The sequence below is a fragment of the Triticum urartu genome, chromosome 2A (genome assembly GCF_056163025.1).
Source record: "Triticum urartu cultivar PI428250 chromosome 2A, HENAU_Tu73, whole genome shotgun sequence".
NCBI lineage: Eukaryota > Viridiplantae > Streptophyta > Magnoliopsida > Poales > Poaceae > Triticum > Triticum urartu.
The window spans coordinates 765,396,014-765,468,102 of NC_141874.1; the positions used below are offsets into that span (position 1 = coordinate 765,396,014).

Here is a 72,089-nt window from a genome sequence, read left to right on the forward strand (position 1 = left end):
CACTGATGCAGAGTGGAAACATGTTGAGGAGCGATTGGAGATACGGTTGAGCAGTTGGAAAGGCAGGTTGCTCTCCATTGGAGGACGACTAGTTTTGATCAATTCTATCCTCACAAACATGGTTCTCTACATGCTCTCATTTTTCCAACTTCCCAAAGGGGTTCTGCAAAGACTGGATTACTTCAGGTCCAGATTCTTTGGCAAGGAAACAATGAAAATAAAAAAATATATGCTAACCAAATGGAGCATTTTTTGTCGACGGAAAGACCAGGAAGGATTAGGTGTTCAAGACCTCCAGATTAAGAATGATGCCTTACTTAGTAAATGGCTGTTCAAGCTACTTTTTTTTGACTATTTACTGTAGAGCAACAGCCCCACAGCCCTTTTTATTCCAGAAATTTTTGCCCAGGCCTATTTAAATCCGCTCCCACCGGGAGTCGAACCCAGGACCTGGGGTGCTACTAAGGTCGCTGCAACCATTAGGCTATAGGCCCGTTCGCCTGTTCAAGCTACTTGCCGAGGATGTTGTTTGGCAAACTCTGTTGCGCAACAAGTATTTAGGCCAAAAGGCGTTAACCCAGGCATATTGAAGCCCTATGACTCGCATTTTTGGGCTGGACTGATTGTGGTCAAGAAACATCTTTTCCGCTTCAGATCTTTCACGATAAAGGACGGCTCAGAGATACGTTTCTATGAGGACAAGTGGCTAGGAACTGCCTGCATTGTACGCGATAAGAATGGTACTCTTGCGCATGTGATGTGCTCTTCCCCATCAGATATATCATTTAGGATGGATTTGATTGGCCCCCGTCTTGTGTCATGACAACATCTGCTGTCTCGTTTGGATTCAATTAACTTGACACAAGGACGGGATGTGTTCTGCTGGAATCTTACTACATCTGGGTCCTTCACAGTTGACTCTATGTACCGTGTAGTCTCGCACACAGAGAATTCAATGGACAATTATAAACAAATATGAAAATCGAAGGTGCCACTAAAAGTTGAGATTTTCATGTGGTATCTTCGAAGAGGAGTTGTGCCAACTAAAGACAATCTCGCTCGACACAACTGGAATGGAAGCAAGAAGTGTAATTTTTTTACTCATGATGAGACAATTAAACACCTCTTCTTTCAATGCAAGTTTGCGCGTTCTACATGGTTAGTCATCCAAACAGCGTCAAATTTATATCCACCAACATGTGTTGCCAATATATATGCCACTGGCTTGATGGAATACCAAATACGTTTAGCATGCTAATACGTCCCATGCTGCACTCTACCTTGTCGGCGGCCGGACCAACACTGAGGAGCGCGGTCGGCCACCGGACATGGCCACGACAGAATCGGGCGAGCTCCTGTTAGATTAGATTTCACGTTGCATGTAATAATATGAATTTGAGGTTTCTAATTTGAGGTGCTCGGTTAAACAATCAAACATTTGAGGGGTGACCGGGCAGTGTCCGCGAGCGCTTGAGGGGTCAGATTTGCGCATCGCAGCTGTAGATGCTCTTAGCATTGCTGATTATTTCTGACCCACCACGGACTTGGCTAATCTTCCTACGCCACCCTACCCTCCGGCCATGAGAATTATTGCTGATTATTTATATATACACGACCGTACTGCTTCTGCACAACACAAAGTTGCCGAATATTATATTTTTAAGTAAAAAGTTAATCTCATACTGCATCCATTCCATAATGTAGTGCGCTCGTGTTTCAGTGGTATAATTTCAGCTGCCGCCGTAGTCTATCTCGTTAGTTAAATTTATGGTTAAATTTAGATCTTGGAAAGTCGGGACGCACTACATTATAGAATGGAGAAAGTACTATACGTTTCTTTGCAAGCATAACCCACTAGGTCTTCATCGCGTGTTAACTAATTTATCAATCGAACGTGGTTTATCGGTCCATTTCTCCTATTTATAAGAGAAGACGTGGTCACATGGTCCTGTGAAGTAGGAGTAATATGAAGAAGATAATGGAAATTTTTGGCGTGCCACACAGTAGAATTCAAACAAGTGAGCACATTGGCGTTGCACGCGCCTTTTCGATCGGCCAGGGTGTGTCATCCATTGTGTCTAGGGACCTCTTCGAGTGGCTCTTGCTCAACCGCAACATTGCCAAGAGGCCTGCGGGTACACATATGACTCCTTCCGAATCACTGGGAGCACGGTGGTGGGAGGTAGCAGGATTCCTTGGGATGACCTCCAACGAGACCACCGGAGGGTGGCTCACGTTCCCTGATGGCCCGTACTCCTGGGGCTACTGCTTCAAGCAGGAGCAGCGCTCGCCGGGAAGCTACTACGAGTCATCGTCAGAGTGACCATGTGCGTCAGGCGAAAAATACTACGGTCACGGCCCCATCCAGCTCTCATGGAACTACAACTATGACCCCGCGGAGCGTGCCATTAGGGTGGACCTGCTCAACAACAAGCAAAGTCATAAAACCCAAAGTCATATAAAAGCAATGCTATGTGTAGGCGAGTAAAAAAAAAACCCAAAGTGATTAGATCCACGATCGGCAAACTACAAAAGAGACCATATCCGCACCAACCATCTCATGACACCAGACAGACCACAAGGTTCTTCAATAGCAATGCTTCCAAGAAGGGAGCGACACTCAAGTGTTGCCGTCACCAGATCCAACCACCAAGACCCAAATCTAGGTTTTCACCCAGAAAAAATAATCGAAGCATATCCGAGCAATGCCTTCAACAAGGTAATGAGTGGGCCGAGCCTGTTAACTGCTCATTTTTATTGCTTGGATGCATCACCAGAGCTAAATCTTGCTTATTGCCAAACCAATGGTAGGGTCACCTACAGAGCTGGAAGTTGTGGGACAACCCATTTAGCTCATTTGTGTGAACCTTCTATGCCACTTTGCATGGTTTGAGCAAGGTTTTGTGTCGGGCTTTTTTCTGTGCAGTATCTTAGCCGGTTTTCTGTTTTTTCTTTTTTCTTTTATTTTCTTTGTTCTTCTTTTGGTTTTATTTTCTGGGTTTCTTTCCTTTTCCTTCTCTTGTTTTCTTGTCGTATATCATAGCTAACATTTGTGTTGCTTGATGGGTAACTCTAGGCTAAGTGGGTATACACTTTGCTAAAGTGGATTGGCATTTACTACAACACAGGTTATTCCTAGCACTTACAAGCGAGTTGTGTTGCTTGACCACTGTGGTAAAGGAATGCGTAGAGGATCAAATAACTACGTTTATCTATCAAGGAAAGTGGTTTCAGTGGAACCACAAGGGACACTGAGAGTGGCCATAGAATCCTATGGCAAGTCTGGTCGCTGTATTGCTCAAAAAGGTCACATCAGCTTTCCTGTTGAACACCGCCAAACAAGAACGCGTTTTTGTTCAGCTGGGGACGCCACAGTGGAGGTTGTCATAGCTTTGTCCTTTCTTGTTAGTGAAAAGGTGTACGCTTCGCTCTGTTGATTACCCAGCCATATATAGTAAGAAGGATATATATGTAAGATGTGAAACTAACTTTTGTGTAACATCATCAGGTCTAGTCTAGCTTATCTTAGTCATATAACTAGCTATCGTACTAACAAGAACTTGTATGTTGTGACTCGTTGTGGTTTGTTAAATTCTGAGTTGGATTGTAACTCCATCTTTTGATCTGATTGTTTTACTTCCTTTTGACTATTATTTAAGTTGTTATATATGTCGTGTCTTTTGCCGAGGGTGTGCAAGTCTCTTTTGTATTCCTATGGCCTTCGAAGATCTAAGCTGATATTGAAGGAAACAAAAAAAGTAACCCAATGGGACAACCATGCCCTCTAGAAACCTCTATCGCCTTCAGAGAACTAAGCCATGATATTTAAGAAAACTAAAGTAGATACAAAATTCATACATATAATTGTAATTCATCTAAATGGAATAAACTTATCTACAAAGACATCCAACTTTCTCCCTTTTCCGATATATAAAAACACTAAAGGCTTAGGCAATGATTTTGAAGTGACATTATCTGAAAAATAAATAATAATAATACTATGTGTTTGGGTTTATAATCCCTCAAAAAATAGTTTTTGCTGAATGTAATAGAAATTTAAACCAGTAAGACTATTCATGGAAAAGGAGTTTTAACAATAAAAGGTAAAAATGTTTAGTATAAAATGGCCCAACATTATTTTAATTAGTAAACAAAGCCCATAAACATAATTTTAATTCATGTAAGTGGAATAAATTAATCTACAAGGATAATGACGGCGCCGAGCTTTTTATATGGACCGGCTAGGGTTAGTGGCCAGGCCTGCCTACTGTGTCGTGTCACATTCTTGGTTAGATCCGATCCACTCACGCGACAAAAGCATGAATGCGCCATCCAAGCGGCAACAATAATTGAGGAGCCTCGCTCGCTCGCTCGCATGGAAAGCGATGCATCAATTACCGAGGAATTGAATTAAATTGAATTGGTGCGGTGCACGCGTGCGGCGTCAATCGATTATTTTACCGAGACGAGCAAGAGGGAAGTAGTCCCCTTGTACTAAAGCAGGTGGAGTTTAGGAGGGGCTGCAGAAGAAAAATCTCGTCAGAAAACAAGATCCCTATCATGAAGATCAAGAGGAAGGGGGGCAGCTCACCTACCTGCTGCTTGGCTTGGCCAGGAGGGGGCTCCGCTCGAACTGTCGGCCCCTACTCCTGCATCAAAACCAAACAGAGATGAAAGCCAATGAGATGCTGGAAGGAATAATGTTTAAGGGAACATGTTGTAACATAGAATCATCTCAAACTCAAAGGAGGGAGGGGGCAGCGATGCACGACCAGCAACCAATCTAGGGTTCAATAGAAGCAAGCAGCCAAGCATAAGGAAATGGCAAGGAAACCAGATCCCCAATGTATATGATGAGGAAGGTGAGGAGGGAAGGGGCAGCTCACCTGACTAACTGCTGGTTGGCGTTGGCGTTGGCTTGGCGTCGAGGGGGAGGAGGAGCCGCTCTGCTCCTCTCCGTCGAGGGGGACACTAGCTAGCACACAGCTCGAGCGGAAATGACGGCGGGTGCTGTGGAGGGACAGCGGCTAGGTTAAGCTTGGGGTGGTGAATAGGAACTGGACGGGCCCAAATGGGTAATACGTACCTGGGCTGCGTTTCGGTGGCGGGCCGGAGCCGGAGCCACCAGGATATGATGGGCCATTCGCAGGCCTTAGCATTTCCTTCCTCAACCCAATGTATATGATGAGGAAGGTGAGGGGGGACATCCACTCGAGCAACAGGAGCGTCGTGCCTCCGTGAAGAATCTGTAGCTTGGGTTGCACGACGAGACGACGTGACCGCCGGCTGAATCTCATGCTTGCTGATGCGGAAGGAGACCACTCGTAGGATCGGCCGGCGAACGAAGGGCCGTCAGACCACCACCGGTGATGGACGTGGCGAATGGCTGATACGAGTGAGAGAGATTAGATTTCTGGAGGAGGGAGGGAGGAAGGTTGGATGCGCAGCAGAGAAGAGGAGGAGATGGAGATTAGGTTACGGGTGGGTGTTTATATAGTACCGTGGAGGTGGAGGTGGAGGTGGGGCATTAATCACCGTGGGGCCCCGCGGGTTAGCGTGTCACAATCTTAGATCCGATCCACCTTCCCTCTCGCACGTGAAAAAAGCATGAATGCGTGTAATTATCGACGACGAAAGTGACGCGCCATGCATGCATTCAAGTAATCAATTACCGAGGAGACGCACCAAATAGTACTACTTCTGTGCCAGCCTCCCCGTGATGCAACCTCCCCCAGCAGCGCAGCGCAGCGTGATGGATGGATGGATTGATTGAGAAACAATAATTACTACTACTCCATAAATACTACTCCTCTCCCCAAACTTGTAGCAGCGGCAGCAAGTTTGGTCGTTTCTCCTTCCTTTTTCATTTTCATTCATTTCATGCAAAGAAAAGGAAAGAAAATAATAAAAATAAAAAGCCTGCCTAAACACAGTTTGTTTACTGCTAAACTTGTACTACTATGTAATATATGTGCAAAGGAACGTCCATTGACACATACATCGCCTCCTTGTCATAGTTTTCGCCACTCAACCAATTTTGCACAATTTCTATGTGTGGGCACACAGAAAAATAGTGGACATATAAAGTTACTACTCCCTCAAGTAATGGATGTATTTAGATGTATTTTAGTTCTAGATACGTCCATTTGTATCCATTTCTACGATAAGTATTTCCGGACGAAGGGAATAAATTGGTACAATTCTGCTCCGAGCTAGCTAAATTGAATCAAAATACATGGTCAAAACAACAAGCAGAGAGGAGGCAACGGAGATCAATAGACTCTTCATCACCAACAAAGCCTCCAATTCAGATCAACAACAACAACATAAGTCTTCTTCTTCTTCTTCTTCTTCTTCTTCTCTACCTTGAACCTTCAACTCAGACTCTCTTTCCCTGTTGCCCCTGCCTGATACACACACAGCAGCAACAAACCACTCATCAGGCTCACTTCAGTTTCATCAATTACTAGTGTTTGGGATGCAATGCACAGATATAAATCAATGTTGCAAGCCAATGTGCGCCATCGTCCATGTATGCATAAAAAAATTACGCTTGTTTTAGGGAACTACAGACCTACTACATCTCACACTAAAACGACTCCATTGCAGCAGGCAAAATGAATGCAAATATAGCAGGGGCAATGTGCAGCAGCCAAACAACAGGTAGCATAATCACGTGTTAAAAAAAAACTCCATCCCATCCCAACATGGAAAATACATTGGCCTATGGGGAGGTGAAAGTACTGGGTATATATACGTGTCATGTCCGCTGAATTCGTTAAGTTGACAAGTTCTCCTTCATGGTCACATACCTTCCTACTTGGGTGCCAACCAAAAAAGAACAGGATTCACATTCTAACCTATACTTGGGTCACCATCAACTACTGACAGTTGTTACTGTGCTCCTTGAGCTCAAACCCTTTCCAATCAAAAAACCATATACAGCTCTGTCTACCTGGGTTGGGCTGGGCAGTACATGCAAGCTTTTAACCAAACAAGACCAGAGGAAAACAATCAAACATCATCATCAGCCAATGCCCTTGCATCATGTTGCCTGGTATCAAGTCAAAGCAATTCACTTGTCCTCAGTAACTGGCTGACGGCAACGTTTCATTGAGTTACTTACTACAATCTGGTCAGAGTTTGTCATAAATCAAAACATTATTCATGTTGTAATTTTCAGAAAGCCAAAGGAGACCATGGGAATCTGACCAGTACAGTGTCTTGGTCTGATGTATTCCAGTGAACATACCTTACCCATGATGATGGGCTGTCGGCTCAGTCCAACTCATTCAAAGTATCGGATCATGTGTACCTGAACCAGAATACCAACATTTCAGTTAAGAGATGCACCTGTGACAAACTAGCATTTGATGCTCACACAACATGATGAGGTGTTGCAGCAACAGATAGAAATGGTTTACTGAAGTTCAAAAGACGACCAGGTCAAATATCATGAATTTTCAACGAGTTGAACACTGTTAGCACCATACACATAGTACTTGGCAAGTAAACTAGCCATTCCGTCAACATAAAGGCAGTAAATATTCAAAATAGTGATTTGTGTATTAATCAAAGACTTGTTCCGCTAGTGGTACTTGCAACAGAAAGTCCAGTTTCTACCAATGAAGCAAAAGAACAAGAGAAACTAAATTTTATTGTCAAGTAAGAATTATCCCATGTAGCAATTAGTAGTATGTTGATCAGGCACTACTGGTTATCCCTTCAAGATTTTGGATGCATCACATCAATATTTTTAATGTTATCATGTTACAGTTGATAAGGTCAGATTCAAAGAAACTGTATCAAACCAAGCAAACCCAGAAACACTCAGCTATTTTAATATGCACAAATCTATTAGTACAGAAATTTCTTTCCCGACAAATACATATCAGAAAGGTATAAGCTATGAAAAAGGAATATGAAGTCATGAAGTGTGTTTAAATGTCTCACCAAACCAATTGCAGATCAAGATGTCCAAGATAATACTATCCCACCAGCACTCATTAAAGTTTGGCAACATATGTCACATGGTAAGCTGCAAAAAAAGATAAGAAGCACACTTCATTGTCAAAGATGGCAATAAGGAGACAAAAAACATAACTTCTTCCAAACAAGATGACCAGATCTAACCTCCATTAGCTCGAAGCCAATCGACAAGACCCAAAGGAGAGGTTGATTCCTTATCATTACATCCTTGCCCCACCAAGACATGGGCGACCACAAATTCTTCAAACAATGTCTCCTATATTGATCACGGAAGCCGTCAAATTTGCTGGAATAAATGACAGCAATAATACAAACTAGGCCATCTTCATGAAATGGGAAGGTTCACATGGAAATCATACATAAATATTTATGAGCTTGTTTTTAGGGTTTTCTGGAACATACAGACGGCAATCCATAGGATCTCCCCAATCTTTTCTGCCAAAAAGGCGACGGCTGAAAGCATTTTTCCCCCAGCCGTGATGAACATGACAGCGAAAAGGAAAATTCAGGTTGCCTCAGCCATACTACTAGTACATAATACCTCTTGATAGATGTCTCGCTGCTGTAAGAGGCAGCGCCCTTTGGATCTAGAGCCCAGCTGAAACGGGAAAATAGATTGAATCTCAGGTCAGAAGGTGAGCTGGAAAGAAGAAAATAAACACATTCCCGCAAAATCTGGGGCCACCTGCTCTGGTCCTCATGCATTGGTACTGATTTATCCATGCTATTCAACTTTTGCTCTTACCGGCTCCTATAACATTGTAGTCTATACAAGGATGGCGTAATAACCATACTACTAGCCATTTTACTCTTACACGAGGCATTGGCAAAACCCAGAGAAGTAAATGAAAGCCAGAACAATTTTCCTAGAGTGCAACTAGCATGGCTCATAGGAAAAACATTAATCGTCAGCCCCTGTTGACAATCACCACTGTCCAACTCATCGCGGTAAAATAAGGTAAATTCTAAATCTAAATTTAGATATTGACCATTTGAACTATTGGGTAACAATGGAAAGCCATACAGGGGTGGACTAAAACCGCCACTCTCTAGTCGTTTTCTACACGTGGCATCAGGCAACCCAGACACATAAATGAAAACCTGATCTGGAGGCTGAACACTTAATTAATAGAACATTTTCCTACAGTCCAACTAGCATGGCTCATAGAAAAAATTAAGCATAAAATTAGCTGTGTTGCGCGTGACATGGCCAACCCATACAAATAAATGAAAACCTCAACAACAGGCTTAACACAGTGCAAGTAGCATGGCTCATAAACATTAATCGTCAGCACTATGTTGACAATGAACTATTTAGGAAACAATGGAAAGCCATACAGGGGTGAACTAAAACCGCCACTCACACGTGGCATCGGCCAGCCCAGACAAATAAGTGAAAACCTGAACAGGAGGCTGAATGCTTAATTAATAGAACATTTTCCTACAATCCAACTAGCCGTGTTCCAAGTGGCATCAACCAACCAAGACAAAAAAATGAAAACCTCAACTGCAGGCTGAGCACCTAATTAATAGAACATTTTCTTATGGTGCAAGTATGGCCCATAGAAAAAACGAATTGACAGCACCCAACAACAATCACCACTCTTTAGCACATCAGTCATTGTTGCATTGCAAGATAGATAAAGTAAATACTAAACCCTAAATCAAGATATTGGAGTACTTGGTAATAATGAAAAGCCATACAATGTAGGTTCTATGTCAACCCGGTGGCACGTGCGGTGGCAATCGACTCACGCAAGCAACCCTTATAATGAAATAATAAATATGTAAAGGCGGTAACAAGTGCGAGGCGAAAGGTTATACATCCTTATCCCCCTATTTCCCTCATCCTTGCAAGCGCCTCAATCGAGATCATCATACGAGCGACTGCTCGCATTCCCATCGTTTTTGTAGTCGCCATAGCCAGCAGTGTCCTGGTCGCTGCTCTCCGCCTGCTGAGCTCCAAAAGCGGCCCTGAGAAGCCACGGCAACGAGATCCTGAACCTCCTCAACATGACCCTAGGCAAAGGGCCGCCATCCGGGGACGCAGGTGCCGCTACCGCAGCGGCAGCTGCCTGGCGTTGGTGGTCATAGATGGCGGCAGATAGGGCAGGAGCTGTGGAGGTCAAGCCATGGCAGGATGCAGTCCTTGTGGAAGACGTGCTGGGCGCCCCCATCGACGGCGACATTAGGGAGTGCAGCAACCGCAGCCTTAGCGGTGGGCAGGGTGCCATAGCGGCTAGGGTCGTTCTCAGCGAGCTGCTGGATGAGCTGCTTGAGGCCGGATCCCATGAAGTAGTCGACGAGGCTGACCCCGCCGGTGCCGGGGGCGGGCGAGGAGACGAATCCACCGGGGAAGGAGGAGCCCTCGAGGACAATCTGGATGGTGGCGCCGCCGGAGAGGAGGCCGCCAAGGTGGACGTCGAACTGGTTGCTGGGGTTGGAGGAGGCGGTGGCGGCGGGGGTCGCGGAGGGGGAGGGCGGGCCGAGGAACCACCGCGAGGTCACTGGGGTTGTGGAGGTCGAGGAGGCTGGAGAAGGGGAACAAGGGAGACGGGTGGGGCTGGTGGTGGGGGATAGGGTTTGGGGGCTCCTCCTCGTCGAAGAGCTCCTCGACGAAGCCCCCGACGCAGACAGGGCAGAAGACTTCGTCGTCGCGGGAGGCGGGGGCGGCGATGGTGATGGCATGGTGGCACTGGTGGCAGTAGTAGCCCTGCTGCGGGAGAGCGGCCGACGACGACATGGCGGCGGCGGTGCAGACGGAGGAAGGGGCTCCGTCGCGAGAGCGGGGGGTGGGGGGCGCCGGCAGCTGAGAAGCAAGAAGAAGGGGATTAGGGTTAGCTGGAGGGTAGACAGATGGGCTTTGCTGCTGTTTGTTTTGGTTAGTTGGGCCCGAAATTTTTGAACACGAGCGTGCCATTGAACTGGAAATTTTCAGGGATCCCAAATAGAAAAACACAATGGCGTTCCGATGCTTCCACAACATCCACCTGCCGAGAAGGCATTTAGCGCGCAAAGACTTGCGGTAGTGGCTCGCGTTGTCGTCCTGCCTGCCGCACCACTGACCCAAGGTTTCATTTTGCCGTGGTTCCAACTCCATCCTCCCAGTTATTGATCCTAGCCAATGTCAAACTTGTTTGACGAACACACAGTCAATTAGCGAGTGTTGCATAGTCTCTTCCTGTTGGTTGCACAATGGGCATGCATCCTGGTGGGGTAATCCACGTCGAGCAAGCCTGTCAGATGTTCAGTATCAATTTCTGAGTGCTAGCCAGGCAAAAAAAGGGCATTGAAGGGTTGCCTTAGACTGCCAAGTGAATGAGGTCGTCGAGGATAACTCGAGTCCCATGTACCTAACCGCATATGCTGAGCAAGCCGAGAAGTTACCATTCGCTTCCCAAGCCCACGTGGCTGAATCTTCCACTCCATTTGTTAGTTGCCAGGAAGAGATTCGTGGCCACAAAAGTATGAACTGGCCCAAAAAATGTTGGGTAAGGTCAGGGCCAATGTCCCCTGCCCAATTGTCCTCCGTGAGCGCGTCTGCGACAAGTCTGCTTTTCTTGACTCTCCTCATGATCCTTTCATAAATATCTGGCGCAATCTCGCAAATCCGTAGACCGTTGATCCACCGATCCTCCCGAAACAGCGTTGCTCTCCCATCATCGATCGTCGTACATGCAGCCGCTTCACTAGGGCGCAAGATTCTGGCGGGGACATTGATCTGAAATTTCTTCAACGGTCTGTCTTTAACAACCTTTTGCAGCCATGGCCAACGCACTTGTAGCGCCTTGTTCAGCCAGTGAAGATTGGGGATTCCTAAGCCACCATCCCACTTCATCGTGCAGACCACCTCCCAAGCTACCGCCCCATTTTCCACCTCGTGCTTCTTTTTTGCTACACCACAAAAAGCCTCTGCAAATCTTTACTAGGGCCGACAGGGTTTTGAAGGCAGTTCCAACGCTATCATAGAGTGGACAGGAATAGCGCATAGCACAGATTGGATAAGTAGAAGTCGGCCGTATTTTGGTAGCATGGCTGCCTTCCAAAGCGGGAGACAATCGACAACTCGATCCACCAGACCTTGCAATTGCGTCGGTGTTTGTTTTCTGATCGTCAACAACATACCCAGGTATTTGCACGGAAACGGCGAAGTGGTGCAGCCCAAGGATGCCGAGACAACCTCCATCTCATCATGTGAGCATCTAACGGACATGGCCACGCACTTACTCATGTTCACCACCAGGCCCGAAGCCTGCCCAAACAGCCTCAAGATCGCTCCACACATGCTCGTCTCAGTCTCATTTGTTTTGAAGAACACCACTACATCATCCGCAAACAAGGACAGCCTTTGTTTCAAGCCAGACCTCGCCAAAGGTGCCAACAGCCCTCTTTTCGTAGCATATTCGAGAAGTGCCTGAAGGGGTTCTATACATAGGATGAAGATCATGAGTGAGAGGGGGGCTCCTTGCCTTAGACCTTGACATGCTAGGTTTGGTTTTCTGGGAGCACCATTGACCATGACTCTCGTGGATGAGGTAGGCAGCAGCCCAGAAATCCAAGAGATCCATCTTTCGCAAAAACCAAGCCTCCTCAGAACCTCCAAGACAAATGGCCATTGTAGTGAATCAAAAGCTTTGGTGATGTCCAGCTTAAACATGACTGTGGGTACTTTTAAGGCGTGCACCCGTCTCGCCGTACATTGCACTAGCATGAAGTTGTCGTGTAGTGATCTACCTCTGACAAATGCGCTCTGATGATGCCCCACGAGTTTTGGTAAATCATCCGCAAGCCTCGACGCAGGGGTCTTGTTGAAAATTTTGATCGGTCCACTAACAAGACTAATTGGCCGATAGTCCTTAATATCCACAGCTCCGGATTTCTTAGGCAGTAGCGAGACGATCGCTTTATTGATTGTTGCCATACCTTGGACATCTCGTCGGCGAAAATGCTCCAGTGCATTCATAAGGTCACCTTTGATGATAGGCCAACAAGTCACCTAGAATATGTCCGTGAAGCCGTCAGCCCCTGGCGCCTTATCGAAGGGCATAGCTTTGATGGTCTTGAGCACCTCCTCTTCCGTGAACAATTCTTCCAAATGCGTGAGGTCAAGGGTGGTAGGTCAAGCACGTCCCGATTAATCGAAGCTTGCCGGGCGGGGGCTGACCCAATTGATCTACATAGTATCCGTCCACCACTTCGGATATGTTATCCTGTCCCGTGTGTATCCCACCATTGTGATGTAAAGTGATAATGTTTTTTCTTTGTCTATGGCGTGCTTGCTTTTGGAAGTATGCAGTGTTCGCATCCCCTTCCTTCAGATGAAACAAACGGGATCGCTGTCTCGCTAGCATCCTCTCCAGCGAACAGAGGCCCAACATTTTTTCTTGAGTAGCTTGCGTAGCCCATGCTCTTGGTCCGAGAGAGTCCTACTCTCTGCCGCCACGTCCAGCCTACCAATAACTTCCATTGCGATGGAGAGTTGAAGGCGAATGTTGCCGATCCAACGATCACTCCAGCTTTGCAGGGCCTTGGCAGTGGCGTGTAACTTACTATCCAGGACTATAAAAGGGTTTCCTTGGGAAGATACGGTGTGCCATGCATGCTGGACCGTGCCCACGAATTCCTCAACCTGGGGCCAAAAGCTTTCAAACTTGAAACGCCAGCCCATCTCTAGTTCTGCGTCAAGATCCATAAGAAGAGGACAATGATCCCATACCGCCGAGCCCAGAACCGTCAATAGGTTTTTGGGGGTGTATATCTTCCCAAGAGTTGGAAACAAAGAAATGGTGGATCTTCTCCATTGTGGGATTGCACCTTTCGTTACTCCACTTGTACCACCTCCCATTTATGTATAGCTCCTTGAGCTCAAGCCTATTGAGAAGGGCTCTGAATCTGGCCATCATCCGCGTGTTGAGCGTGGCCTTGTTCTTATCTTCCGAGTTGACAAGCAAGTTGTAGTCTCCCACCAAGGCCCACAACCCAACATGCAAATCTTGGACGTCACGAATCTCTTGCATGAAGTCAATTTTCTCCGCATCACCTTGTGGCCCATAGACCCCTGTGAGCCACCACAATGGAGCCCCTTCATGCTTTGACTAGGGCAGTGAGCGTGTTCGCCGTACGGTGTAGGCTCGTGACAGAAACTACCAAGCTATCCCATGCCAATAAGATCCCGCCACGGGTACCCATCGCCTGGACGTAGTAAAAATTCTCAAATTTATTGCCGAGGCATTGGCTTACAACATCGCTCGAGATCACTTCTAGTTTTGTCTCATGAAGACACATAATGCTCACACTGGACGCCGCCACTACTTGAAAGACGGTACTCCGACGTGCTGGTGAGTTCAAACAAGTGCCGCCATGAGCTGCCCAAAGGTCCGGCCGTACACACTGACCTGTAGGTTGTCGAGCGCGTCGTGGAGAAGGTCGGCGGCGCTGCCGTAATGCCTAGGCATTGGTCGAACCTCACGCTGCGCGACCAGTCGGTGTCGGCGGCGTCATCAGTCTCGAGCTCCACCAGGCACCATATCGCCGATCTTGGACTCCATGCAGGCGGCATGATCTTTTTTTTTGGGTAAAAAAACAGATCCTTGTGGCGAGCGACGCATGCCTTGGATCACCTGGCCGAGGCGACGGAGGCCTCAGCGTTGCGCTGATCCACATCGAGGGAGGGAGCGCACCCAGTGGTCGTCGGCTTTGCTACACACACGGCAGGGCTAGTACGGGATCAACGGAGAGGCCTAGCAAATAAAGTGGAGGGCCCCACCCCCGCCTGAAAATCAGGGGGAGCAGTGATTAGTTTTGAAGGAAACTCTGTGAAACCCCCGTAAATGTTCGTCCGCAGAACAAGCTAGGCAACCATGGGACCCACATGCAGGTAGTTAAGTCACCCCAATCCCGTCATTTTCCAAGCCACGTAGGAATCCCATGTTTGGATACGATCTAAAGGTCAAAGGCAACCGGGATGAAGAAAAGCTGCGCGCATGTCAGGTCGTGGCGCTGCAGCTGCCCATCTCATCTGGTGCGCCGTGCAGCACAGGCTCCAGTTCGCCCTCTTGGACTGCGGCCCGATCACGCCGTTCGTGGCGGGTTCCCTTGCACATCAGCCTCTACCCGTCGCTCCGGCCACGACTAGGATGCGCTTCGCCGTACCCTGTCCACCGGATCCAGGTGGCACGCGATCCGCCGCTTGCCACTGACCAGGGAGAAGATATGCACCGTCCGACCGTAGTTGTCCTTGATGCCGCGCCCGGACACCCAGGGGAACTGCAATGCGTCCCCGCGGCGGCCACGTCCATCAGCGGCGTCTCCACCTTGTGCAGGGTTCTTGAGCACGCTGCTCTGCTGCGACGGTCACCGTGGCGCAAACCTCCAGCTTCCTCTTGCACCGGCCGCGGCGGTGTACTCTGACTTGTCCAACTGCGACAGGCCGTGCGTGGGCGTGGCCGCCCACTCATTGCGCATGCTGTGGGGTGTCTTGATGCAAGCCGGCCAGGAGGAGCCCGCTGCCGCTGCCACTGAGCCTGAGCGTGAGCACAAACACGAAGCCGCCATACTCGTAGAGTTGGTTCATCGACGGGCCCTCCCGTCGCCCGTCGATGGACATGTAGTCCCTGACCGTGAAGTAGTTCCCCTTCTGGACGACCACCACCGCGGCGGCCGGAGCCGACGATGACGGCATTGCACACGTTCCGCGCCGTGTCCTCGACCACCGCGATAAAGGTCCTTCTCGGCGAGGCTAGTCGGGAGGGACGCGAGCGTCGGTGTGATGGACTGGCCGCTTGGCGCTTGCCTGCTCTGCTTCTACTCATCTACTCAAGTCTGAAGGACACACACCATGGACGCAACCACCAAAGAAACCGGGAGGGCTCCAATCGCGAGCCAACAGCTGTCGTGGTGGACCCCGCAACTAACTTTTCTTTCTATATAATTTTATTTAGGAAAACGATCAAAAACAGTCGGATGATTTAATCGCAGCTTAAGCCGCCTCCAATGCTTGACACGCGTCCCTGTGAGGGGACCACCACCGAGCGTTCCCTTCACTGGTCATCTATTCACGCGAGAGAAAGCTTGTCCAGTAGTTTTCTCTCTTCTTCCCCGAGCGTTCCTTTATCCTTATCTCCAACGAGAACTCCAGCGACCTTCTCCTCCCCTACCTTTCGATTCGCTTTTCTCCAGCAACCAGCCGCAAGGCCGCGAAGGACGGCGTCCCCTCCGACCACCGCGTGCATCGGTGCGGCTGCTGCTGCAAGATCCGCCGTCACCACCCGCCTACTGCGTCGCAGCATCTCCGTCGCCGCCGCGCTGCGTCGTAGCCTCCGCGGTCTCCGTCGTGCTTCATCGCAGTACCTCGTCGCCGTCGCGTCGAGTCGGGTAGCCGCGCGCGTGTCAGGTCATGGCGCTGCAGCTGGCCATCTCATCTGGTGCGCCGTGCAGCACAAGCTCCAGTTCGGCGCTCTTGGACTGCGGCCCGGTCACGCCGTCCGTGGTGAGCTCCCTTGCACCTCAGCCTCTGCCCGTCGCTCCGGCCGCGACCAGGATGTGCCTCGCCGCACCCTGTCCACCGGGTCTAGGTGGCACATGATCTGCCGCTCGCCGCTGACCAGGGAGAAGATATGCACCGTCCGGCCGTAGTTGTCCTTGATGCCGCGCCCGGACACCCAGGGGAACTGCAATGCGTCCCCGCGGCGGCCACGTCCATCAGCGGCGTCTCCACCTTGTGCAGGGTTCTTGAGCACGCTGCTCTGCTGCGACGATCACCATGGCGCAAACCTCCAGCTTCCTCTTGCACCGGCCGCGGCGCTGTACTCTGACTTGTCCAACTGCGGCTAGCCGTGCGTGGGCGTGGCCGCCCACTCATTGCGCACGCTGTGGGGTGTCTTGATGCAAGCCGGCCAGGAGGAGCCCGCTGCCGCTGCCACTGAGCCTGAGCGTGAGCACGAACACGAAGCCGCCATACTCGTAGAGCTGGTTCATCGACGGGCCCTCCCGTCGCCCGTCGATGGACATGTAGTCCTTGACCGTGAAGTAGTTCCCCTTCTAGACGACCACCACCGCGGCGGCCGGAGCCGACGATGGCGGCATTGCACACATTCCGCGCCGTGTCCTCGATCACCGCGATAAAGGGCCTTCTCGGCGAGGCTAGTCGGGAGGGACACACGTGTCGGTGTGATGGACTGGTCGCTTGGCGCTTGCCTGCTCTGCTTCTACTCATCTACTCAAGTCTCAAGGACACACACCATGGACGCAACCACCGAAGAAACCGGACGGGCTCCAATCACGAGCCAACAGCTGTCCTGGTGGACCCCGCAACTAACTTTTCTTTCTATATAATTTTATTTAGGAAAACGATCAAAAATAGTTGGATGATTTAATGGCAGCTTAAGCCCCCTCCAATGCTTGACACGCGTCCCTGTGAGGTGACCACCACCGAGCGTTCCCTTAACTGGTCATCTATTCACGCGAGAGAAAGCTCGTCCAGTAGTTTTCTCTCTTCTTCCCCGAGCGTTCCCTTATCCTTATCTCCAACGAGAACTCCAGCGACCTTCTCTTCCCCTTCCTTTCGATTCGCTTTTCTCCAGCAACCAGCCGCGAAGGATGGCGTCCCCTCCGACCACCGCGTGCATCGATGCGGCTGCTGCTGCAAGATCCGCCGTCACCACCCGCCTGCTGCGTCGCAGCATCTCCGTCGCCGCCGCGCTGCCTCGTAGCCTCTGTGGTCGCCGTCGTGCTTCATCGCAGTACCTCGTCACCGTCGCGTCAAGTCGGGTAGCCGCGCGCGTGTCAGGTCGTGGCGCTGCAGCTGCCCATCTCATCTGGTGCGCCGTGCAGCACAAGCTCCAGTTCGCGCTCTTGGACTGCGGCCCGGTCACGCTGTCCGTGGCGAGCTCCCTTGCACCTCAGCCTCTGCCCGTTGCTCCGGCCGCGACCAGGATGCGCCTCGCCGCACCCTGTCCAGGTGGCACGCGATCCGCCGCTCGCAGCTGACCAGGGAGAAGATATGCACCGTCCGGCCGTAGTTGTCCTTGATGTCGCGCCCGGACACCCAGGGGAACTGCAATGCATCCCTGCGGCGGCCGTGTCCTCGGTCCTTGTCGGCGAGGCTAGTGGGAGGGACGCGCGCGTCGGTGTGATGGATGGATGGTCGCTTGGCCGCTTGGCGCTTGCCTGCTCTGCTTCTTCTACTCATCTACTCAAGTCTCAAGGACACACACCATGGACGCAACCACCGAAAAAACCGGGCGGGCTCCAATCACGAGCGAACAGCTGTCCTGGTGGACCCCGCAACTAACTTTTCTTTCTATATAATTTTATTATTTACTCCTGAATACAAACTAGTAGTACATTTTGCCTTGCCTTATCCCCATGCCTACGTGCGACGCCGCGTCGGCAGCGATAGGATTCCTTCCGACGCGGTGAGGTTCGTCGCCTCGGACCGTACGTGACCAGCGGCAAGATGGAAGCAGTCGTTGATAAGATTGATTGAAAAATAGGGAAGAATGGATAGCTCGTGTACTTCAAACTGCACTATGGAATTTGCCTCGACCGCACCGCACCGCACGCACGACCTCCAGTCCCGTGGCATCTTGACCGACCACCAGCCACAGCCGACTGATTGCACCGCCGCGTCGTCATTTTCTTTGTTTGTGGGCAGTGGGCTCAACGCAAGATGTCCATCTGATTTCTCTGCGCCGACGCGCCATTATTCGCATCCAGGTGGCCGTGCTTAGTATGGAAATTTTTAACAAGCAAGATGAGGCTGGTGTTCCCACGGTCTCGTCTCTGCAGGGGCTTACTTCAAGTCTGTGCTCGAGGATGACGATTTCGTTCCTGATGATGCTTAATTCATTATACACCTATATATATAACTCCTATCTCGGAGCAACATAATCATGGTCTTGACAAGGGAGCTAAGGGCATCTCCAACTTCAACTCTCAAATTTCCTCTCGCATCGCGTGGACACGGATACGCCATCCAACCATAGCCGCATACCTTTCAAACTATTTTTCAACAAACCGGAAGTAATTCATGCAAACAAGGCCGTATTTCATACAAAACGAGACAAAAATGATTATATTTTGGACATTTTTTCAACTAAGAAACTAACCGGCGGAGCTATATGTTACAAAAAGGGCTGCGGCCCAGCCAATCCATGGCAATACAGTAAGGGGTCGACGCTATACTGGGCCGTGAGTGCAAATATAGTGGGCTTTCTTCCTAGTGGTCCGCCCAGATTTATTGATGTAGCTCTGCCACTGACCACACTGATTTACTACACTATCTACGGCCGGTTGCGGCGGATCCCTTTGTCTTCCCCATGTCCGGCAGCCCGCTAATCGGACTACCGGGAGTCCCGCAGGCATATTCTTCCCCATATATTCCCTATGTCCAGCTGTGCCGCTCATCGGAGAGGCAAAAAGGGTGCATCAGTCGGAGGAGAAGGGTGCTTTTTTGGAGCTCAGGGGTGCCCAGGATGGTCCGAGATAAAGGAGAACCGACCGGATAATCGACAGTGACCTTCCTGGGACCCAAGCAGCGGCGGCCTCTATTATTCTACTTCTCCTCGATGATGGCGGCGGGCACGGACATGTTCGCCGCCACCTTGTCGACGTCCACGCAGCCGGCTTCTTTCTCTGCCTGCATGGCGTAGCTACGCGTGCGGCGGTGGCCTCTATTATTCTACTTCTCCTCGATGATGGCGGCAGGCACAGACATGTTCGCCACCACCTCGTCAACATCCACACAGCCGGCTTCTTTCTCTGCCTGCATGGCGCAGCTAAGCGCGCGTCGACGACGGTTGGCACGGTCGCATGCGGTGGAGGCACGACACAACATGACTTCCTCGACGGCAGCAACGATGCTCGTGCCACCGTGCTCCCCGCGCGTGCCGGGATGGAGCAACTCGCCACTCCTGCACGACCTGGCGTGGAGCGCGAGTTGCTGAACCAAGCGCCGGCTTGGGGCGGCAACTTGCTCCATCAGGCTAGGTGAGGGACGTGGAGCAACGAGGTGCCTCGCTCGTAACCGCCGAGCTCGGTGGGCCACGTAGCTGGCTTTTATGCCGAAGACTGCTCTTCTGGCTCGTCGAATGTCATTGAAAGATTGGAGAAAATAGTGAAAGGGGGAGATGGGGAGCGGCGGAGCGGTAAGATTCTTGCCCGTCGTCTGGCCTGGTTTATATAGAGGGCGGATGAGAGGAGCCTGGCCCGCTCGTGGTCGGAGTAGGTTCATCTGCTTCCACGCAGGTTTAATGAAGGCGTTTGAATGTGCCGAGGAGGCTATTCAGCCGGGCATGCAGCGGGTGGCGCCCTCGGCCTGCGCGCTGCTTCAATGGCGGAGACAGTGGGAGGTCGCATCCGCCCTGAGCCGCCTTCAATGTGGAGCTGCGTGTTGTACAGTAGTATGAATGCAGACAACTGGCGTGCAAGAAGCGTGCGGGAGGGTGGAGGGTTTTTTGGCGGACCAGGACGGTAAGTGGGCGTGACAACGGTCAGACTCATGCATTTGTCTTCGGTTTGCGGGAGAAAACACGTCTAGACCGCGCCGCGGCCTGATACAGGTCCACGTTGGATGATTTTCACGGTTCAGACAGCGCGGTCCAAACGATTGTGAGGATCATTGTTGCAGATGCGCTAAACCATAGGAGGATTTGCTGGACCGTGATGCACAAAATTGAGCTCAAAACTCTGTCCATGAGAACAACTCTTTAAAGACCAACGATGGTACATCTGTGCGTGCAGGGAACCTATGCGATAGTGTTTTTTTTTTAGCGAAACCTATGCGATAGCTGGGTCAGAGGTGAACCTGGCTGCAGTTGACCACTAGACCGGACGGGGCCGAAGGCAATGCTCGCCTGCGTCCATTCTCCATCCAACGATCAGATTAAATATTCTCCCCCACGTCATTTTTTCCAGCAAAAACAAAAACTACCAAGTGCCCCGTACATTTTTCAGTCTTTGGATGGGTTTATACGTATTTTCTTCTTTCCACTTGAGTCGGCCGCTCGAGGCAAACTAGTTTTTTTTTTAGTCATGCACCGTCGGCTCTCAGCTCCGGGCATCACCTTTCGCCGGCGAACCCTGCCACCGCCGAACACATCCTCGCGCTACCGACTACGTAGATTCCTATCGCTGGTGCCACTGTGGGACGCCGCCATGAGCAGGTGCCACCACGTGACGCATATGTTTTAAGATGAGCAGAATAGATGCAGGTATATTACACTGATAGTAGTTATTACTCTCTCTGTTTTAAGATAATTATAGCTCTATGTTTGTGCTAAGTAAAACTAATTTAAGTTTAATCATGTTTATAGAAAAATATGGTAAGATGTACAAAATTAAATATACATAGTATGCATATTTTTTTAAAGATTCTAATAAAAATACTGTGTTTCAAATATTGATATATTTTTCTACAAACTTGATAAAACTTGGAGAAGTTTAACTTGGAATAAATTTAGAGCTTCAATTATTTTAAAACAGAGGGAGTGGGATTTTTTTTGATAAATTACGACCTGAATCTGCTTAATTAATGTTTCTTATAAAAAGTAAATTAGTCTAGTAATTATGTACCTATTTGTACTAGTCAAAGATGAAGCGGAAGACATCAACAACAAATGGTGTAAATCCTTTTTCAAACCAATTGGTTCAACTTCAAGGTCCAACATTATTACTACTACTAATATATTTTTATAGTTTCAAGCAATAATTTGATGTATTATCTGGATGCTATCGTGAGACTTAATATACCCCCCCCCCCCCCCCCCCCCTCATGTTAAAATCCTGGCTCCGCCCCTGGGTCCAGCAGTGAAAAGATCCACGCTGAGCCAGTGTTGACGATGGCCTCCACCTTGAGGATGTTCCAGTCCAAGGCCATAACTCACCATAGCTCTCTTTCCAGGGGACACCTATTTATAGTGTATAGAGGGATGGAGAGTTGGAAACAAAACCAAACACAGAGTGTAGAACAGCGGCAGGTGTAGAATGACCCATATAAGCGGCGCCGCTTACAAAAAGCAAAACACAGACGCGTCCAGAGTAGACCATGCAAGCGGTGCCAATCTCTGGAACATCTTTAAGAACTGAGTAAGCGGCAAGCTGGACTGGCGTGGGTGTCCCGGTCAATTTTAAATTACCCAAACAATTCGTTGTCGCTGAACCAACTGCCGGACCGCCCATACCTCCTTGTCGTGTTGCCATTGGCCCCAACCACGCATCCCCAGAGCACCGCTTCGGCGAGTGATTATTGGCCAGTCACGTACGCAGACGTCATGTTCCATCTCGACTGCATGCACTTTGTCGTCTTGTTGTTGGATCCAAATGCAAATCCCCTGATCACCGCTTCGGGCAGTTGCAATTGGTCGCTCGTCCACCCAAGCGGCGTGTTCCCATTCGTCTGCATGCATGCAGTAGCTGATTTGAACGTACCTTTGTTGCCTTGCATCTGAACGTACGTACGCGGTGCTGACCACCGGTTTGCTCTCATTTCTTAACCATTATACGTGGTTCCTCTTGCATGCGAACACATACATATATTTTCTGTGACACAACCTGGCCTACTTCATGCTAGAACGGCGTAAAAAGGAAAAGCATAATTGAAAACCAACACAACAGGTGAAGCACATACATCTTGAACGGCTAAAGCCACACGGTGAAGGAGCAAGCAAGTTCAAAAAATTTACAAAACAAATGTACGGCCACACATGAGTTTCTACCCCGCCATATCCCAAAGAAATGTGCGCGTCAAAAAATCAAACACCCATGAGTTGCTTTCATCCAAGTGGCTAACCGTGAGGAAGTAGACATCCCCGAAAATACGGGGAGAGAGAAGACCCTATGTCCTCTGCATCAGGATTCAGGCGACCACGTGCAGGAGGGAACCACGTGGATGAGGTCGTAGGTCGCCATCTTCCTCGAATCCGGGGCTCGCCGTTGGATCAGATGAGGCGACGAGCAGTGGACGGCATGGCATGGTGGAGCTCTTCAGAGGAGGGGACGACAGTGGCTGGAGAGATATGGTGGTAGGAAACGGTGAGGTCCAGGTCGGAAGCAGGAGTCTTGTCCGAGGGGCAGGGGAAAGAGGAGCACTAAGGTCGGGGAGGAGATCGCCTCCGTTGCAGGCTGTGGCGTTGCCCATGGCGCGTGGGGGAGAGAGGAGCTTTGCTCCGATCCAAAAATTGTGGGGGACGGGGAGAGATAGTTGGTGGCCTAGTGGGGACGTGGGTTGAGGAGAGAGAGGTGGTGGGGACCAGGGGCGTCATGTGGGGTGAGGAGAGAGAGCGACAGGTTCGTGGGTGAGTGGTTTTATCGGTTTGTTTTGTTTATTCTGGTTTGAAGTCTAAAAACCCGAACCCTAACCCGAAGACCAAATTAACAGAAAATAAAACCCGTACCGAAGACCAAAAACGGAAATAACCAAAAATTTGGTTATATCTGTTTGATTCGGGTTCGGTTACCCAAATGCCCACTGCTAGGTATGACGCTCGCCACAGGCAATACGTGAGCTCCTCTTCCTTGTGTGCAGTCGCCAGAAACGAAAGTTGATGCTCGTGCTCTTACTAGCTCGGTCGTAGCCCCGTAAGGCTTCCCACAATCGCTCGGAAGGTCTAGTACTTCTATTGCTCACCTGGCTCAGTAGCCAGTAAAAAGCCAACAACTACTAGTTAAATAAAAAGTGAAATTTATTTTTCATTAGATTTAGAAAATTCTTATATTGAGCAAAACACAAAATAAAAACATTTATGAAATTTTAAGATGTTCCTGAACTATAATATTGTTGGCAAGTTTGAAATCTATTCACAAATTTAAAAATTCATCCATGTGAAAGAAGTGTTCATGGATTCGAAAATATATTCATAGGTTTGAAAATATTCTTAAGTTTGAAAAAGTTTTCATGAATTTGGAAAAATGTACATGGATTTTGAAAAGGTACCGAACTCGAAAAAATTCTAAAAATGAAAAGGAAAAAAATAAAGGAAAACCGAAAAAATCTGAATAGATATTTTTGAACGTTTTTTATACATTAAGAAATGTTTTCATAGTAAGTAAAATAACAATATTTGCCAAAACATATATTTTAGAAAACAATTGAAAAAAAATAAAAGGAAGCCTACCTACCACGTATCCTATAGGCGATATAAAAGAAAGTGTAGCCCAGCTAGGCGTGCTTTGTGGGCTTGGCACAAAATCTGTCCCTGTAGCGAGGTGGGCGTGTCGCTCACGATAGGCGGCATATGAGAGCTCCTATTCAACGTGTCCAGGCACAAGAAATCAGAGATGGCGCGTGCAGCTTCCTATCGCTGCCGTAGCACGTGACGCGCAGCATTCGAAGTTACGTCCTTGTGCCGTCGTCCGGGCCAGCTCACCGCAGCATCGAAGCGAGGGCCGAGCAACACTGTTGTGCCCCCCAGACCCCACGGGCCACGGCCATGAACAACTGCGTCGTCCTCGCGTGGGTCAAGTCACCTCCGGCATTCACTGCCGCCAGAGACGCCCCATGCCGCCCATGTCGTTGTTCATGTCGCAGTCGTAAATACGCGGACCGTGTAGACGAAAATACGATGGCCATGGGGAGAATACATGGGAATGTATGTTTTCCTTTAGCTGAAAAGAAAAAAAAACTGACGTGGGAAGGAGATCTGGTCTGGCCGTTGGATGAAGAATAAACGGAGGGCAAAAATCACAAATCTGACATGTGGACGAAAGTATTTCACAAAGTGAACCGTGTTTGAAAAAATTTCACACCACTCATCATTTTATGTAGCGTCCTATAGTGAGGCGCTGCACCCAAATGTGCAGCGTCTTAATGACAAGCGTTGCACGCCTGGCCTGCTTGGCACCCTTGGTCTAGGCCCGCCCCCACACCTGGCCATGCAATGCCTTACTGACAGGTGTTGCACGCCTGTCCAGCGTGGCACCCATGGTCCCAGCCCGGCCACACACCTGGCCTTGCAGCGCCTTACATCTAGGCGTCGCACGTGTAATGTGCAGCACCTACCTGTTAGGAGGGGAGGAAGAGAAGCGTTGGATATGCGGGCGATGCGAATGCGAGAGCAACCACCTTCCCCGCCTCGCCCCCCCCCCCCTCCGCCTGGTTAAAATATGAGAGTGTGGTATTGCCTTTTCACACCTCGTGGAGCTATCTGCTAGGCGCTGCACTATCAGGTGTGGGGCGGGCCTATACCAGGGTTGCCACGCTGGCCAGATGTGCAGCGCCTGGTAGTGAGGCGCTACTCAGTAGGATGCAACGCTTGGCTGTCGGGCGCTGTACGAAAGGTCACCTGAGTGATTTTTTTCATACACGATTCAATTTGTGAAATACTTTCCTCCACATGTCAATTTTGTGAGTTTTGCCTAAATGGAGGGGAGCACGGATGGGAGCACAATGACGGAGCAAAAAAGTCTTGTCCAGACTGGACCAGCCTGACATGAGAGCGATGGCGTTGGCAAGGTCAGCCAACACGTTGTTGGCCCAGCTATAGTCAGACCGGCCGAAGGCACACAATCTCCATTGATGGCTCTTCTCCGACTGTCAAGGACTCTCTGGGCAAGGCCATGAAACGTCAAGCCGCGCGCAATTTGGACTCTGCACCACGTATATCTTCCGCAAAATCTTTTCATTCCTTCTCGGATTCTCACATTCCTTTTACTTCAAAGAATGTTGGAGTATCTATTGGAAAGAGTGATCATGAAATAAAGTTGTTAGTTGGGGTGCTCAAACGTATGGAGATAGACCATTTAAAGGTTTCTTCAAAATGTCTGAATACCCTTCCTAACCCCGAGACGGGGGAGGAGGAGGAGGTGGTTGCCACATATGATGGTCCACTTCTTTCGCACTTGGTTGGTGAGGTTACCGAGGTTAGAATGGATGAAGTGTTTTATGTCTACACTGTGTCTTCACGTAAATCAAAGTCACATTCCTCTAAATAGAAACAAAAACCGCCCAAGAACGCCAAGTCATCCACATCAACACGAGTTTCCACATGAGAGACATGTTTTGGAATAGAAGAGGTCTAACAGAATTGGCTAAACATAAACACGTAACAGAATTGGCTAAACATAAACACGTCGGTGATTGTGTACATGAACTTGGGCTAGATTTTGTGGCTATTTCCAAGGCTGGTAAACGAGACTTCCTTGTGACCGTCTTGGATCGCCTTGCGGGTGGTCACTTTTTCATATGGTTGATGACCATGTGATTCGACCATCACAAACAACCTTAATGCAAGGAAGGAACATACTCAATGGATTAGTCATTTTTCATGAGACCGTTCATGAGATGCATCGAAATAACATGAGTGGGGTTGTCTACAAAATTGTCTTCGAAAAGGCCTATGATAAAGTAAAGTGGTCATTCCTTCAAGAAACCCTTTGAATGAAAGGTTTCTCTGAGAAATGGCATGAATGGGTCCAAACTTTTATTTTGGGAGGTAGTGTGGCGATTAAAGTCAATGATGACCTAGGAATACGTCAGGGTGACCCACTTTCTCCAATGTTGTTTAACATTGTTGCTGACATGCTAGCAATATTGATTGAACATGCTAAGCAGGACAGATAAATTGCAGGAGTTGTGCCTCACCTTGTCAATGGGGGCTCTCCATTTTGCAATATGCCGATGATAAGATTCTCTCTATGGAACATGACCTAGATAAAGCTAGGAATATGAAACTTATGCTTTCAGCCTTCGAGCAAATGTCTGTTCTTAAAATAAACTTTCATAAATGTGAATTATTCTGCTTCGGAAAAGCCAAAGAGGCGGCTGCATAGTATGCATATTTGTTTGGTTGTGAAGAAGGCCAATTCCCGATTAATTATCTGGGAATTCTGATTCACTATCGGAGTCTCACTATTGCAGACTAGAAACATGTTGAAGAACGCTTAGAGAAACGACTGAGTAGTTGGAAAGGTAAGTTTCTCTCTGTTGGGGGATGATTTGTTTTGGTAAACTCAGTTCTCACAAACATGGCTCTCTATATGCTATCGTTTTTCCTAATCCCTAAAGGGGTCTTGTAGAGGATGGATTATTTCAGATCCAGAATCTTCTAGCAAGGAGATACCGAAAAACATATCGGCTCACCGAATGGTGCGTGGTTTGTCGACCGAAGGACCAGGGAGTTCTAGGCATTCATGACCTTAAGGTCAATAATGATGACTTACTAAATAAATGGCTTTTCAAGCTTCTTACTGAGGAGGGCGTCTGGAAAACTCTGCTACGCAATAAGTATCTAGGTCAAATAGCGGTGTCCCAGGCATATTTAGAAGCCAGGGGACTCAATTTTTTGGGCAGGCATGATGTCAGCAAAGAAGAACCTTTTCCGTTTTGGGTCTTCCGCGATAAAGGACGGCTCAGAGGTTTTTTTTTGGGAGGATAAGTGGTTAGAAAACACCACTCTCTGAAAACAATATCTGGCCTTGTACCGTATTGTCCCTGATAAGAATGATAAACTCGCGCAAGTGCTCGGCTCCAACCCCCCAAATGTATCTTTTCGTGGGACTTGGTTGCCCCCCACCTCATGTCATGGCAACAACTATTATCTAGACTGGAAATGGTCAACCTGACAGAAGGACGAAATGTGTTTCGCTGGAATATCACCACACCAGAATCTTTCACAGTTAACACTATGCACCGTGCTCTCATGTATTATGAGATTCTAGTCGATAATAATAACCAAATATGGAAATCCAAGATACCACTAAAAATAAAGATTGCCATGTGGTATCTTCGGAGAGGTGTCGTGCTAACTAAAGACAACCTCGCTCGGCGCAACTGGCAAGGTAGGAAGTAGTGTAGTTTTTGTGCCCACGATGGTGCAATCAAACACCTCTTCTTCCAATGCAACTTTGCGCGTTCTACTTGGCCAGTCATTCAAATTGCATCAAATTTGTACCCGCTCACAAGTGTTTGCCAATATATATGGTCACTGTCTGGACGGAATACCAAATAGCACGCTGGTAAAGGTGGGAGCGTTTGCCTTATTATGGTCGCTTTGGCTAAGTAGAAATGATTTTTGTTTTTTCAATGGCACACTCTCTTCTCCATTGCAGGTTATTTTTCACGCACTGGCTTTGTATGTGGTCGATGTTCAACCGTATGGATTTCCAGCCATTGTTCAAGATAGTGTGTATGCAGTTGGAGTAGGTGGTCACAGAGCTTTTCACTCAACATGGCCCATGGGTGGTCGACTGCTCCTTTGACATAGGCATAGTGTCGGTCTTATAGGGCTTTACTAATGTCTATATGTCGTTATGTTATATTTTTAGTCGGACTCGTTACTCTTGGCTGTGTGCATCCCGAATATGCAGAGGTCGGGTGTCGCTCATGATGTGTTGTATCCGCTTGATGCTACATACTGAGTTAATAAAACTCCCTTTATTAGAAAAATGCTTAATAATTAAGTAAAGGCTCGATAAACATTTTTTTTTATACCCTTGAGTCCATCATTTTTGTCATACACTTGTTCCGCGACACAATTTCTCGATCCAACCGACCCTCGTTCATGTCAACTAGAAATTTCGTTTTAGGGAAGCTTGAACATTGTGGTTGTTTATTTTTGAGTGAATTCCACATTTTATCCCCTAGATATGCATTTGTGATACTAATTACCCCGAGTGAAAAATCGTCTAGAATATCCTTTTTAGAAGCTTTGGGCCCTCGTTTTCTGATGCGTGTCAATTAGGCAATATGTGAGGTGAGGTGACGCCGGGGGTCCACAGATATCTGTACGAGGAAAACGAATGGAGTAGATGAGCAAGAGAAGTCTGGACATGATGGTTAATGATGCCCTCCGATCTTTACATATTTTTTTACGAACCATTGACGCAACATGCCGACCATATCTAACATAAATAAGCAAAATGCAAAATTGGGGTAAAATCGTGTTAACAGTCTTGAAAATCTGATATCTTGATGGAAGTTCCACTAAATGGGGTAAATCTTTTGGGTGTAAATCGTACAACGACTTAACCCGTTATAATCCCCTGAACTCACCATAAGGATAATGTTAGAACTTGGCTCTTTTACCATTTGATAATCAACTTAGGGTATGAAGGCCAGTCAACATTTGGACCGTTGATGTCCAATCCGACGACGCATGCAGACCTGATCATCCCATCTCCAATCCCCAATCCTATGCTTCCAATGCCGCTAGCCCACATCCAATCCCGCCTGTGCCTTCGCCACCGCCTCGTCCTGCCCGGCGACACCCCGAAAAAAGCCGTAAAGGTGCTGACGGGTGGTGTACAACTCGCGGCGAAGAGCTTGGTTAGCTCGATCCAGCCCATCAGCATGTAGAACCAAGTTCTGATGGTAGAAGGGCTCTCGGGTGACAGTGGAGTAGGCAGCAGTGTAGTAACCCTCCGCACCAACATCGGATGCGATAGCAATGTGCCTGAAAGGGGATGTGTCCAACTCCCGATACTCTCCACGAAGACGTGTCAGAGAAGCATAAGCAGCATCGTGAACTGCCATATCGATGGTCACTCCAACACCATGAGCGGTGTGCAACACAGTAGTGGAGTCATACTCCCGAGAGTAGAGGTGGACGATGGCACGGTACTGCTCCTGGTTAAAGTCCTGGTACTCCTCGTAGACGGTGTACTCAGGGTGCCAGCGATAACCCAGATAGGTCATCATCTCAGCTAGCACAGCAGGTGATCCCGAGGCACCAATGGCCGTCGTGTGGCGCACGACCTACCTCGTGGGTTCCATCTGAAAGCAAAGATGTTTCAAAGGAGTCAAATGACAGTGTGGGAATTGTTCAAAATACTATTCTAACAAATAACTATGGCTTATCCAACTTTGGGGTGAATGTGGTCACGGGAACCTAGTGTTAGAGTTAGTAAATTCGTTTAACCCGAGTAGAAGAGAGTTCAGAGTCCCAGAGTAAAGGTCGAGGAGTAAAAGATCCTAGTACTACCCAATGGCGACGTGGGCCCGTAAGACACACAGCCATGTTACTAAAAAGTTTTTGCAATGCCTAGACTCGACTTCGGCCAAGGAGTGTGGAAGGGGGATTCCTACAGGCAGTCGGCTCTGATACCAACTTGTGATGCCCCCGATTCAATCATACACTAATCATGCATGCAAATGTGTACGATCAAGATCATGGACTCACGGAAGATATCACAACACAACTCTAAAACATAAATAAGTCATACAAGTATCATAATACAAGCCAGGGGCCTCGAGGGCTCGAGTACAAGTGCTCGATCATAGACGAGTCAGAGGAAGCAACAACATCTGAGTACAGACATAAGTTAAACAAGTTTGCCATAAGATGGCTAGCACAAACTGGGATACAATCGAAAGAGGCGCAGGACTCCTGCCTGGGATCCTCCTAAACTACTCCTGGTCGTCGTCAGCGGGCTGCACGTAGTAGTAGGCACCTCCAGTGTAGTAGGAGTCGTCATAGACGGTGGCGTCTGGCTCTTGGACTCCGGCATCTGGTTGCGACAACCAGATAGAAAGGAAAGGGGGAAAAAGGGGAGAAAGCAACCGTGAGTACTCATCCAAAGTACTCGCAAACAAGGAGCTACACTACATATGCATGGGTATATGTGTAAAGGGGCATATCGGTGGACTGAACTGCAGAATGCCAGAATAAGAGGGGGGTAGCTAATCCTGTCGAAGACTACGCTTCAGGCCACCTCCATCTTGCAGCATGTAGAAGAGAGTAGATTGAAGTTCTCCAAGTAGCATCGCATAGCATAATCCTACCCGGCGATCCCCTCCTCGTTGCCCTGTTAGAGAGCGATCACCGGGTTGTATCTCGCACTTGGAAGGGTGTGTTTTATTAAGTATCCGGTTCTAGTTGTCATAAGGTCAAGGTACAACTCCAAGTCGTCCTGTTACCAAAGATCACGTCTATTCGAATAGATAAACTTCCCTGCAGGGGTGCACCACATAACCCAACATGCTCGATCCCATTTGGCCGGACACACTTTCCTGGGTCATGCCCGGCCTCGGAAGATCAACACGTCGCAGCCCCACCTAGGCCAACAGAGAGGTCAGCACGCCGGTCTAAACCTAAGCGCACAGGGGTCTAGGCCCATCGCCCTTAGCACACCTGCATGTTGCGAACGCGGCCGGAAGCAGACCTAGCGTAGCAGGCATTCCAGTCCAATCCGGCGCGCGCCGCTCAGTCGCTGACGTCACGAAGGCTTCAGCTGATACCACGACGCCGAGTGCCCATAACTGTTGCCGCGTAGCTGGTTAGTGCGTATAGGCCAAATGGCCAGACTCAGATCAAATACCAAGATCTCATTAAGCGTGTTAATGGTGTAACCGCGGATACCGACCAGGGCCAGGCCCACCTCTCACCTAAGTGGTCTCAACCCGCCAGGTCGCTCCGCCGCAAAGATCCACTCGCGGGTACTCCTACGAGCCGACCCGACTTTAGTCACCACATGTATCATGTATATACTCATGATCACCTCCCGAGTGATCATGGCCCGATAGTATAGCAAGGCAGACGGACAAGAATGTAGGGCCACAGATGGAATACTAGCATCCTATACTAAGCATGTAGGAATGCAGGTAAAGGTAACAAAAGTAGTAGCAAGGACAGGCTATGCATCAGGATAGGATTAAGAAAAGCAGTAACATGCTACACTACTCTAATGCAAGCAATATAGAGAGTAGAATAGGCGATATCTGATGATCAAGGGGGGGGGCTTGCCTGGAAGCTCAGCCGAGAAGGAGGGGTCGTCAACACCGTAGTCGTACTGGGTAGCAGCGGCGTCGGTCTCGGAGTCTAGCGAGAGAAGAGGGGGAAGAAACAATAAATATAATGCAAACAAATGCATGACGATGCATGAAAAGACAAAGCGTGATGCTAGAGGGAGCCCAATCGCGGTAATAGGTGATACCGGCGAAGGGGGAAAACATCCGAGAAAGTATTCCCGGTGTTTCGCATTTTCGAGCAGAGATACCGGAGGGGGAAAGTTGTGAGTTCGATAGGTTAGGGATGTGTGGCGGACGAACGGGTTGCGTATCCGGATTTGTCTCGTCGTTCTGAGCAACTTTCATGTAGAAAGTATTTTCATCTAAGCTACGATTTATTTTATATGATTTTCTAAAGTTTTAAATCATTTTTAGAATTTAATTAATTAATTTGATTCAACGTTATCCAGAATAGTGCATGCTAACGTTAGCATGATGTCAGTAGTCAACAGGGCTGTTGACTGGTCAAACTCACGTGTGGGTCCAGTGGGACCCACCTGTCATACTTTGTTTAGTTTTATTAGGATTTAACAGGATTAATTAACTTAATTAATGTACTAATTAATTAATTAATTATTTTTTATTAATTCATTTTTATTTTCCCTTTTCTTTTTCTTTTACGATCTGTGGTGGAGCCCCCTTGTCATAGGGCCAGGGGCCTTAGCGGGTGAGCGGGCTGGCGGGTGACAAGCGCCTGGACGTGGGCGAACCCGCCTGGCGTCGGGGAAGCCCGCCCAGGAGGGCGCAGCCGCGCTGGCGAGCGCCGGCGGCTGCGGCGCAAGGGGAGGTGGCGAACGGGCGGCCGCGGCAGCGGGCAGAGCGCGACGCACACATGGCAGCAGCAGCAGGGCTGCACGGCGGAGTGAGAGCATCGGCAGGGGAAGGCCAAGGCGCGGCCACGGCGGGGCTCGCCGGCCGGCCGTTTCTGGCGTAGGGATCCGACGCGGTTGCGGGCGAGCAGGTGGCGGAAGAAGGAGAAAGGGGAGCGAGGCGCGCGGTCTCGGACGGGGTCGGTGCGGTCCGACGCGCGGACACGGCCGTGGGCGTCGCGGAGGAGCGCGACCAGTAGGGGACCTGAAACAGGCACGGGTGCGGCCGGAGCGCAGAGAGGAGGAGGTCGGGTCAGGCGCCGTGGCCGCGGCTAACGACGCGCGAGGGTGTAGCGGGGGAAAGGGAGGGAGCGAGGAGGGGCGCGCAGAGACGAGCGCGGCGGCGGGGCTCACATTGCCGGTAGGGATTCGGGCAGCGGGGGTCGAAGAGGTCGTCGGGGACGACGTGCGTAGGGGGAAGCAGGCCCGCGGGGTAGACGACGAGGCGGAGGGCGGCGACGCAGCTCCGGGTGGCGGGGATCGGCGGCGGCGGCGGCGTCGGCGCGGTTTGTTTCCCCTCCCGATCCAATCGGGAAAGAGGGGGGAGGGAGATATTTTGGGGGAGGAGTGGGTGTCAGTGGGGGTTTGGGTTCTCACCGGGTGGGGGGATAAGGGAAATGGGGGGGTGGCCGGTTGGGCCAGTTGGCCCGGCCTGGCTAACAGCTAGGCCAGCTGGCCCAGTGGGGGGGGGGGAGTTCTCTCTTTTATTTTATTTTGTTTTCTGTTTTGCATTTTCTTTTATTTATTTCTCTTTTCTGTTTTATTTCATTTTAATGTATTTAGGCATTTTTTAAAAAGGTGTTTGCTGCACTATAATTACCTATGCCAGTTTTGGCACTGCCCGAACATTTTTGTTTCAATGTTTGAAGACATTTATTTGTTTGCCATATTTTTAATTGATTTTTGAATCGGTTTGATCTAATGAAAGACTAGCAACAGTAATGGAGGTGACGTGGCATCATTAGTAGAGTTTTACTATAGCCAAATTATCCTGGCGTTATAAAGGGAGTATGGTGGAGGAGAGGAGGGGAGATGGAGTGGAGGAGAGGAGGAGATGGAGTGGAGGAGAGGAGGAGTGGAGGAGAATAATAAAGAGGTAAGGAGGAGAGGACCCCGCCTAGTCATATATACAGCATAGTAATGGCGCACCGTGGGCAGGTGCGCCATTACTAACTTGTTTTTTATTTTTTTGATTTAATTTGAATTTTGAAGGCGGGAAGGCGCACCGTGGCCAGGTGCGCCATTACTAACTTTTTTTATTTTCTTGATATAATTTGAATTTTGAAGGCGGGAAGACAGTAATGGCGTACCATGGGCAGGTGCGCCATTACTGAGTTTGATTTTTTTGAATTTTTTTGCCTCTCCAGATTTTGAAAGCCCCGTAACTTTTTTTCTGTTAGGTTTTTGGGGATTTTGAAAATGTTCAACGGGGTTCCCGTCGGAAAGCTATTGGGCTTCATAGTTTCCAATAACGGAAATGAAGCAAATCCAGCCAAAATCTGAGCACTGTCACCGTTGGTTACCCCAACAGACCTCAAGCAAATCCAGAAATTAACTGGATGTGTGGCTGCCTTAAGCCGCTCTCCCGATTGAGAGAAAAGGTAATACCTCTTTATCGCCTTCTTCGGCGCACCGAACACTTCAAGTGGACGGATGCGGCCACGGCCGGATTGGAAGAAATAAAAGCCCTTTTGGCCAGCAACCCAATCTTGGCCGCGCCAAACATCAGCGAACCAATACTGTTATATATAGCGGCAACACACCAGGTTGTAAGCACAATGCTCGTCGTCGAACGAGAGACGGACGGACATAAGTTCCCACTTCAAAAGCAGGTATACTACGTATCCACTGTCCTCACTCCATGCAAATCACGGTACCCACATTATCAAAAGATAGCATACGCGGTATTCATAGCATCCCGGAAGCTACGACACTACTTCCAAGAGTGTTCAATCACGGTGGCCTCTGAAGTACCACTCAACGACAGAATAAATAACCGCGATGCCACGGTCCGGATTGCTAAATGGGCTATTGAGCTCCTCCCGTTCGACATAACATACAAACCACGGCGAGCCATTAAGTCGCAAGTACTGGCTGACTTCGTCGCCGAGTGGACAGAAGCCGAACTCCCTAAAAAATACGGCGCATACTCCAATTGGATCATGCACTTCGACAGCTCTAAAATGTTGGCTGGTCTAGGGGCAGGCGTCGTCCTCACATCCCCCACCGGAGATACAGTCCAATACGTACTCCAAATATTATACACAGACTCCAACAATGCAGCCGAATACGAGGCCCTGTTGCATGGTCTTCGGATGGCAGTCTTCATGGGCATTCAATGCTTAGAGGTGCGTGGGGATTCGAACCTTGCAATATCCCAAATAAATGGAGACTTTGACGCTAAGGACCCAAAAATGGCGGCTTACCACAATGCCATCCTCAAAATGTCAGCTCGGTTCGAGGGGCTCGAATTCCACCATGCGATCCGAGAAAACAATCAAGCGGCAGATGTCCTTGCTCGCATCGGCGCTAAGCGCGACCCTGTCCCATCTAATATCTTCTTGGAAAGGCTGTTCAAGCCATCCGTGGTATGGGAAGGGAAGACCGGCAATAATAGTCCGGATCCGACCACAACACCAGATCCCAAACACTCTGACGTAATCGGAGGCTCCACCACCGAAATAACACCTTCGGCCCACGTGATTATGGTTGTCATCGCCCCGTGGACAGAACCCTTCTTGGCCTACCTAAATAGGCAAGAACTCCCTATGAGGCACGTTGCATTTGTTGGGTTTCGTAGTAATTTCAAAAAATTTCCTACGCACACGCAAGATCATGTGATGCATAGCAACGAGAGGGGAGAGTGTTGTCTACGTACCCAACACAGACCGACTGCGGAAGCGCTGACACAACGTAGAGGAAGTAGTCGTATGTCTTCACGATCCAACCGATCAAGCACCGAAACTACGACACCTCCGAGTTCGAGCACACGTTCAGCTCGATGACGATCCCCGGACTCCGATCCAGCAAAGTGTCGGGGAAGAGTTCCGTCAGCACGACGGTGTGGTGACGATCTTGATGCACTACAGTAGCAGGGCTTCGCCTAAACTCTGCTACAGTATTATCGAGGGCTATGGTGGCAAGGGGCACCGCACACGGCTAAGGAATAGATCACGTGGATCAACTTGTGTCTTTCTGGGGTGCCTCTGCCTCAGTATATAAAGGACTAGAGGGGGGAGGCTGGTCGGCCATAGGAGGCGCGCCAGGAGAGTCCTACTCCCTCTGGGAGTAGGATCCCCCCCCCCCAATCCTAGTTGGAATAGGACTCCTTGAGGGGGGAAAGAGAGAGAGGGGGCCGGCCACCTCTCCTGGTCCTAATAGGACTAGGGGAAGGGGGGAGGCGCGCGGCCACCTTGGGCTGCCCCTTTCTCCTTTCCACTAAGGCCCATCAAGGCCCATATGGTTCCCGGGGGGTTCCGGTAACCTCCCGGTACTCCGGTAAAATCCCGATTTCACCCGGAACACTTCCGATATCCAAACATAGGGTTCCAATATATCAATCTTTATGTCTCGACCATTTTGAGACTCCTCGTCATGTCCGTGATCACATCCGGGACTCCGAACAACCTTCGGTACATCAAAATGCATAAACTCATAATATAACTTTCATCGTAACCTTAAGCGTGCGGACCCTACGGGTTCGAGAACAATGTAGACATGACCGAGACACGTCTCCGGTCAATAACCAATAGCGGGACTTGGATGCCCATATTGGCTCCTACATATTCTACGAAGATCTTTATCGGTCAGACCGCATAACAACATACGTTGTTCCCTTTGTCATCGGTATGTTACTTGCCCGAGATTCGATCGTCGGTATTCCAATACCTAGTTCAATCTCGTTACCGGCAAGTCTCCTTACTCGTTCTGTAATACATCATCCCGCAACTAACTCATTTAGTTGCAATGCTTGCAAGGCTTTAAGTGATGTGCATTACCGAGAGGGCCCAGAGATACCTCTCCGACAATCGGAGTGAAAAATCCTAATCTCGAAATACGCCAACCCAACATCTACCTTTGGAGACACCTGTAATGCTCCTTTATAATCACCCAGTTACGTTGTGATGTTTGGTAGCACCCAAAGTGTTCCTCCGGCAAACGGGAGTTGCATAATCTCATAGTCATAGGAACATGTATAAGTCATGAAGAAAGCAATAGCAACATACTAAACGATCGGGTGCTAAGCTAATGGAATGGGTCATGTCAATCAGATCATTCTCTTAATGATGTGATCCCGTTAAGCAAATAACAACTCATTGTTCATGGTTAGGAAACATAACCATCTTTGATTAACGAGCTAGTCAAGTAGAGGCATACTAGTGACACCTTGTTTGTCTATGTATTCACACATGTATTATGTTTCCGGTTAATACAATTCTAGCATGAATAATAAACATTTATCATGATATAAGGAAATAAATAATAACTTTATTATTGCCTCTAGGGCATATTTCCTTCAGTCTCCCACTTGCACTAGAGTCAATAATCTAGATCACATCACCATGTGATTAACATCGATAGTTCACATCATCATGTGATTAACACCCATAGTTCACATCGTCATGTGACCAACACCCAAAGGGTTTACTAGATTCGGTAATCTAGTTCACATCGCTATGTGATTGACACCCAAAGAGTACTAAGGTGTGATCATGTTTTGCTTGTGAGATAATTTTAGTCAACGGGTCTGCCACATTCAGATCCGTAAGTATTTTGCGATTTTCTATGTCAACAATGCTCTGCACGGAGCTACTCTAGCTTATTGCTCCCACTTTCCATATGTATCTAGATCAAGACTTAGAGTCATCCAGATCTGTGTCAAAACTTGCATCGACGTAACTTTTTACGACGAACCTTTTTGTCACCTCCATAATTGAGAAATATTTCCTTTTTCCACTAAGGATAATTTTGACCGCTGTCCAGTGATCTACTCCTAGATCACTATTGTACTCCCTTGCCAAATCAGTGCAGGGTATACAATAGATCTGGTATACAGCATGTCATACTTTATAGAACCTTTGGCCAAGGCATAGGGAATGATTTTCATTCTCTTTCTATCTTCTGCCGTGGTCGGGCTTTGAGTCTTACTCAACTTCACACCTTGTAACACAGGCAAGAAACTTTTTCTTTGACTGTTCCATTTTGAACTACTTCAAAATCTTGTCAAGGTATGTACTCATTGAAAAAACTTATCAAGCGTCTTGACCTATCTCTATAGATCTTGAAGCTCAATATGTAAGCAGCTTCACCGAAGTCTTTCTTTGAAAAACTCCTTTCAAACACTCCTTTTATGCTTTACAGAATAATTCTACATTATTTCTGATCAACAATATGTCAAACACATATACTTATCAGAAATGATGTAGTGCTCCCACTCACTTTCTTGTAAATACAGGCTTCACCGCAAGTCTGTATAAAACTATATGCTTTGATCAACTTATCAAAGCGTATATTCCAACTCCGAGATTCTTGCACCAGTCCATAGATGGATCGCTGGAGCTTGCATATTTAGTTAACACCTTTAGGATCGACAAAACCTTCTAGTTGCATCGTATACAACTCTTCTTTAGTAAATCCATTAAGGAATGCAGTTTTGTTTATCCATTTGCCAGATTTCATAAAATGCGGCAATTGCTAACATGATTCGGACAGACTTAAGCATAGATACGAGTGAGAAAATCTCATCGTAGTCAACACCTTGAACTTGTCGAAAACCTTTTGTGACAATTCTAGCTTTGTAGATAGTAACACTACTATCAGCGTCTGTCTTCCTCTTGAAGATCCATTTATTTTCTATGGCTTGCCGATCACCGAGCAAGTCAACCAAAGTCCATACTTTGTTCTCATACATGGATTATATCTCAGATTTCATGGCTTCAAGCCACTTTGCGGAATCTAGGCTCACCATCGCTTCTTCATAGTTCGTAGGTTCATCATGATCTAGTGGCATGACTTCCAGAATAGGATTACCGTACCACACTGGTGCGGATCTCACTCTGGTTTACCTACGAGATTTGGTAGTAACTTGATCTGAAGTTACATGATCATCATCATTAGCTTCCTCACTAATTGGTGTAGTAGTCACAAGAACAGATTTCTGTGATGCACTACTTTCCAATAAGGGAGCAGGTACAGTTACCTCATCAAGTTCTACTTTCCTCCCACTCACTTCTTTCAAGAGAAACTCCTTCTCTAGAAAAACTCTGAATTTAGCAACAAAAGTCTTGCTTTCGGATCTGTGATAGAAGGTGTATCCAATAGTTTCCTTTGGATATCCTATGAAGATTTACTTCTCCGATTTGGGTTCGAGCTTATCATGTTGAAACTTTTTTCACATAAGCATCGCAGTCCCAAACTTTAAGAAACGACAGCTTAGGTTTCTTGCCAAACCATAGTTCACATGGTGTCGTCTCAACGGATTTAGATAGTTCCCTATTTAACGTGAATGCAACTGTCTCTAATGCATAACCCCAAAACGATAGTGGTAGATCGATAAGAGACATCATAGATTGCACTATATCCAATAAAGTACGGTTATGACGTTTGGACACACCATTACGCTGAGGTGTTCCGGGTGGCGTGAGTTGCGAAACTATTCCACAATTTTTCAAATGTACACCAAACTCGTAACTCAAATATTCTCCTCCACGATCAGGTCGTAGAAACTTTATTTTCTTGTTACGATGATTTTCAACTTCACTCTGAAATTCTTTGAACTTTTCAAATGTTTCAGACTTATGTTTCATTAAGTAGATATACCCATATCTGCTTAAATCATCTGTGAAGGTGAGAAAATAACGATATCCGCCACGAGCCTCAATATTCATCGGACCACATACATCTGTATGTATGATTTCCAACAAATCTGTTGCTCTCTCCATAGTACCGGAGAACGGTGTTTTGGTCATCTTGCCCATGAGGCACGGTTCGCAAGTACCAAGTGATTCATAATCATGTGGTTCCAAAAGTCCATCAGAATGGAGTTTCTTCATGCGCTTTACACCAATATGACTTAAACAGCAGTGCTACAAAAAGTTGCACTATCATTATTAACTTTGCATCTTTTGGTTTCAATATTATGGTTATGTGTATCACTACGATCGAGATCCAACGAACTATTTTCATTGGGTGTGTAACCATATAAGGTTTTATTCATGTAAACAGAACAACAATTTATTCTCTTACTTAAATGAACAACCATATCACAATAAACATGATCAAATCATATTCATGCTTAATGCAAACACCAAATAACACTTATTCAGATTCAACACTAATCCCGAAAGTATAGGGAGTGTGCGAGGATGATCATATCAATCTTGGAACCACTTCCAACACACATCGTCACTTTACCCTTAACTAGTCTCTGTTTATTCTGCAACTCCCGTTTCGAGTTACTAATCTTAGCAACTGAACTAGTATCAAATACTGAGGGGTCGCTACAAACACTAGTAAAGTACACATCAATGACATGTATATCAAATATACTTATGTTCACTTTGCCATCCTTCTTATCTGCCAATCACTTGGGGTAGTTCCATTTTCAGTGACCAGTCCCTTTGCAGTAAAAACACTTAGTCTCAGGCTTAGGACCAGACTTGGGCTTCTTCACTTGAGCAGCAACTTGCTTGCCTTTCTTCTTGAAGTTCGCCTTCTTCCCTTTGCCCTTTTATTGAAACTAGTGGTCTTGTGTACCATCAACACTTGATGCTCTTTCTTGATTTCTACCTTCGTCGATTTCAACATCACGAAGAGCTTGGGAATCACTTTAGTCATCCCTTGCATATTATAGTTCATCACGAAGTTCTACTAACTTGGTGATGGTGACTAGAGAATTCTGTCAATCACTATTTTATCTGGAAGATTAACTCCCACTTGATTCAAGCGATTGTAGTACCCAGACAATCTGAGCACATGCTCACTAGTTGAGCGATTCTCCTCCATCTTTTAGCTATAGAACTTGTTGGAGACTTCATATCTCTCAATTCGGGTATTTGCTTGAAATATTAACTTCAATTCCTGGAACATCTCATATGGTCCATGACGTTCAAAACGTCTTTGAAGTCCCGATTCGAAGCCATTAAGCATGGTGCACTAAACTATCAAGTAGTCATCATATTGAGCTAGCCAACGTTCATAACGTCTGCATCTGCTCCTGCAATAGGTCTGTCACCTAGCGGTGCATCAAGGACATAATTCTTCTGTGAAGCAATGAGGATAAACCTCAGATCACGGATCCAATCCGCATCATTGCTACTAACATCTTTCAACACAATTTTTCTCTAGGAACATATCAAAATAAACATATGAAAGCAACAACGCAAGCTATTGATCTACAACATAATTTGCAAAATACTACCAGGACTAAGTTCATGATAAATTTAAGTTCAATTAATCATATTACTTAAAGAACTCCCACTTAGATAGACATCCCTCTAATCCTCTAAGTGATTACGTGATCCAAATCAACTAAACCATAACCGATCATCACGTGAGATGGAGTAGTTTTCAATGGTGAACATCGTTATGTTGATCATATCTACTATATGATTCACGCTCGACCTTTCGGTCTCCGTGTTCCGAGGCCATATCTGTATATGCTTGGCTCGTCAAGTATAACCTGAGTATTCCGCGTGTGCAACTGTTTTGCACCCGTTGTATTTGAACGTAGAACCTATCACACCCGCTCATCACGTGGTGTCTCAGCACGAAGAACTTTTGCAACGGTGCATACTCAGGGAGAACACTTCTTGATAATTTAGTGAGAGATCATCTTATAATGCTACCGTCAACCAAAGCAAGATAAGATGCATAAAAGGATAAATATCACATGCAATCAATATAAGTGATATGATATGGCCATCATCATCTTGTGCTTGTGATATCCATCTTCGAAGCACCGTCGTGACCACCATCGTCACCGGCGTGACACCTTGATCTCCATCGTAGCATCGTTGTCGTCTCACCAAGCTTATGCTTCCACGACTATCACTACCGCTTAGTAATAAAGTAAAGCATTACATCGCGATTTCATTGCATACAATAAAGCGACAACCATAAGGCTCCTGCCAGTTGCCGATAACTCGGTTACAAAACATGATCATCTCATACAATAAAATTCAGCATCATGTCTTGACCATATCACATCACAACATGCCCTGCAAAAACAAGTTAGACGTCCTCTACTTTGTTGTTGCAAGTTTTACGTGGCTGCTACGGGCTTAAGAAAGAACCAATCTCACCTACGCATCAAAACCACAACGATAGTTTGTCAAATAGACTCCGTTTCAACCTTCGCAAGGACCGGGCGTAGCCATACTTGGTACAACTAAAGTTGGAGAGATAGTCTCCCGCAAGCCACCTATGTGCAAAGCACGTCGGGGCAACCGGTCTCGCGTAAGCGTACGCGTAAGGTTGGTCTGGGTCGTCTCGTCCAACAATGCCGCCGAACCAAAGTATGACATGCTGGTAGGCAGTATGACTTATATCGCCCACAACTCACTTGTGTTCTACTCGTGCAAATAACATCAACATAAATAACCTAGGCTCTGATACCACTGTTGGGTTTCGTAGTAATTTCAAAAAATTTCCTACGCACACGCAAGATCATGTGATGCATAGCAACGAGAGGGGAGAGTGTTGTCTACGTACCCAACGCAGACCGACTGCGGAAGCGCTGACACAACGTAGAGGAAGTAGTCGTATGTCTTCACGATCCAACCGATCAAGCACCGAAACTACGGCACCTCCGAGTTCGAGCACACGTTCAGCTCGATGACGATCCCCGGACTCCGATCCAGCAAAGTGTCGGGGAAGAGTTCCGTCAGCACAACGGTGTGGTGACGATCTTGATGCACTACAGTAGCAGGGCTTCGCCTAAACTCCGCTACAGTATTATCGAGGGCTATGGTGGCAGGGGGCACCGCACACGGCTAAGGAATAGATCACGTGGATCAACTTGTGTCTTTCTGGGGTGCCTCTGCCTCAGTATATAAAGGACTAGAGGGGGGAGGCTGGTCGGCCATAGGAGGCGCGCCAGGAGAGTCCTACTCCCTCTGGGAGTAGGATCCCCCCCCCAATCCTAGTTGGAATAGGACTCCTTGAGGGGGGAAAGAGAGAGAGGGGGCCGGCCACCTCTCCTGGTCCTAATAGGACTAGGGGAAGGGGGGAGGCGCGCGGCCACCTTGGGCTGCCCCTTTCTCCTTTCCACTAAGGCCCATCAAGGCCCATATGGTTCCCGGGGGGTTCCGGTAACCTCCCGGTACTCCGGTAAAATCCCGATTTCACCCGGAACACTTCCGATATCCAAACATAGGGTTCCAATATATCAATCTTTATGTCTCGACCATTTCGAGACTCCTCGTCATGTCCGTGATCACATCCGGGACTCCGAACAACCTTCGGTACATCAAAATGCATAAACTCATAATATAACTGTCATCGTAACCTTAAGCGTGCGGACCCTACGGGTTCGAGAACAATGTAGACATGACCGAGACACGTCTCCGGTCAATAACCAATAGCGGGACCTGGATGCCCATATTGGCTCCTACATATTCTACGAAGGTCTTTATCGGTCAGACCGCACAACAACATATGTTGTTCCCTTTGTCATCGGTATGTTACTTGCCCGAGATTCGATCGTCGGTATCCAATACCTAGTTCAATCTCGTTACCGGCAAGTCTCTTTACTCGTTCCGTAATACATCATCTCACAACTAACATATTAGTTGTAATGCTTGCAAGGCTTATGTGATGTGCATTACCGAGAGGGCCCAGAGATACCTCTCCGACAATCGGAGTGACAAATCCTAATCTCGAAATACGCCAACCCAACATCTACCTTTGGAGACACCTGTAATGCTCCTTTATAATCACCCAGTTACGTTGTGACGTTTGGTAGCACCCAAAGTGTTCCTCCGGCAAACAGGAGTTGCATAATCTCATAGTCATAGGAACATGTATAAGTCATGAAGAAAGCAATAGCAACATACTAAACGATCGGGTGCTAAGCTAATGGAATGGGTCATGTCAATCAGATCATTCTCTTAATGATGTGATCCCGTTAATCAAATAACAACTCATTGTTCATGGTTAGGAAACATAACCATCTTTGATTAACGAGCTAGTCAAGTAGAGGCATACTAGTGACACCTTGTTTGTCTATGTATTCACACATGTATTATGTTTCCGGTTAATACAATTCTAGCATGAATAATAAACATTTATCATGATATAAGGAAATAAATAATAACTTTATTATTGCCTCTAGGGCATATTTCCTTCACTTAAAAGCTTAAAGTGTGTCTTGACTACACAATCTTGACGCGCCGTCCGCGCTCATTATACCTGGGGGCTTCTTATACAGAAGCTTAATATAATTATATTCCGGGCTTTATGCCCACTACATATGGGTCGCTTCTCCATATGTACCTTTTTTCGCCATTATATGCATCGATATGACTTAAGTTTTGGCCAAGCTGGGTTGCCTGGCTCTTGTGTTTATGCCCTACGTTCCCGTTAATTCGGCTAGGCATAAGGGGAGCACCTCTGCGATTGTTACTGCCGGTCAGCCGGATGTGTACCTTAGACTGGGTGAAGCCGAAAGCTAGCGTTCTTAAGGAAATATTCGGTCGGTGGACAAAAGACGACTTTTACTTATTCCAATACAAACCCCCATATGTTTTATATCCTGTGTCTATGTTCGCAGTTCGGACATGCACATTAATGCATGCATACCCAGAGAAAGGAACCCCTAACGGAACTATTCTCTCTGGAAGATGTTTCTTACTACCCATGTAATATAACATAACTAGTTGGGTACTTGTCTGTTCAAGCACTTATGACCCCTACGCCTGGTTTCCACGCGTACCCCAGTTTACATAACTGAGCGGGTACTCGGATACACTCCGGACTGTCAGGTCCAGAGGTTGAAACGAAAAGGTCCGCCATGACAAATGATTTACAATCCGACTAGGAACAAAATATGTCAATTGAAGTACACAGTCACTTAGATTGGCTAAATTCTTCTTTTATACCATCCAACAGGTTGTCTAGCCTACAATCCTGTTGGGAATACTTTGCGGCTAATTTTACCTGGTCATATACCAGACTGACGGGGATCTCTTTCCCATCAGACCCTACAGGTCCGACCTCGGCCATGTGGTTCGGGTCAGCCTTGGTGTATCGTGTCTTCACCATGGCCCAGGCTTCTCTTGCACCTTGTCGGCAGGCCGATATCTTCGGTCATGAGGTAAGGAGGAGAGGACCCCACCCAGCCATATATACGACATAGTAATGGCGCACCGTGGGTAGGTGCGCCATTACTAACTTTTTTATTTTTTTGATTTAATTTGAATTTTGAAGGCGGGAAGATAGTAATGGCGCACCGTGGCCAGGTGCGCCATTACTAACTTTTTTTTATTTTCTTGATATAATTTGAATTCTGAAGGAGGGAAGATAGTAATGGCGCACCATGGGCATGTGCGCCATTACTGAGTTTGATTTTTTTTGAATTTTTTTGAATTGTTTTGCCTCTCCAAATCTTGAAAGCTCCGTAACTTTTTTTCTGTTAGGTTTTTGGGGATTTTGAAAATGTTCAACGGTGTTGCTCCCGTTGAAATTGGATGTAACTTTTCGGGTAGATGATTTTTCATATAAAAAACTTTTTCATCGGAGTTAGTATGCAAAAGTTATGCCCATTTTACAAATTCTCAAGAGATTTTGCAAAAAAGTCGAAAATTCATGTTTCTAAATTTTGCTAACAACTAGACCACATATCACATGAGAATTTTATTTTCTTTTATTTTTTGGACATTTCTATCATTTTCTTTTATTTTTTCTAAAACTGAAAAGACGGTCGGGGGGGGGGGGGGCTGGGTGGGTGAATTTGGTGAATTTTTGTTAGTAGTGGCGCACCAGGGGACAGTGCGCCATTACTAGTTAAAACTAGTAATGACGCACACCATTACTAGTTTTTAAAAAAAGTAAAAAAATTGTTAGTAGCGGCGCACAGAGTGTGTGATGCGCCATTACAAGTTAAAACTAATAATGGCGCACTGTGCCTTGGTGCGCCATTACTAGTTTTAGAAAAATAAAAAAATAAAAATTTGTTAGTAGTGGCGCCTCATGTGTGTGGTGCGTCATTAGTAATTAGGACACTAATGGCGCACCTGTATCTAGTACGTCACTGCTATATAACAGTGACGCACCACATACATGGTGCGTCATTAATGTCCATATTAGCTATAGCCCTTTTCCTAATAGTGATGGTAGGGTGAATTATCAATTGTGACCAAAGAAACACAGCCACTGTTCCGCATACCTAGAAACACCAGGTTCCAAACGACCTCACAGCCCGATTCGACTGTGGTTACAATAACAGAACAAAACACAGTTGAAGCATCCCGATGTTCAGGCCGCACTAAGCTTTGCTCCCAAATTAACAAGGAGATAAATTTTATTTTACAGCCGAGCTAGAGCTAATGCAGAGACCCACATGCAGGTGCAGCAAACCATCACGTGAAGCAAAAAGGGGCACCACAAACTTTGTGTTTTTCCAGAAGATTTAAGCACTCTCAGATCTTGGCGGTAGTTTTTTAGAGAACATAGGCTTCCAGCCCTGCTTTTATAAAGCATAAGTTTCACAGGGAAAACTAGCTTTGCAGTACAGTACACACCAAAAGAGCAGCAGAACAGCCGGTGTGTTTTATTTCAATTCTTCATTCTAATATTTCTTGTCTTTATTATATTTAAAATATTTTTACTTTGTAAGATAAAATGTTTTGTTTTATTTCACTTCTTTATTCTAATATTTGTTTTCTTCTTTATATTTGAAATATTTTTAAAATGTAAGATAATATGTTATCTTTTATTTCACTTCTTCATTCTAATAGATCTTATCTTTTTTACATTTGAATTATTTTTTAAATGTAAGATAATATATTGTCCTTCCTAATTATAAATTTTCTTTTCTGTTTGATACATGAAATATTACTAAATCAAATCTAGTTGGGACAATCACATGCATGCCTCCATATGCACCATATACTAGAAGAAGGTTTTTCTTCTCGGTCTCATCAATTGAGACCAAACTTTATGCACACGCTACGACGACCATGACAAGCATGCATGGCACATATCGTTCATTTTCGACACTCCATGCATTTTGTAGGTGTTTTGCAGCGATAAAACTCTAGAATAGTGCCCCGACGTGACGCAACATGTGTATTGTGTTCGAATTCGTGCACACCTTGTCTGGGGGACCACATTGACCATGCCCACATGGTCCCAAAAGTTGGGGTCATCTCATGCATGCCTCCACATGAACCATGTACAAGCCGGACCATTCGGATCTGCCAGAGGACAAGTCTGAAAGAGGTTTTCCTTGCCGGTCCCACCAAATGATACCAAACTTTATGCACACCCTACCATGACCATGGCATGCATGTGGGAGGAGAATTCATACACCACGGTCTTATTTTTTTTTTGAAATCCCATTAATAGCCATGTGTATTACATGTAAGTGAGTATGTATAAAATTTATTAGCTGATTTGAAGGTCAAAACATTAACTTGTCATATATTCAAAAAAATGTGTATTGCATGCAAGTGAGCATGTGTATAATTTAGTACGTGATTTGAAGATCAAAACACATGGCAATATGCCAAAAAAAATGCCCACCTACCAGAGCAGGAGAATTCATACACCACGGCCTGCATACGACTAGGAACCCAGCCGTTATGGGCCAGGATGCAGGCCCGTGGTGCAGAATATCTCTACTGTTAATAGGCCCCATGGGGCAGAGGGGATAGGAGTTAGGCAATGTACTGCCTGCATATGATAGGAGCTTGAGAGGGGAGTCGCAGCCGGTTATATAAACCGGTGCGGCGCTCTCCCGCTTGGCGAGGTGGGACTAAACTCCCACCACCCCACGACTGTGCCCTGCGCGGCTCTGCCTTGGGCCCCATTCGGGCGGGCTGGCCCAGGGCAGCCTTATTTGCGCGCAGAAATAATTAGCTTTTATAAATTCTTAAATTTGTTACTCTCTTTTTTTCACTTCTTAACTCCAAAATTTCTTTTATTTTTTATATTTCTAATATTTAAAATCAAATCTCTTTTTTTCTATATTATTTCTAACATGTTTACTAAAATTAAAAAAATATGCCAAATTCTGCTGTGTTTTATTTCATTTGTTCGTTCTCTTTTTTATATTGATAATATTTATGAAATATAAACTAAAATGGTGTGTTTTATTTCAATTCTTCATTCTAATATTTCTTATCTTTATTATATTTGAAATATTTTTAGTTTGTAAGATAAAATGTTCTGTTTTATTTCACTTCTTCATTCTAATATTTGTTGTATTCTTTATATTTGAAATATTTTCAAAATGTAAGATAATATGTTATCTTTTATTTCACTTCTTCATTGTTATAGATCTTATCTTTTTTACATTTGAATTATTTTTTAAATGTAAGATAATATGTTGTCCTTCCTAATTATGAATTTTCTTTTTTGTTTGATACTTGAAATATTACTAAATCAAATCTACTTGGGACAATCGCATGCACGCTTCCACATGCACCATGTACTAGAAGACGGAGGATCCCCATTTGCAAATGGCAAACCAACCTAGCTAGCATATACACATCCCAGCCCCCGAGACGATGAGACGAGACAAGATCTACTACTGTACTGCTTTACCTAGACAGGCCGCCCTCCGATGAGACGAAACGATGCCGAGTGAAAGCGATGGGGATTCAGATCTACTACTGAAGGAGGAAGAGGGGATGAGCCTCGCAGGTCAACGACCACTCGGAGTGAAGTTTTTTTTAGACAATCAACGAAGCTTTTATTAAACCGTCACCGCATTTACAGGGACGAACTGAAGTTCACCAGGGTTGCCTAGCCAGACATGGCGGCCGGCCCCCAGTTTCAAAGCATGCTTCGCTAGATTGTGAGCCTCGAAATTCGAGCTCCTAAATTCATGCACACAATATTGCATGACTAAAAACTACGAGTGTAATCTATGATCTCATGTATAATAGCACCATAGCTAGGGCTACTCTTCTTACTGATGTCATCTACAATACCTTTGCAATCAGTTGCAACATGAATCTCCTGCAGGTGGAGGTCTTGTCCTAGTGCCATTGATTTCCGGACTGCCAACGCTTCTAGGGTTGCTTGGTCAGAGATACCTTTGAACAAAATTACTGACGCTCCGAGATAAGCTCCCTCCCAGTTCCTACAGACTGCAGCAACCACCCCAAAGCTCAATCTTCGCCTAGTAGCCGCATCAACATTCACTTTCATCATGCCAGGAGGAGGTTGGATCCAATGTGACGGTCGCACGGGTGCTGAGTTCACTGCAACACTATCCGGTTTCTTCACTATTTCAATATCATTCAAAAATGAGTTGACAAAGCAGTGGGTCGAGAACGGACTCTGAAATATGTCCTCATAGATGGCCTTTCTTCTTGCTGCCCAAATAGCCCATAGGGTGACTGTCATACGGACAAATAGATCACTCGTCAAGGCCTTCCTCATAGCGAATAGACCGATCCACTAACAGGCTATTAGTAACGAAATCCCACGTTGTTGTTAACCTAATCTCTTTGTTTGTGGGCTGGGCTTTCCGGTTATTCTTGGGCTTTAATGTTCTATATATATACTTTCCAAGTGGTTACACAAAAAAAGGAAAATATTAAAGCTATAATTGAACATGTATTGTAACCATAAGAAACAATTCTTTTGAACCGAAGGAACACTTTGTCAAAACAAAAAACTGAAGTAATTACCTTCAATTTTATCTTGACACAAGAGTTAAACTCTGCCATACATAGTTGGACGTTATTTTCTGGAGTTTATGAAACAATCGAGATCGACACAAGTTCACCGTCATCTAATTAGTCGGTAGCACTCGTGAAGGACAAAATATTTTTGGAAATGGCTACACAATATACAGAAAAACTATACCTAAAAATGGACTAAAACTAAAATTGAACATTAACTGTAGCCATGTGAAATGATTCTTCTAAATTGATGCAAGACTTTAGCGAATGAACAAAGTAAAGTAATTTACTTCAAAATCTTGGAATGAGAAATAATGTTTCTCGTCTATAATTTCTGGATTTTTAATTATTGGATCGGCGCAAGTACGCCTTCTTCTAATGAATTGGCAGCACTCCGATCCATTTCATGAAAATAATTATAATGAAGTGTCTGCTAAAATCATCATTGAAAGACTTGCATAAGAAAAAGGAAAAAAATGTTTTGTGCATCAACATTATAGCAATCGTGATGTCTTCGTCTCTTGTGACAAGCTTTCAAGTTGGCCTATGCACGGACTACCTAGCCCAGAAGCCCGAGAGCGAATGCTCGGCATTCAAGCCGGGCTCGGGCTCAACTTTTACACCCAAAGCCCGGCCCGAAAGCCCAAAAAGCTAGAAATGACCATTTACTTTTTATTCGAAATATAGGTGTGATAAATTAACATAATATCCCAAGTATGATTATTTCAATTAACAATGCCACTGCTTATGTGCTTTGGGCCGGGTTCATGCTCAACTTTTACGCCCCAAGCCTGACCCGAAAGCCTAGAAATGGCCATTTATTTTTTATTCAAAATATAGGTCTAATAAATTAATATAATATCTTGAATATAATCATTTCAATTAAAAGTGCCACTGCTTGTGTTCTTCAGGCCGGGCCGGTTCAGCCGCTTGGGATTTTTGGTTAGGTCTTTGCCATGACTGGCCCGAACCTGACCCGCCTCAGAGTATGACCAGGTTAACTATCAACCCACTGTATAAATAAAGCAACAACGAAACATAGTACACAGCCGAAAGATACAAGGTGTTAGGGTAGTCCTCATAGAATGTTGATCCCAGGATAAGTGGATCACGCAGAATGCATGCGACTACGCTATTGAAAAAGAGCATATGAAGAACTGAGTACAACGCAAGGCAATGCCCGGAAACACCTAAGCTCCACGACAACGCCTCTAGGAGGGAGAATGGCCCAAACTGTCACCACTATCTAGCCCACAACGGACAATGATTTTCACCTGAAACACATACACGCCAAGGAGAACCACGACGATGTTTTTAAAAAGAGAGCGGCGCCCATGAGCTTCGCCGTCATTAGCAACCGATTTCGCTCAGCACCTTGCTAGACCCAGGAGAAGGGAGGAACCACCACCACCTGCATCCCACGGTCGACCACCAATCGTCGTGCACGTACACTGGCGAGCAGGAGCAGGAAGACGATGACCACTTTGATCCAGACAAATTCTGATCCAAAGACGAGGGGTAGAGGACACAACTACGACATGCGGGAGGACGAGTTGTTGCGCGATGTGTGTCGGCCACTAGCACCGATCCGATCAATGGCGGTACTGAGATACTTTTGTCATCGGGCATGTGAATAACTATGAACATCGTCGTCTTTTTGGTTGTGATCGGACGCAATGTTATTACATGCTATGCATTTGAATTTTGAATTAGCCTGACCTGAACGGACGTTCAGGAGACGCGATTGGATGGTCGGCTACTGTATTCTTATCCACGGACAGACCAATCCGTAGACGTACGGGTCCCCGCAAAGAAAACAAAAATCTGTAGACGGACACTATGGAGCAATCTATAAACAATAGTACTCGGCTTGAGATCTCACGGTGGTGGCGTGGTGTTCTCTCTGTCAAAGGGAACTAAACTAAACTAATGGCTGCCCCATCGAGCAACCGTGCAACACCATTAACATGTACTTCTTCCGTTCATAATATAAGAACGTTTTTGACACTACAACCTAGCTTCAGATCTCGCGCTGGATGCAGTGATGGAGGAGCTTAGGGCATCTCCAACACTTGATCCGCATATTTGCTTCCATAGATAGGGGAACCAGTCCACAGATACTGATACCGGAGACTGTCATCCAACGTTCACATACATGTCAGCCACTGTTTGAACTAAATGAACCAAATTCATACAAACACGGCTGATTTCATATAAAACGGACAACATTCACTACATTTTGGATAATTTTCATCTGAAAACTATACAGACTAAGGTACTAAGGTAAAACCAGTCTATGGTTGGCATCGGCGGATATGCATTCCCACTGCACGGATACCCTTGACTGGTCTACTGCAGGCCACAGTGGATATCCATTGTCTTTTCCATTTAAGGCATCCCGCTCGTTGTACTGTTGGGGATTCGACAAAATTCAGGTCATCTATTTGTTTGCGACTCGACAGAAAAATAATGGATTTTACAAACAAATGTTCATGATTTTTGTGAAAAATATCCATGCATTTAAAAAATTATCATGAAGTATAACAAATAATCTCAAGCTTAATATGTTCATAATTTTATTAAATTATTTCTAAATAAATTATTTTTTAGAACATATTCATGGATAATAATAAAATGTTCGACAATTTTTAAATAGAAAAACAAGGTCAAAAAAAGGAAAATCATTGAAAACTATATGAACCCCAGTAAGAACCGGATGAAAAAATGAACCAGAAAAGAAAAGGCGAAATGAAGAAAAGCAAACGAAGGAAAAATGTAAACCGAAAGAAAACCAACCCATCGTTACAAAACAGAGGGGGAAAATGGCAAAGATCATCGTACAAAATTAGCTTGGAGTCGTTAATTGGGCTCGCCATTAGTGCGAAGGGGCGCGTGTCTATATATCGCTTGCCGTAATCTAGAAGTTCAGCTCGCCTACACGCCGTGCGTCAAAAAACAAAATTTAAACTCGCCTACACACCGTCTATTGGGTGACAATCTCCATCAGCAGCAGCTACGACCACGCACCTTTTTTTTTTTTGCTTTTTGCGATGAACGACCACACACCTTCAGCAAAGCAGCGAGCAGAGCTTTTACAGAAAAAAAAATGCAGCACCTACAGCAAAGCAAATACGCAGCATTGCTGTACCCGAGCAGAGCGCCTGACTACTATTTATTATTTTGATGAAAATTATTTATCACAAATTAGGTGAACATTTCTGTTCATGTAATACAACATTTCAAGAGAATAATAGAATTTTTTTGGTGGCTGTTACACAATAAGAAGAAGCACTTGAACATTTGTCTAACCAATTCTTCTGGAACATTTTGGCAAATGAACAAAGTGAAATAATTAAATTTCATTTTCTTTTGACAGGAGAAGCAGAATGTTGTCATGCAAAACTGATTGGCCAAAAAGAATGAATTTTACGATAATTCTGAGGTCAACAAAAGTTCGGTATCTTCTAATGAATCGGCACTTGTCCTGCCTATTTCATCGGATATAAGCACTATAGCGCCTAGTGAATTACAATCGAAGTCCTGCATTAGAGACAATAAATAAGACACACTTGACTTTTTCTATTCTTCATGGCACAACTCTGACAGTGATTTTCACTTTTTGTATGTTTACAGAATTAGTTCCAATAAAGATAAGACTTAGAACGAAGTGACTAATGTTCTATGGAATCGAGAAAAGTCATATCTAAGTAGATATAAAACAGATAAAGATAAGAGCATTTCCAATAGACGCACGGTAGTTTCCCAGCGCCGAAATAGTGTTTTTGCGCGCGGTAGGTTTACCAAACGCACAAAAACACGGCACCCAACCCGACGGCCCCACATGCAGCAGCCCGCCCGCACAAGCCGGCGCCTTAAATCTGCAGCCTCGCAGCCCGTGTGCGCTAAAGTTACAGCTTCTTTTTTGCACGCGCTCTATTTTACAACTTATGCTCGAGCGCAGTTTTTTGTCCCTCACGAGCCAAATAGGCGTTTTTTCCTGTGCTCGGCTTATTAAGCTCGTGTGTGGAAGATGCTCTAAGAAGGTAACATATATAGTCAACCAAAACGAAGACATAAAAGAGGACAACTCCTGCATGCATCAACCTTACAACATCATCACATGGAAAAATAATAATCTTATAGCATCACGTCGTACTTGGATGGCAGACGATTGTATAAGTTGAGGAGCAGGTTGGTCCTGCCCCGCAACCACGGCGGTCGGAGGAAGTATAGCACCATCACCATGGCCACCACCCGGAGCGGCTTCAAGTAGAGTACGACAGCCATCACCAGCAAAAGCGCCATGAAGACAGGCGTCAACCTGGGGTCGTGCCACCGGAGCAGCGACTGCGCGCGCTCCCCCTGTGCAGCTAGGTCGACGAGCACCGTCTGCACCATCCCAGACAGGCTCCGGATGCGATCGTATCTCAGCCTCACCGTGTCATCTGGCTTGGATGTCGGGAACGTGTCAAACTCTTCATCCAGCTCGTCGGGGTACGCCAGATCCTGGTACCACCACATAACCATATCTATGTGCTCGTTCGGAGACGCGAGCTCCAAGCGTGACAACATCGTGTCCATGTGTGGAGGCTCCCATGGCCGCCGGTAGTAGTTGCACGCCCCGACAATGATCATGCATATGAACACGGCCGGCATGATCAGCTCCGGGTAGCACACCAGCTTCAGCAACACCACGTGCATCAACATCGTCAACAGTGGGTTCTTCCACTTGCAGATGTCGTCGAACCATTTGGCGACGATGACGACGCCGGAGAAGAGCGACGTAATGCGGTAGAAGTTGGCCTTGCTCCGGCGTAGGCTGAACATGTGCGAGTCCACGTCGAGCATGTACTCCACCACCTCCCTAGGCAGCGGCGGATCAGCCCTGCCCAGCCGTGTGGCCACAATCACCATCGTCTGGTACCGGAGGTAGTCCAGCTGCCGCACGGAGAGAGGGTTCGTGTAGTGCATCTTGGGCCGCAGCGCCCACCCATACTGCGCCAGCATGTTGGCCCACGCCGTGCAGGTGAACCGGTCGGCGAGGTGGAGCTCCCCCATCTTCTTCAGTCCGCTCGGGCTCAGCGCCATGAGCGGGTAGTAGTGCGTGTACACGTGGTCGCTCTCTAATATTGCGAGCCGGACGCGCGCCTTGCCGATCTGTTGGTCCTTGGTTGTTCCGTTGCCATGCCCGGAGAGGTGGTTGTTGTTGAATACAGCGATGGTGATGACTTTGCTGAGGTCGAAAACCTCCCAGCTGTACGACCTCGTCTACCGTCAAGCCGGGCGACAGGCTGAACCATTTCGACGGCAGCGAATTGGCCAGGTTGTCACCTGGCACGTACGTCGACGCCACGGGGATGATGACGTGGCCAATGGGCTCGTCCTTGCCGGCGACTTTCTCCTCCACCGTCACCACCAGCGGGTCTTCGAACGGCTCGCTGGCGACGAACATCAACTCCTCGTTCCACGCCTGGTTCGCCGACCCCTGCGGCTGGCCAGGCTACGTCCGCCGGATTTGGCTGCACATCTGGATCTTCGCGTTTGTGGGCGCGAGCGGCGGACCGATCAGGTTCTTTTTTTTAGCCGGGCATAACCCCTTTCCATTACTTTCATAACGGAAATACAAAGTTTGTTGCAACTAGAAGGAAACTGAAAGGGGAAATGCGAGCTCAGCGCATCACTGAAAAACCCACAATAGACATTCGTCATCGAGCAGCCTACCATAGGGCGAAAACCCAGTGACACCGATAGAACCAACATCACCAACCCAAAAGCAACCAAAGTCGATCACACCAGCCACAGGAGGCTCAGACATAAGCTCGCGCAGGAGCCGCAAATTTCCCTGAGTTTAAGCAGAAAAACACATCGGAAATACTAGCGATGCACATGGACGACTGAACGTAGCAAAAGACCTCCATGTCAGGATCGATCTTGTTCTGCATTCCCCGGCGCCGCACAAATACGCATCAGGGTCGACGCGCTGGTCTTCAGCATTTTGGCTCCACACTCCATGGCCTCGCGATCAGCTCCATTCATCAGTCCTGCCCAGTAATTTAAATATCTGCAAGCTGAGTACACAACCTCAAAAGGAGACCTCATCTGTTTGTATTCAAATGTCAATTTGTTACGGCAGTTCCACAAGACCCAACACATAGCTGCCAGGCCAAGTATAGAATTTTTCTCCATCAGGGATGAACATATAGCACCAGGCAAAATATTGCCACATATTTTTTGGGCATCGATCCGTGCCCAGGACACACCCAACAGTTCTCCACATTACTTTAGCCACAGGACATGTGAAAAAAAGATGTTGCGAGGTCTCTCTTTCGTCGCAGAACGAGCATGTGGGGTTGCCCGCCCAATTTCTTCTGCTCATCACATCTCTAGTGAGAATGGCATCTTGAAAAAGTTGCCAGAGGAAGATTTGGATTTTTAAGGGTATTTTGGATGCCCATATCCATTTGTAATCACACCCCCTCACGTTTTTTTCTAGATATTCATAGACAGATTTGGTTGTGAATTTCTTCTTCTTCCCCAAAGCCCAGGTAATCTCATCTGGCGCATCTGACTGAGGCCAGGAGTTCACCACCGTCTCCAATTCTCTCCATTGCTCCACAAGGGGCATGTGAAGTCTTCTTCTAAAAAAGTCTCCCTCAACCCCTTTTCTGAAGTCTGACACTGTGATTTCTTGATAATTGCATATATTGTATAACATAGGGAATTTATCACGTAAAGGGGGCTCATTTCCCACAGGATCAACCCATAGTCTGACTAGATTGCCTGAATTGAGGATCACTTTCCTCCCTGCAAAGTAATTCTCTTTAACTTTCATAATGGCTTTCCATATAGGGGAATCACCAAACTTACTTTTCACAGAGGCAACTGTGTCTTTTTTGAAGTACTTGGCCCATATAACCTCCTGCCACAACCCCTGTTGGTTCTCCAATTTCCACCACCACTTAGTGAGGAGGCTAACATTCTGTTTATGCAAATCTTTTACCCCCAGGCCCCCTTTACTTTTCGATCTGCAAATTCTGGACCACCTAACCAAATGGTACCGTTTTCGCCCTTCATTTTCTTGCCAAAAGAATCGTTTACGGTGTTTGTCAAGTTTTACTATCACCGTCTTCGGAAGAAGAAACATAGCCATATTAGTAATATACAATGCTTGTGAGCGAGGAGTTAAGCAAAATCAGCCTTCCTCCAGAGGAAGCCGCATTACCAATCCAGGCCTCACAGCATTTAAGGAATCCTTCATCCATGAAATCCCACTCAAGGACACACAACGTAGAGAAGCTAACTGGCACTCCCAGATATTTCATAGGAAAATGTCCAATTTTACAATTAAACAGATCTGCATAAAACGCTAGTGTGTCCTCATCCCCCCCGACACACAGCACCTCACTTTTAAGGAAATTGATCTTTAATCCCGACATAAGTTCGAATACATATAACAGAAGTTTCAGGTTTATAGCAGCATCCTTATCATGCTCAAAACAAATGACCGTGTCATCTGCATATTGGAGTATAGCTACCCCCCCTTCAATTAGGTCAGGGGCAAGACCAGTCAGGAGCTTTTCTTTTTGAGCATTACGTATCATCTTTGAAAGGGTTTCAACAGCTAGATTGAAAAGAAACGGAGAATGGGGGTCACCTTGACAAACTCCCTTATAGCTTTGGAAATAGGGTCCCACCTCATTGTTTAGTTTGATGCTCACAGTGCCGTTATGTAAGATTTTTTCAATCCATCCACACCAGGTTGGCCCAAATCCACGATTCCTATGGCACTCAAGGAGGAAGTCCCAATTTATCTTGTCATAGGCTTTTTCAAAGTCTAACTTTAAGACCACCCCAACTTTTTTCTTGACATGAGCATGATGCAACACCTCATGAAGTGTAAGGATCCCATCCATAATGTTTCTATGCTTAATGAAAACGTTTTGATGTCGACTGATTAGCTTATCAGCATAAAAAGCGACCCTGTTATCTAGCACCTTGGTGATGAGTTTATAGGGGCATCTAAGCAAGCATATGGGGCGGTATTGTTGGATTTTTTTGGCCCCATTCATCTTAGGAATCAAAGTGATCACGCCATAGTTTAGGCGCGCAATGTCTAAAGTGTTGTCATGGAAAGCTATGAAAAGTCGCATTAGATCTCCCTTCACAAAATCCCAGCAGTGTTTGTAAAACTCAGTTGGGATGTTATCCGGTCCAGGGGCTCTATTACTCTTCATACTAAATAAAGCTCTTTTAACTTCCTCTTCCGTAAACTCACTCGTGAGTAGGGTGTTATCATCCCTAGTAAGCTTTTCCCCCTCATCCCAGGTATCAAGGGATAGATGGAATATGTTTCCTCTGGCCGGCCCAAATAACTCTTTATAATAAGAGCTGGCATGATTTAGGAGATCTTTTGTGCCCTCAATCACCACCTTCCCATCGGTTAGGGAATGTATGGTTTTTTTTCTCTTTTTACCATTCGCAACCCGATGATAAAAAGCCGTGTTTTGGTCTCCCTTTAGCAACCAAGTTCATTCGAATGTTGAAGCCAAAATAGTTCCTCATCCATAAGAATATCATTCAACTCAGCACATAGGTTGGTTCTTTTTTCATATAAATCAGGTGTTAGAGGCTCAGTTTCTTCTAACTTCTCCATCTCCTCAACCGATCAGGTTCTGCGCCGCGATGACGGCGACCTTGAGACAGATGACCTTCGGGGAGTAGTACACTTGGGAGCGCCTGTTGGTGAGCGCCTCTGATGACAGCGAGAGCGAGGGAGCTTCCGTGTTGTACGCCTCAGGGAAGGCCTCGTCGGCCTGGCTGCCGAGCCAGACGGCGAGCATGATCTCGCCGAGGCTATGGCCATGTCGGACCCTCTTGCCGTGGGCGCCAGAGAGGCTGTACCACTGCGGCGTGTTAGGAAATAAACCACGAGTGTGTCATGGTGTATGAGTGTAGGTCGAGTCCGAGCGCCGGTGCGTTGCCGTGTTCGTGTCTAGAGCGAGTCGAGCTGGTTGTGGCTAGGCCTGCGATCGTAAGTCAACGGAGGTATAGGATCAGCGGGCGCAGCGGAAGCGAGGTGCCTCCCAGGTCGTGCGTGCGCCAAGGTTTTGGATTCCGAATGGAACATTTTTCTCGAGGGGGGGCGGTAAACTCGGTTACCACGGTAACCACGAAATACCGATAAAAATTCGAGCGAAATTTAGAATTCAAATTTGAATTCAAATTTTTTTAAGACCAGAATACATAAGTTTGGAACACAAAATGCACTGTCCGCAGGTACTAGCGCAGTGGTAAGCAGGTCTGCTCCGCTCACGCACATGCAGGTCCCGAGTTCGACCCTCGCACCCACATATTTTTCGTAAAAATTACAGTATACAGTGTGGCGTGCATTTCTTCAAAAATTAAAAGTGCGGCCGGCAGAACTCGAACACATGACGCGCTGTTGCGGGAAAAGGATACTAACCACTCGGACACGAGTTAGCATGTGTCTCTTCTATAGATACGCCTTATTTAACTAGACGTTAGGAGTTTAAATTCAAAAAGTTTGATTTTTTTTGCTCGAGATACAGAATTATCGTGGGATACCGGGAAACGCGGTTACCGGGCGGTAACGGAATTTACCGCCCGGTACCCAAAACCATGGCGTGCGCGGGCGCTGCAAATCGCAGACTGTTGCTGGTGTGGTGCGTCCAGGTTGTTAGCGTACGTGCGGGCGGCCGTATACCTTAGGAGTTAGTAGTTAGTGCATGGGTCAGTTGATTAGTGGATCAAGTCGTGTGGTGCATGGCATGAGAACCGGACAGGTTGTTGCCTTGGCTGCGCGTGAGTCTATTGTACTACTTAAGTTGTACTGATGAATGAGAAAAGTTCGAGCCGAGAGGGCTGGAGAAAAATGTAACCATCATGTCTACACCAAGGGGCAGGGCCTCTACGCAAAGCTCTTGTGCTCTTCCTTGGTGTGTGTGTGTATAGAGTTTCTCCATGGTGTGTGTTCATGCGAGATAAAGGAAGAAGAAGAGCGGCGCTGCGCGGAGGCGGCAACAACATGGCGCCAGCGGGCTGTCGGGCGGGAGGCGGCTGGGGATGTTGGACAGGTCGAAGACGACGCGGCCGACGATTCCGGAGCGTGCCCTGGTGCTTGACGATGACCTCCAGCTGGGTGGACTGGAGGTGAGCGCCGGAGAAGGCGAACTTCTGCCGCCACGCCGGGTTGGGGGTCTTCTCCAGGTGGCACGTGGTGCCCTTGAATTCTCCCAGCTTCACCTCCATGTACGGGTTCAGCGCCCCGGTGATGTCCATGATGTTGAGGTCGCGCGCCTTGACGACGGTAATGTACAGGTACTGCATCCGCATGACCATGTCGTACATCGACGACACTCTCGTGGCCATTTCCGCGCCATGCGGGCCGAGACCGTACGCTGATGCGGGGTCCGTCTGCACCAGCGCGGGGCCAACGGGCTGCGGCATGACGACCGTCTGCCCCGTCGCCGCCGCCATGGCATGCCTAGGTTCAGAAGACGATAATAAAACTAGAGGACGACAATAAAACTAAAAATAATACTTTCTCCGTTCCCATAATGTATGACGTTTTCCCATAATATACGAAGGGAGTATTACTTGAATGTGGTATAATACATACATAGTATATATAATTCCTTGATGTAAAATTCTTTGAATATTATGAAAATATATCTCATAAAAGATCTAGTAATATATACTGATGGTCAAACTTTAAAGTTGTTCGATTGACAACAGTCCAAATCTACTAGTATTACTAAACAGATATTAGGGCATCTCCAACACTGACCCGCAAACTTGCTTCGGCATCTGTCAACAGACAAGGGTGCGGGAGGCGTCCATCCAACGCTGCCTTCATACGTTTCAACCACTGTGAACTAACCGGATGAAATTCGTGCGAGCACGACGGATTTCATATAAATCGGACGAAATTCATTACATTTCGAACATTTCTCATATAAAACGGATGTAATTCATTACATTTTTATATAAACTGGACCAACCATACTCTAAACCTAATTTAAATGATCGGCAGTGCATGTTCCCCATGCCCGGCCATGAGCCCCGAGAACTGAAGCTCCGGCTATTGCCTTCACTTTCTTTAATTATGCCTTGGCGCTCTCTAGCTTCGCATTCGTAACAAGTTTTCCGTCTCCACGTCGCCGCCAAGCAGCTAATCCGCCGACGATGTTCGGCCCACTAAGCTTGGCTTCAACAGGTGGGGAAGAGCGGTGTCTTTCTTGGGACCCGAGCAGCGGTGACCTAACATGCACTACTCTTACTCGCTGTTGGCGGTGCCCACGGACGTCCCGACTTCATCGTTGTGGCGGCGGGCCGGTCGCGGCCGGGGCGCTGCTGGCGATGTCCTCCCCATCATCGCTCTTGCCCGACACCTCATCCGCCACCTCATCGAACTCCCTGTAGGCGGTTTCTAACTCTGCCTGATGTTGGTGGTATCGCCAGCAGTCATGGCGGATCTCGCGGGCGGAGCAATAGGCCTTGAGCAGCGCATCCTGCTTGGGCACGTCCACGTCCGACACGATGGATGGGCCGGCGACAAGCAACTCCTCCGTGTGCCGGTGCTCCTCGAGGAAGCGGAGGTTGTAGGCTTGGTCGGCCTATGCCTACCGGAAACTGGCCTCCTCCTCCTCCTCCCGTATCATGTCCGTGTAGTGCGCACAGGACTCGCCGATGGTGAGGCCCGCTTGCACCGGCGAGGAGGGTGGTGCCGCCTTGTCCTCCATTCGGGCGTCGTCGCCCTCCATCTGTTGGTTGGCCTGCCAACCGACAGCAATGGTGTCCATCTCCTTCTACTCTGAGGAGAGGGTGTCCCAGAGTGCTTTGGAGCACGAAGAGGCCATGTCGGGCGTGGTGCGGAGAGGAGAAAGTGATCGGAGGAGGATGACTGCGGCTATGACCAGGGCTGGAGTTTATATAGTGGGCGGATGGCTGTGGGCTGTGGCATTGAGGTTAATGGTGGGCAGCAGACGGACGGACGGGTGGCGCTGAGGTAGATTCCTTGGCAAGTGCATATCATTAGTGTAGACGTGACGAACCGACGGAGTGTCGCTTGTACGCGGAGCAGTCGCTAGCACGGGGAAGCGGCACATGCAGCGCTCTCTCGGCCGTTGCGCCGCTTCAATGTCGGCCATGAGAGGTCGCGTCCACTCTGGCCGTGCATTAATGCAGCACTGACGCTCTGGAGCCACGCCGACTTTTTCGGGCGGGAAGCGGGCGAGGGTTATGGTTTTTGGTGGGTCAGGGCAGTCAGACGGGACGCGTGGTAGCGGTCCGGACACCTGCAATGCCACCTTACTTTGTCTCAGATTTGCGAGAAAAAATATGTCTGGACCACCGAGTGAATCGATACAGGCCCACGTGGATAGCACAACATGTCCGGGTTGGACCGCATGTATGTGGGTGTTTTTAGGGCCCGTGTTGGAGATGCCCTTAGTAAGGTTCTAGTTTCCAAGCAGGGATGTGCGACTAAAGCAAATCAATGTCATGGGATTCCTAGCCTTGTTCATCAAGTACCAAAGTCGTATACCAAGGATGCGAGTGGTATATGTAGCACTTAGTATTAAAGGATGAAATTTACAAACTGTCAATTTTTTTAATATACCTGGATACTCTCCGTTCTGTGAAGTCTGTCAATTATATCTTGTGCGGTAGTCGGTCTCTTCTTTGGATTGAAGTCTCTGCACTCTAAAGCTATTTCGTACATACTCGTATTTGTTCGGATTCTGTGTCTCGTTGTGATCCCTCCAACTTTCAAGCACCTAAAGAATTTCAATGGTGGGTTATGATCTATGGAATGGATCTGCAGCATCTTTCTATATAGGAAATAATATGTATACCATACGGCAACTTTCAAGCATCAAACGAAGAACAAAAATTCACTGGAATGTAGAGCGTGTCCCACTAGATTCAAGTCAGGTCTATCACAATGTAAATTGTACTTTCAGAAATGATGCATCAAACTGAGAAGAAAACTTCTTAAACAATAATTTGATGTGTTAATTCTTTTGCCGCCAAACTATGCTTCCCACTTCTGGGTGTGCTTCGAGAAATAATATGATTATATACATCTGAAACTAAAATATAGTGACAATATGAGAAGTAAATGGGTGCCCATTTTTTAAAAGTTGGTCCTTCTTAGCCAAAAAGGAAGTTGAGATATTATCTTTTAACAATGGCATATATTGTTCTTACATTCCTAGTCAGTTGATACCCCTTCTCCCATGTCAATATTTCTATGACAATAACACCAAGACTATACAAGTCAGCACTGGGTGCGATTACACCACCTTCACGAAATTCTGGCGCCAAGTATCCCCTATATAAAAAGAGAAAAGATCTGACCGACTAGTCAACAAGGAGAGTGGGAGTCAAACCACAGAGCAACTTACAAAAGGAGTTTGCTAGCTTACATCGTTCCTAATATAGTTTTGGTACATATCGCGGCTTTGATTTTCATCAAAGCATCTGGAGAACAAACCCAATTTACAAATACCATGCCTTGAACCTAGATGGATAGGAGGCATCAGCCCCTTCCCACCACTAGGCTATGCCTTAATTTGCCCTACATCAAGTAATGAGAGGGAGGTTGTGTTTGGCGCCGGTTAGCGAGCGCCCTACCTCTCAGCTTGCTGAGTTCAGGCAGGTCATTGCTTAGCGACCACGCGCGCACCCCCTCCCCCTTCAAGCAGCGTAGGTTTGGGCCGGCCTAAATAGCTAATTCCAGTTTTGGGAAGCAGCTCGTTTTCATGCCCGCGAGCTGTTTTCGCTAAAGCAGACGCACACACTACTAGAGAAAACTCTAATAGTAGCACGGGTTTTAAGGCTATTAGCAGCGGGGGCAGCTGCACTACTAATACGACACTACAGTTAACTGTTAGTAGTAGCGCGGTCCGTACCCGTGCTACTACTATTGACTATAACAACATCACTTTTTCAAAAGGTGCTACCACTAGTAGAAAAATGGCCTTTAGTCCCGGTTCATAAGGGCCTTTAGACCCGGTTCTTGAACCGGGACTAAAGGGTCGTTACTAATGCCCTCACCTTTTAGTCCCGGTTCAAACCAGAACCGGGACAGATGGGCCTCCACGTGGGCTGTGCGCCGAGCCCAGGCAGGAGGGCCTTTGGTCCCGGTTGGTGGCACCAACCGGGACCAATAGACCTCCACGCGTCAGCATTTCTGTGGCTGGGGGTTTTGTTTTTTTTAAAGGGTTGGGGGGGGGGGGGGTTTGGGGGGTTAATTTAGGTATTTCATATATTGTGTTAGATAGCTAATTAATAGAGAGAAGTGTCCTCTCTTATGTCCGTGCTTGGTCGACGCTACGTACTATACATACGTATAGAGAGGATTAGACACGCTATAGCTAGCTAGTAAGCAAACGAAGGAAACAGAAGATCGTCATGAACATATATGCATACAGAGAGAAGTGATATCGACCACCTCTCCTTCTCCGAGAGATTGGTCGAACAACAAGTTCTCGTATATCTATCCGACACTACCGGCTACATATATACAATAATTATCTCTTACAAATATAATCTCCTAAATTACGGACGCATGGTCCACATAGTATTCTCCGTCTTCAGCGATCACGTGGTCAAGAAAGAATGCCGCCAATTCCTCTTGAATTTCTCGCATGCGATCTGGTGCTAGGAGTTCATCCCGCTGCCGAAACATCTAATTTGAAGAAGGGGGTCAATACATATATATATGAATGAATGAAACTCAACACAAATGATGGTAATGAACTAAAATTGTGAATATTATTTCTTACGCACTTCATATTGTTCGTCAGAGTACCCGCCCCGCTCACAGGTCGCGTGGAGGATGGACTCGCAAACGTAGTATCCACAGAAATCATTCCCTTGTTCCTGCCACAACCACTTTACAAGAAATAGAGGTCAATCAAACAGATAAGTAAGAATGCCAAATGGTATTGATGAAACTAGCGCTTGAATCAATAGCTAGGAGACGCGCGGAACATGCTACTATAGTACTTACTTTCGGGTATCTAAATTGCAGCATCTTGGGCAGTCCTGGAGATTTTTTGGTGAATTTTCTCCAAACCCTGCCAGACAAAAGAAAACAATTACTTGATATCAGAAAATGAACAAAGTTCCTGATATGGTGGATAATGATCGATTTAACTTACTTCTCGAGGATTTCAGTCATGTCCGCATACTCCTGGGGATCTTTTCGTTTAGAGTCCAAGACAGTTACTACTCCCTGCTCAAGCCTAATCTCTAGGAGAATATAGTGGTACCTGCGCACGCATGCATAACTCATCAATTACATTACTATAACCTGGACTAATATATAAGGGAAACCGAATATGCACAAGACAGTAACACTCACTTGAAGTTGTAAGGAAAGAGTATTATATCTTTGTTTTCGTTTATTTTGAATGATCGTAGCAAGTTGGCCTCGGTATCTGCGGGACGATGTTCAACCTCAGTTGCATCTATGAGATATGTGTTAACGAACCCAATATCACCGATTTGTCTTTTCTTCAATTCGGCGATCTTCAATCTGCATAATATAGTGAGGATAATTATAAATACATGCAATGAAAGAGCTGAGCTATATAGAGAGACTTAATGACAGAAGTAGTAGTACTTACAGACAGTAGCAGGTGACCGCTGCTTTATCGAGGGCCAATTGATTGAAAAACTGATAGAACTCCTCAAATGGAATAGGCAACAGATCAATTCCAACGAGGTCATGCTCCGGTTTAACTCTCGCATAAAAGTACTCATCCCCCCAGACTCTCTGCAGATTTTTCAAGTACCAAGCATGCAATCTTCGCATCATCGTTGTTAGAGATTTTTCATCTTTGACGAGAGGCTTCCCGTACTCGTATATGTGTATCTGCACGTCCATGGGATCATAATCTACATCGTCGGGCAGGTAATCTGCAAGATTGCTATAACCGGGCACCATCCTCGGATCGACGATGTCGCTAGGCACCTTGTGCGGGGGGCACGATTGATTCCCTTGTTCGCCGAGCTGGGCAATTTGTTTCCCAGCTGCTTGTCGTTCTTTCATCTTTTGATCACTGACTGTACTTCCCGACCGCTCCGCTTTGGCACATATCTTTGCAATAATGTGCTCATAGTTGCCTTTCGGTGAAGACTTGGGTGGTTTTGCGAGGGAAGCCAGAGTGCGCTTCGCTTTCACCGGATCTACTTCCTTGTGCGATTATGTCCCTCAACAACGCTTCTTTTGCTTCGTCTCGGGCGGTGTCCATAGTTTCTACAAATATTTACAACATGGCAATTATTATTCAAACATGACAGATGGATATATTAGTGGCAAACGTAGAACTAGCTAGCTACTCATAGTAAGGAATCATATATATTAATTAGTGGCCTCGACGCTGCTTCTCTAGGGTTTGGGGTGGCCTCGACAACGCTTCAACGGTTCGGGGTGGCCTCGAGAGAGTTTGTCGGGTAGGGGCGCGGCCGGAGGGGGTAGGAGACCGACATCGTTTTTTCTAGGGTTTGGGTGTCCTCGAGAGTTTTGGTCGAGCGAGAGGGTCGGGGGGTGCTCCTGCGGTATAAGTTATCACAGTCGAGAGGGGGTATATATATCGACCGCCCCTCATGTCAAAGTTATCCGAGGGGTATATCGACCCCCCCTCGTGTTGAAGTTATCGGGAGAGGGAATAGAGGAGAAGATCGAAGAAAAAAAAGAAGAAAAAAAAAGAGGAGAAGAAGAAAGGAATAGAGGAGAAGAAGAAAAAATAGAAATTCTTCTTCTCCTCTTCTTTTTCTTCTTTTTTCCTCTTCTTATTTATTTCTCCTCTTCTTCTTTCTTCCCCTTCTTATTTTCTTCTTTCCTATCCTTCTTTTTCCTCTAAATTTTAGCATATTCTAAATTTTCTTCTAACTTTCTATATATGAACAAAAAACTTTCTATGAACAAAAACTTTTTATATATATATATGAACAAAATTTCTATGAACAAAAAAAATTAAACTAACCACATACACATATACATTATACATACACATATACATACACATACACATATACAGTATACATACACATATACAATATACATACACATACATATGAAAAAAAATTAAACTAAAAAAATGAAGGGCAGGGGCGGCGCGCAGCGGCCGCGCAGGGCAGGGCGGCGCACGGCGGCAACGAAGGGCAGGGGCGGCGGCGCGATGGCAGCGCGCGGCAGCGGCCAGTACAGGGGGAGGAGCAGTTGGAACGGGGCGGCGCTCACCGTGAGGTGGCATCGGCGACGAGGAAGGCTCGGGTGACAGCGACGGCGACGGCGCGGTCGGGGGCGATGGCAGGGGCGGCGGACGGCGTCGGGGCAGCCTGGCGGCGTCGATGAGGTCGGCGTCATCAAGGGCAACTGGCGAGGGAAACTGTGAAATTTTCCTAAGTGCTACTTATATACCCAGGCCTTTGGTCCCGGTTCGTGGCACAAACCGGGACCAATGCCCCCTTTAGTCCCGGTTGGTGCCACCAACCAGGACCAAAGGCCGCCGCTGGTCCCAGTTGGTGCCACGAACTGGGACCAATGCCCCCCTTTAGTCCCGATTCGTCCCGCCAACCGGGACCAAAGGCCTTGTGCTGCCCCGCGCCCAAAAGTTTAGTTCCACCTCGCTAGTTGAGAGGGCTCGGGAGTGGTTTATAAGCGCTGCTGCGCCCACCCTCTCGAGCTCCTCTCAACTGCAGGCTTTCGGGTCTAATCTGTCACTGCAATGCCTATGGGCCTACTGGGCCTGCTGCGGGCCTGAATCCTGGCCCATGGTTGGGTTTCTAGTCGTATTCAGGCTGTGGTGGCCCAGTAGGTGGCATTTTTTTGCTATTTATTTTTTCATTTCTACTTAGAACTAAATACTTATAGTTTTGTAGTGATTTCTTTTTTATTTTAGGTCACAAAAATTATAAACTTTCTGTTAGTGCCATTAGTTTTAAAATTTGAATAGTTTAAATTTGAGTTTTTTAAAATTTGTGTGAATCACTAGTTTATGAATAACTTTATTATAAAAATTGATTTTTGAGTCATTCTTTTTCCTGCTATTTAATATTACTGTGTTTTATCATTATACTCAATTTGGTAATTTTAGTTAGTCATAACAAATATTATAGGCATTTTTTTTCTTTTTTTCTATTTATTTTTCATTTCTACTTAGAACTAAATACTTATAGTTTTTTAGTGATTTCTTTTTTCTTTTATGTCACAAAAATTATAAACTTTCTGTTAGTGCCATTAGTTTTAAAATTTGAATAGTTTAAATTTGATTTTTTAAAAATTTGTGTGAATCACAAGTTTGTGATTAACTTTACTAAAAAAATGAACATAGATGCACCTATAGAGAAAATTAAACCTAGATTCATAATCAATTTCTATGAATTTCAGAGAAATTCATTATGAATTTAGGTCAAATTTCCTATATAGGGGCATCTATTTTCACTTTGAGAGGAGCTCAACAACGCAGAGAGGGACGGGCTTATAAACCGGTGTGGGCGCCCTTCGGTTGGCGAGGTGGGATTAAACTCTGGGTGCAACGAGGGTCAGCCCTTTAGTCTCGGTTTGTGGCACAAACCGGGACTAATGGTCATGGGCCAGGGGCGAGCCCTATTTTTTTCCAGTTTTTTGCTTTATTTTTTAATTCTTTTTGCTTTTAGGTTAGCAAAATTATAAACTTTCTGTTAGTGCCAATAGTTTTAGAAAAATTATAAACTTTCTGTTAATGCCATTAGTTTTCAAATTTGAATAGTTAAAATTTGAATTCTTTGAAATTTGTGTGAATCACAAGTTTGTGATTAACTTTACTAAAAAGATGAACATAGATGCACCCATAGAGAAAATTCGACCTAAATTCATAGTTTTCAAATGTACTCTGGAAAAGTTGGCTTAGCATACTCGTCTGTTACAAATTTGGCATGGTATCATCATAATAGTTGCGGGAGTAAGTCTTCACTTTTTCTTCGCTTGTGTCATTTGCTTATTGTGCCGTAACCATGGATAATCTTCATCGTTTATCAGGATGCTTGGGTCAGCCTTGACATTGAAGGGAGGAATTTCATGAAACTTTTCATAATCTTCAGACATGTCTGTCTTGCCCTCCACTCCTAGGATGTCCCTTTTTCCTGAAAGAACTATGTGGCGCTTTGGCTCATCGTATGATGTATTCGTTTCCTTATCTTTTCTTTTTCTCGGTCTGGTAGACATGTCCTTCACATAGATAACATGTGCCACATCATTGGCTAGGACGAACGGTTCGTCAGTGTACCCAAGATTTTTCAGATCCACTGTTGTCATTCCGTACTGTGGGTCTACATGTACCCCGCCTCCTAACAGATTGACCCATTTGCACTTAAACAAAGGGACCTTAAAATCTTGTCCGTAGTCAAGTTCCCATATGTCCACTATGTAACCATAATATGTGTCCTTTCCCTTCTCGGTTGTTGCATCAAAGCGGACACTGCTGTTTTGGTTGGTGCTCTTTTTATCTTGGTCAATCGTGTAAAATGTATTCCCATTTATCTCGTATCCTTTGTAAATCAATACAGTCAAAGATGGTCCCCTGGACAACAAGTACAACTCATCACAAATAGTGTTGTCACCTCTGAGACGTGCTTCCAACCAACTGCTGAAAGTCCTAATGTGTTCACATGTAATCCAGCCGTCGCACTGCTTCGGGTGTTTGGAGCGCAGACTGTTCTTGTGTTCATCGACATACGGGGTCACCAAGGTAGAGTTCTGTAGAACTATGTAGTGTGCTTGAGACCAAGAATATCCGTCCCTGCATATTATTGAGTCACTTCCAAGAGTGCCTTTTCCAGTCAGTCTCCCCTCATACCGCGATTTAGGGAGACCTATCTTCTTAAGGCCAGGAATGAAGTCAACACAAAACCCGATGGCATCCTCTGTCTGATGGCCCATGGAGATGCTTCCTTCTGGCCTAGCGCGGTTACGGACATATTTCTTTAGGACTCCCATGAACCTCTCAAATGGGAACATATTGTGTAGAAATACGGGCCCCAGAATGACAATCTCGTCGACTAGATGAACTAGGACATGCGTCATGATATTGAAGAAGGATGGTGGGAACACTAGCTCGAAACTGACAAGACATTGCGCCACATCACTCCTTAGCCTTGGTATGATTTCTGGATCGATCACCTTCTGAGAGATTGCATTGAGGAATGCACATAGCTTCACAATGGCTAATCGGACGTTTTCCGGTAGAAGCCCCCTCAATGCAACCGGAAGCAGTTGCATCATAATCACGTGGCAGTCATGAGACTTTAGGTTCTGGAACTTTTTCTCTGGCATATTTATTATTCCCTTTATATTTGACGAGAAGCCAGTCGGGACCTTCATACTGAGCAGGCATTCAAAGAAGATTTCTTTCTCTTCTTTCGTAAGAACGTAGCTGGCTGGACCTTCATACTGCTTCGGAGGCATGCCGTCTTTTTCGTGCAAACATTGTAGGTCCTCCCGTACCTCAGGTGTATCTTTTGTCTTTCCATACACGCCCAAGAAGCCTAGCAGGTTCACGCAAAGGTTCTTCGTCATGTGCATCACGTCGATTGAAGAGCGGACCTCTAGGTCTTTCCAGTAGGGTAGGTCCCAAAATATAGATTTCTTCTACCACATGGGTGCGTGTCCCTCAGCGTCATTCGGAACAGCTAGTGCGCCGGGACCCTTTCCAAAGATTACGTGTAAATCATTGACCATAGCAAGTACGTGATCACCGGTACGCATGGCGAGCTTCTTCCGGTGATCTGCCTCGCCTTTGAAATGCTTGCCTTTCTTTCGACATTGATGTTTGGTCGGAAAAAATCGACGATGGCCCAGGTACACATTCTTCCGGCATTTGTCCAGGTATATACTTTCAGTGTCATCTAAACAGTGTGTGCATGCGTGGTATCCTTTGTTTGTCTGTCCTGAAAGGTTACTGAGAGCGGGCCAATCGTTGATGGTCACGAACAGCAACGCCTTTAGGTTAAATTCCTCTTGTCTGTGCTCATCCCACGTACATACACCGTTTCTATTCCACAGCTGTAAAAGTTCTTCAACTAATGGCCTTAGGTACACATCAATGTCGTTGCCGGGTTGCTTAGGGCCTTGGATGAGAACTGGCATCATAATGAACTTCCGCTTCATGCACATCCAAGGAGGAAGGTTATACATACATAGAGTCACAGGCCAGGTGCTGTGATTGCTGCTCTGCTCCTCGAAAGGATTAATGCCATCCGTGCTTAAAGCAAACCATACGTTCCTTGGGTCCTTTGCAAACTCATCCACTGCGACCCATCAGCGGGTGCTCTCAACTTCCCGTCTTTCTTACGGTCCCCACTGTGCCATCGCATCGACTTGGCATGCTTTCCGTTTCTGAACAGACATTTCAACCGTGGTATTATAGGAGCATACCACATCACCTTCGCAGGAACCCTCTTCCTGTGGGGCTCGCCATGAACATCACCAGGGTCATCTCATCTGATCTTATACCGCAATGCACTGCATACCGGGCATGCGTTCAGATCCTTGTATGCACCGCGGTATAGGATGCAGTCATTAGGGCATGCATGTATCTTCTCCACCTCCAATCCTAGAGGGCATACAACCTTCTTTGCTGCGTATGTACTGTCGGGCAATTCGTTATCCTTTGGAAGCTTCTTCTTCAATATTTTCAGTAGCTTCTCAAATCCTTTGTCAGGCACATCATTCTCTGCCTTCCACTGCAGCAATTCCAGTACGGTACCAAGCTTTGTGTTGCCATCTTCGCAATTGGGGTACACCCCTTTTTTGTGATCCTCTAACATGCGATCGAACTTCAGCTTCTCCTTTTGACTTTCGCATTGCGTCCTTGCATCGACAATGACCCGGGGGAGATAATCATCATCGGGCACCTCGTCTGGTTCCTCTTGATCTTCAGCAGCTTCACCCGTTGCAGCATCATTGGGCACATCGTCTGGTTCCTCTTGATCTTCACCAGCTCCCCCCGTTGCAGCATCACGGTATTCAGGGGGCACATAGTTGTCATCGTACTCTTCTTCTTCGCCGTCTTCCATCATAACCCCTATTTCTCCGTGCCTCGTCCAAACATTATAGTGTGGCATGAAACCCTTGTAAAGCAGGTGGGTGTGAAGGATTTTCTGGTTAGATTATGACATCGTATTCCCACATTTAGTGCATGGACAACACATAAAACCATTCTGCTTGTTTGCCTCAGCCGCATCGAGAAACTCACGCATGCCCTTAATGTACTCGGAGGTGTGTCTGTCACCGTACATCCATTGCCGGTTCATCTGCGTGCATTATATATAATTAAGTGTCCAAATTAATAGAAGTTCATCATCACATTAAAACCAAAGTACATACATAGTTCTCATCTAACAACATATAGCTCTCCAGAGCATCTAATTAATTAAACCATACATTGAAACTATGTAAAACATTTAAATGCGAAAACAAAGGCGATCATAATCGCAACCAAGGTAACAATTGATCCAACGGCATAATGATACCAAGCCTCGGTATGAATGGCATATTTTCTAATCTTTCTAATCTTCAAGCGCATTGCATCCATCTTGATCTTGTGATCATCGAGGACAACCGCTACATGCAACTCCAATATCATC

General features: G+C 46.6%; 1 protein-coding gene, 1 long non-coding RNA gene and 1 pseudogene across 2 annotated transcripts; all 3 read right to left on the reverse strand.

Moving 5' to 3' along the window:
* Positions 1 to 2,438: 2,438 nt before the first annotated feature.
* LOC147988060 (uncharacterized) lies at positions 2,439 to 5,521 on the reverse strand. The gene is made up of 4 exons (XR_015617778.1): positions 5,087 to 5,521; positions 4,887 to 5,010; positions 4,596 to 4,649; positions 2,439 to 4,520 (listed from the first exon to the last, which is right to left on the reverse strand). It is a non-coding gene; the product is annotated as an uncharacterized LOC147988060 (long non-coding RNA).
* A 4,330-nt stretch (positions 5,522 to 9,851) lies between these two features.
* On the reverse strand, positions 9,852 to 10,732 carry LOC125534636 (E3 ubiquitin-protein ligase RING1-like; annotated as a pseudogene).
* A 42,835-nt stretch (positions 10,733 to 53,567) lies between these two features.
* On the reverse strand, positions 53,568 to 54,686 carry LOC125538546 (FT-interacting protein 4-like). The gene has a single exon (XM_087540506.1). It carries the CDS (start codon positions 54,516 to 54,518, stop codon positions 53,568 to 53,570), a length of 951 nt encoding a protein of 316 aa, XP_087396632.1. The 5' UTR covers positions 54,519 to 54,686.
* Positions 54,687 to 72,089: the final 17,403 nt, after the last annotated feature.

Excerpts from the sequence above, each read along its gene's own strand:
- LOC125538546 (XM_087540506.1), bottom strand. The coding sequence starts at position 54,518 with ATGGCGCTGAGCCCGAGCGGACTGAAGAAGATGGGGGAGCTCCACCTC.